Here is a 72,089-nt window from a genome sequence, read left to right as displayed (position 1 = left end):
ATGAGTACTTATTGAGTGATAAGATCCTTAGAAAAGTAGTGGTGGTAGATGATGATGCATAAAAAATCAGTATGCTGGATGCTTCGGGCTTCAATGGACTAGTGGTTGCTTGGAAGGCCTAAAAAGAATGAAACAAAAAATTAAAAGTGATCGAGGTGAACCAGCCAAGAACCCTCCAATGCTTAAGTTAGTTTTCTCTTTAGAACTCAAGAATTCCAACTTTAGGAGTGGTGGAAGCTTACCTTCATTTGATATGGATAAGTCCTTTTATAGTGAGCTTTGGAGTGGTTACTTGTTTATTAACTTCCTCAATGTGGATGGAAGTTAGAAGGTTTATGCTTAACTTCCACAACTGCTATAGAAGTTAGAAGGTTCAGACTTATCTTCTATAACTGCTACAGAAGTTAGAAGGTTCAGACTTATCTTTTACAACTGCCATTAGAAGTTAAGAACTTAGTGGGCAGTTAGAGCGATGAATAAGGATTTTGCCCATACTTCATAATAGTAGAACGTTGTCCTATTATAAGCTTTTGGATATAAATTTATCCGTAGAATTTCTAAGTGTTGGGAGGTCGTCCAGGTGTTTTCATGTTGGACCACCTTCTTACACTTGGAAGACTTTCTCGGATTGGGACTACCCTTTTGGACTTGGACGGCCCTATGGATGAACAGGAGATAGTCCAATTTTTGGTCCACCATCAGTATAAATCCCTGGAAAGAAATAGACTATGAGCTTTGTGAAGTCTGATATGAACTTCACCAACAATTGTGATGAAACCCGATAACAATGATGGTTTGGAACCCCAAGATCGTTAGATAAGATTTGTTGAGCCTTGACCCGTCATCTAATCAGATGAAACACCAAGACTACGTTGGATTGAAAACGCTACACCAAGAATTCCTAAGAAACTCTCAAGAATCAAGGTGATAAGTTTGGTTGTTTGAACACCACAAGATTAACTTGATAAGTTCAAGAGTTCTTTTAAGAACCAAGAGGAACACAAGACCTCACAAGGAGAATAGTTTTTTTGAAAACCAAAATTGATCTTTAAAATTCGTACTACCCATCTATATACCTGGAACAACCCTCCAAGAATAGGCAAGTCATAATTACAGCTTTGAAAACAGCACAAAAATAAAGCAAAACAAGTTCCCACGTTTTTTTGGATTCTTGGACTTTTAAAGGCAGTCAAACAAGCTAAATGACTAGATTAATTTGCCTCTTCAAGTGCTTTGATGACATGGACTAAGCCTTGATTATTATCTGAGCCCACCTTGGTCTTTTCAGAATTAGCCCAATTCTCTTGGACTAGCCCATTTAGTGCTTCCTTGAAACGTTTAGCTCTAAGTCTTGTAATTGGGCCACTAGGAAGTGACAAAGGGTCATGTGCAAATTCAACTCCATTTCCACGTGTATGATTAGCATGACCAGCTCCTTGATTTGCATCAATGATATGAACTCCACCAACAATTGTGATGAAACCCGATAACAATGATGGTTTGGAGTTCATATCATTTGGTGTCAGAGCTTTGGTTCTAAGATAAGTTTGCCTATCTTTTTATTTTCATTCTATTTCTTGTTTCTTACACACAAAAAAAAAAAAAAACGAAAAAAAAAAAATCAAGGATCAGTATAAATCCTTGGAAAGAAATAGACTATGAGCTTTGTGAAGTCAGCCTCTAACGAACATGCCTAGAGGAAGCCTTCCTCTTCTAGGATCCTTGTAAGAGGATCCCCCACCTAAAGAAAATACAATGATAGAATCATCTTGGTGGAGCTCTTCCTAGCTAACGGTTCACCATTGAGAGCAACCTTGGATGGCTCATAAAAGAAGAGTATTTCTATGAAGGATTCATTCACAGCCAAGAGAGGATATTTTAGAAGATCCTCGGAGAAGGAAACGAATCCTTAACCCTTTGAAGAAAAGAAAAAGAAATCAGTTCAGTGACCCCACTAAAGAATGGAGGGGCTACGAAGGATCCTTTCTGAAGATTGAAGAATTCAATGTCCATGAACAAATTTTCAAAGTGACATGGCCCAAGATTTAGGAAGAGCAAACTTTCCGTGTAGCTGGCCCAGGACTTAACTAGAATAGATTTTTCTATGAGACATGCCCTAGGACTTGGAAAGAGCAAACTTTCCATGTACCTGGCCTAGGACTTGGCTAGAACAAATCTTCCAAATGACATGGCCTAGGATTTGGCTAAGATCAAATTTTCCATGTACTTGGCCCAAGACTTGGTCAGAACAAATTTTCCAAGTGACATGGCCCAAGACTTGGAAAAGAGAAAATTTTTCATGTACTTGGCCCAGGACTTGATCAAAACAAAAATTTCCAAGTGGCATGGCTCAGGACTTGGAACAGAGCAAGTCTTCCAACTACCTGGCCCGAGACTTGGCCTAGAACAAATTTTCTAAGTACATGGACCAAGAAACTGGTCAAGAGAAAAATTTTATGGATACAAGCCGTATCACATCCCAATAATGCGTGCAAATTGTAAGCATATCCTAGTAATGGGTACAACCTGTAGCATGTACCAGCAATGCGTACAACCTACCAGCAATGGGTACAACCTGTAGCACATCCCAGCAATGGATACAAGCTGTAGCATGCCCCAATAATGGTTGCAAATTATAATCATATCCTAGTGTAGCACGTCCCAGCAAAGGGTGCGAATTGTAAGCAAGGCCCAACAAGGGGTGCAAAGAAAAAGAGTCTCGAGTGGGTATAAAAACCCAAAAGTGGGTGTATAAAGTGCACAAGATTGACCTCCTTGAAAGGAATCGGTTCAAAGGAGCTTGAGGAAATCATCTCAAGATTTATGTGGAAGCAAGGAAGGTGTAACTTAAAAAAAAAAAAAAAAAATTCTAAGAGTACATCACTCAAAGTCGCAAAGGCATGGATAGTTTTCTAAGTAAGCAAGGCCCAACAAGGGGTGCAAAGAAAAAGAGTCTCGAGTGGGTATAAAAACCCAAAAGTGGGTGTATAAAGTGCACAAGATTGACCTCTTTGAAAGGAATCGGTTCAAAGGAGCCTAAGGAAATCATCCCAAGATTTATGTGGAAGCAAGGAAGGTGTAACTTTAAAAAAAAAAAAAAAAAAAAAAATCTAAGAGTACATCACTCGAAGTCGCAAAGGCATGGATAGTTTTGCAAATCTTTATACAATGAGATTAGTCAATGACATTGCAAACTAGCTAGCAATATTTCCCTCCTCCAATGAGGTGCAAACTTGCCAAAGGCTTGGAGGTACTTTAATTCAACAAAAGAAAGGTACCTGTAGACACTCGATTTTGTACCTATGATTTAATCAAGGAGAATGACTCGAATGACTATTCATGTACAAAAAAATTATTCATGCATCATTCTATTCTTGCATTTCATGCATCATTCTGTTCTTGCATTACATACATCATTTTGTCTTTGCATTACATGCATCATGTCATTCATTACATATCATGAAAATGATCTTGAGATTCTAACGGTCACAACGGTGTTTCCGGTTTCTAAATTGGACCATCGGATCGAAAGATATCGCATCATCAAGTTTGCACGATTCATATGCATTGTGTCTAAGAGGCATACGTTTTTGGCTCTCAAATCACCCATATTTTTTGATCCCTTCTCTGAGTGTTGCTGCCTAAATTAGGGTTTTTAGGTTTCAAAGAGAATTGAACAAATTTTTTTGAACCCTAAGACATCCTTTCAAGAACAAAGTGTGCTTATGCAAGAGGTTGTTCTTTTGTGCCCTTAAATCCTGTTGTATGATACTATGTATGACATTATGTATGACTTAATGTTGTGATTAATAAAATTATTTTATTATTATCTAAAAATAATGGTAACATGAATATTAGGACATTATCAAATAGTTCATGAGATGCATAGTATGTGATTTATGTAATTTAGTCACAGAAGATATAAATCACAAGTTCTTTGTAAACTCAGAATTTTAGTTTGTAGTCGGTGATGAAATTTGGCATTTCTTCTGCGAAGACTATAACATATCAACTGAGATGATTTGTCTTGATCATGAAAATGGAGATTTCTAGTTGATATGTTGATATGTTTTAAGAGTTAAAACATATTGAACTAGATTGGTGTGAGATTTATTATTCCCCTAACAATTGTCAAATGAATAATAAACCCACGACTTCTATTTATATGAACTCTTAATCCTAAGAGGATAATTGACCTGATCATGAAGTGTAGGTTGTTTTGATATATCAAGAGTGAGGTCTAAAGAAACGATCAAAACCTCAGCATGTTGGGCAATCACATTTAGTGTTGATGGAACATATATACTCAATATGGAATTCATAGTCTCTTAATGGAGATATAAAATATTCCCTTGAGATAAGTTTAATTGGTTCAATTATTCAGAGAGTTAGGCCTAACTACTTTGGTAAGAAGTTACTAAAGTATATATTTATGAAATTGGATTTCATAAATATATGATGAATAACTTTAAATGATTAAACAGGGTACTCAAGGAATTAAGATGTAGTAATCTTCAAAGTGGTGGTCTACATTTATGACTTTGTGTTACTACGAATATTTTATGAAGGGTTGCATGTATAATAAAGTCTTGGGATATAATTTATAAATAAGCCCTAGAGTGTAACTATATTTATATAGTGGTATTAAATATAGTTAATGGTAACTTTGAACTTGTCAAGAGTTGACAGAAAAGCCCAAGGCCTATTGGAGCTAGTGTCTTATTGGTCCCTTTTGGTCCCACTCCAAGCCACACACTTAAGTCCAATTGAAAAGGCCCACAAGGCCAGCCCAATTACATAACCAGTTAGATACAAAGGGAAAAACATACATAATTTTGTGTGTGTGAAATAACGCTATTGTAAAAAGGTGTGTAAGAAGGGTTAGACACTTTGACATTCTCCCTTGGAAAACTGATTGAGAGACCACACTTCTTAGGCATTAGTGGAATTGGAGTGAAGATTAAAAGTGTTCCCAAGTGATTTTGATCTTTGTTTTTGAAATTCACCGCACCAAGGTAAACTCTCTTGTTCTTAAATTCTGAAACTTACATAGTAGATGTTAACATTTATGAATGAAGTAGATCCGTTATTTTTTCGCTGCGTATGTTTTTTATGCGATACAAACATGTATTTATCCTACAGTTCTCTAACCCTTTTGTTCTTATATTTCTCTAATCGTAATGATATATTCTCTCTTGTTTTTAAACATTCATATTCTGACTTGTTAATGTAGATTGTGAAAATATGATCTTGTTTTTATTGTTACTAAAATATGTTTCTTAGTTTTAAAGATTTGCATGCAATTAACTTTTTTTTTTCTTCAAAACAAAACAGATCTACATCTTTCTTGGATGTAGATCTGAATTTTTCTTCAAATCAAAATGGATCTACATCTTCCTTAGATGTAGATCTGAATTTCTTTCTTCTTAAAATATAAACGGATTTTGTATCTTTTTTAGATACATATCTGATTTTTCTAATGCATGGGGATTTTTGAAATAAAAAAAGAGATCATGAATTATTGTTTTGTTGTTTGTTTTGTTTGAGTCACATAGCATGGAATAATTTTATGAATGAGATCCTCTCCATAAAAAACATATCTTTTTCGATTACAAAAACAGATCTGATTTTTCTGTTATAAAAACCTCTTCTTTTTTTTTTATTTTTTTTTATTTTATCATCATCAAAACAGATCTGATCTTTTACAAAACTCAAAGCCACTTTTTTATCTCTAAAAAAAGATTTGAATTTTCTCTTCAAAAATCATTCCTTTTTACACATACAAAAGCAGATTTGAATTTTCTCTTCAAAAACCATTCTCTTTACATATACAAAACAGATATTATTTTTTATATAAACCAAAATCATTTTTTTTTCTAATCATTAAAATAGATTTGAATTTTTAAACAAAAGAGAATACATTCATAAAAGGATTTGTGTTGTTTATTTTATTTCACATGTTCAACATATCATACATAACATGCATAAAAGAGTACATTGGTCACAAGAGTCTAGAAGACCAGCCTCTGGATAAATTAGTACAATGGGTGCCTAACACCTTCCTATTTTGTAACCTAGCCTCTAGATTTAGATTTTTGGTTAAGTAGACTTAGCTTTATCTTTATTTTTATTTTGGGTAGATTGTAACTAGGACAAAAAATCCATATATATTTGGTAGATTGTAACTAGGACCCAAAGCCATGTAAAGTTCAAGTTTTCGAACTTGTATTATTTATTTATTCAATCAATGAATGGAACATTCAGTCATGAAAATTCTGTATTTAGCTTTTCTTATTTTTTGTACATAAAAAATAAGTGGCGACTCCATACCGCTTACCCAAAAAGAGAGGTGCCCTAAAAGGTACCCAAATATCTTTTTTAAGGGACACCATCTCTCACAGTACCCTTTTGGTAAGCTCACTCATTAATAACATATTTGAATATATCAAAACAGTACAAAATGTTGTGCAAGAGTTATCACCCATGCACTAGTACTTTATTCATGTAGATTAAAATGAAAATCCTAATATTTTGGTCTTCTTACATGACCAATTATTAAAAATCAAAATTTGGAATTCTTACATGGTTGAGACCCCCACATGGTTTTATATACATGAAGTAATCCTTATTGCTGTGATTTATTTGGCAGTTGACCTTTCCAGTGCATACACTAGGGGCTAAGATAAGATTAAAATTTTTCCTTAGATATATCTTTCACTTGATGAAAATTGAGAAGTCTAGTGCAAACTTTATGGTACATAAGTTCAGCCCTATTATTTTCTTTGGCTCATGAACTATATGGTAAGTAGCAATTCAATAACAATATAATTGGTGGCATGATATGTGAATAATTGGCTGCAATCTGAAATATTATACAATCTCTCACAAATTTTGGAAAAAGAATAAGGCAAAGATCAAGAGCATCCACCAGAAGTGCAAGGTCTTTAGCTAAAGCAAGGTGTGAAGATGTTCTTTAGCCTTCTACGCCATGTCCTCAGGGAAGTTTCTAATCTCTTAATACATTTTGAGAAGAGTAGCTAGTCTTGATTAGACTCTAAATCAGCATGTTTATATGATTCAATGATTTATGATATCATGGTCCCATGGGTAAGTCACTATCCATGGACTAAAAATCTCATGTGGCAAACATCTTGGTGTTATTCACCTTAGCCATAGCAAGCATGTACTACAATGCATAGAATAACTTTGGCAAAGTTCATGGGGGCTTCCCTCACTCAACCTATTTTGTAAAACAAACAAAATCTTGTTGACAAAGCAATGCTATCTTATATTGAGATTTGATATGCATTCAATGTGATTTTTGTATGCTATTTTCAAAAAAGCATATCCTAGAATTGCTAGCAAAAACATTAGTGCCAGAAATATACTCTTTGCATCAAATGCAATACCAATATAATTTGGCTATATATGCATACTTCATTGTCAGTTTGACAAATTTGATTTTTTTTTTTTTGGGAAAATTGAATACCAATCTACATCTTAATACTAACATGAAGGTGAATTCTAATCTTTGGCAACATGTTAGTTCATTCCATGAAGGAAGTGTAGCAATTCCTCTAGAGTTTCCCTCAAGAATTATTTGGTCTACACATTGGTTCTACAAACTAGGAAAGTGCCCAAGAACAATTTATTTTCTCGCACATGGCTACAGGTAACCCACAAGCTTGGGGGGCTAATGTTGAGGGCCAAAATTTGACAAGAAAGTCCATTCTATGAAAAGTAAGGAAAGACTATGGGCCTTAACAAAAGAAGGCCTAATTCATGAAGTTAAACAGGACCATGAAGGCCCAAAGTCCCAAAAATAAGAACAAAGAAAGAAATAATAATAATAATAATAATAAAGAAGATGACCCAAACTTGGTCAGGCCAGAGGACATGCAGCAAGAAAAAGGATCTCAGTTAGGCCAGAGGATATGCAGCAAGAAGAATCAACATCAAGGCCTTAGGACCTTGATGTGTCCTTTTGAAGCCTTGAGAAGAGGACCTTGGCTGACATATGGGAAAGCCAAGGTGTATGTTAAGATTTCCAGTAAAAGCCATTAAAAACTTTAGCAAAACCAGGTATTATCTTTATAACCCATGATCCAAGCCTATGGGATCCCGAGTTAGTAGTAAGGGAGAAGTGATTTGGTCAGTAAGGGATTGATTTTTGGTGAAAGGAGGATCCCGATGGTTTCCCTTGGTTCATATATTTTCTTGGAATGCATGAACCAATGTAAAACTTAGTTCCTCCATGTGCATGACATCTCCCTACAACTTCCTCTCAATTGTCATTTTCAATCAAAGCTGTCATCCATTGTATTGAGCCCACCCACTTTTTTTGACTTTCCAAGAAGGAATCTTCCATTTTGTAGCTAAAGAAAAATGCCCATTTTGAGTTATAATTGTCTAATTAAGCTAAATCTTTGCCCAATGCACTTTTGCAGGTTTTAGAGGACATGGTTTTGCCCAGCAAACTAGGGACATCTCACCCGGGGTACTAGACCATGTCCACTATAAAAGGAACACTAAAGCATAACAGAAGGGAGAGAAAATGGGGGATTCAGATGGAGGGAAAAAGGGAGAGTTCAAAGGTTCAAAAGGATAATTCTTAGAGCTTTAATAGCCCAGTAATGGAGAGGAAAAGGAACAAAATAAGAGAGCCAAAGAAGAGGAATTCGTCTCACGCTTTATAGATATCACGCTTTATAGATATCACGCTTTCCCACAAAATCCTCCTCACTTGGCTATCTTGGAAGGCAATGCCCAAGCAAAGCTACTTGGACTTGAGCTCCAAGTCCCACAAGTCTTGTGCAAAAGTACTAAATCTGTGAGAATTGGGGTCAGGATCCTAGTGGCTGACTCATTCTTATGAAATTTATATATATATATATATATATATATATATATATATATATGTATGTATGTATATGTATTAGAATGTATATCCTAATATGAGGAATTAACTATTATTTAAAGATATGTGTATTCTATAGTTGTTCTTATGCAAGACCTATAGAGGTAAAGGAAAAGGATAAAACTCCATTGCATAATAAGCATGGAGAAGATCCTATAGTACAAGGAATCAGCATTCTAGGTTCCATGGATTACAGGTCTAGTACCCATAGGAACCACGACATCATGTCCGGGGTACCACGACATCACGCTTGGGGAACCAAGTGAAGGAACTCTTTTGAATGTTCACACAATAAAAGATAAGCCCTAAACCTTCTATTTAACCTCCTCCTCATTGTAAATATTATGAATAATTATTTTACACATTTCGTAAGAGTAATAGGTCATTTTATGACACTAAAACACTTATAATGGTATTTTATTGTTTAGGAGGAAATCACATTTTTGCCTTGAGGAGCTTTATGTAACTTGCACACAAATCGGTTCATATAACGACCCCAATAGGCTGCGGAGAACTGGACCTAGTCTAACCATCCATCCTTAGAGGCCCAGGATCCTTTGTCATTAATGGACTTAAGTACTTTCCAAAAAAGGAACCCACAACAAGTTTCTAGATACCGAAGAAGAGTGGAAAGACCCGTGTTTCTGCCGCTTGCACAATTATGAGCAACATCCTACCGTAGAATGTTGGCGCTCTGCAGACTGGTGCACTGAGGAATCAAAGAAGGAACTCTTGATTTATCTCAACTGAAAGTCCAAAGAAATCCACTCCCAAACCACAAGGGGAAGGGAGTAGCAACAGTCGTCATTTGCGCAAATCTAGGGGGAAGACGAGGAAGAAAGGCCAGCCCTGCTTGCCGTAGCGATTACCACCTTGCAAAAAAGTTCCAGGTTCAAGAACTTGTTTGATCAATTGGGGCTCACAGTAAACGAGCGAAGGATTGCCACAGAGGCTTTGGTGGGCATTGTCTCAGGGGCAGTAGTAGAGTGCATGACAACAGAAGTCACAGATGACAAGGCCCTCTTACAGGAGGCAAACGAGATCACTTTCAGTGATGAAGATATGGAAGTGGGGCATTCAGATCATAGGAGGCCTCTCGACCTGGCGGCATCCATAAATCAAATCCCCATCAAGAAAGCCTTGGTGGATACGAACACTTTTGTAAACCTAATCCAGCTGAGTACATTGCAAGCAGTAGGAATTTCAAGGAGAAAAATATAGGGATGCCCAATGGTAACATGATTTGGGGGAAGAGGTGAGTATACCATAGGCCACATTCAGTTGTGGTTGAAAGTGGTACCAATAGCCTCTTTGGCCTGCTTTCATGTGGTAAAAACAAAGGTCTCATACCATATACTATTGGGAAGGCCGTGGTTGCATAAGCACCGATTGGTCCCATCTACTTACCATTAGTGCATAAAAGGAAGGTGGAACGACAAGACGATACAGATAGCAGCAAACGCATCACCCTTCGAACAAGCGGAGGCTCATCTAGTAGAAACTATGTTCTACGATAAGTGGGCACCAGCTGGAGAAAGCTTAGTGTCGAAACCATAAGGCACCTTTTTCCTTAAGTGGGAAGACGTTCAAGATGACCTAAGGCCTGATCTAAGGAGACTATTAATGAAAAGAAAGAAAATGAAAGAAGCACCCGCTTTGGAATTAGATGATGCACCATAATGCGTCAGGGTTTGGACCCCTGATAACAGAATTATCTACAAGTTATGAAGGTGCGCAGGGCCCGCATGCAATACGTAAGGGGACCTAGATAAGGGTTGCTGCATAAAAATTTGGTGTGCTGCCTGGCCCAAGAAAGTTTAGAAGAAGAAAGTAATATAGAAAAAGAGGAGGGAATTACAGTAGAAAAGGATACACAGGTAGTAGCAGAAGAAGGATTGGAAAAAGTAGACCTGGGAACCGATCCATAGAAGCCAAGATCTATCTCAATTATTTCAAAACTATCAAAGGAAGAAAAGTCAGAATTAATATTGTTGCTAAAAGAATTCAAGGATGTCTTCTCATGGGACTACAGCGAGATGCCCAGGTTGGACCCCAGACTAATGGTGCATATGCTCAACATAGATCCCGAGGCTAAGCTAGTGGCTTAGCCTGCCAGGGTGTTCCACACCAAAATAGAAGAGTAGATAGTAAAAGAGGTGCAAAAGTTGTTTGCCGCTGGTTTCATTAAGCCCATCCAAGACCCACGATGGCTGTCCAATATTGTACTAGTAAAAAAGAAGAATGGACAGATAAGGTGCTTTTAAACATGGACCTATTAATAGACTCTGCAGCAGGAAACACCATGTTTTCTTTTATGGATGGATTTAGCAAATACAATCAGATTTGAATGGCTCCAAAGGACGTGGAGAAAGCTACTTTTAGGACTCCCAGAGGCAATTTCTACTATATTGTGATGCCTTTCGGGTTGAAGAAAGTGGGCACAACTTACTAACATACCATGACGACCATATTTCATGACATGATGCATCATGAGCTGGAAGATTATGTGGATGACATAGTTGTAGAGTCAAAAAGACAAGAAGATCATGTCAAAGTATTGAGGAAGGTATCTGAAAGATGCACGGCTTTCAAGCTAATAATGAATCCCCTTAAGTGTGCCTTTGGAGTATCTTCTAAGAAAATTTTGGGATTCCTGGTCCACAGCAGAGGAATAGATGTGGATCCAACCAAAGCCACAACCATAGCAACCATGAAGCTGCCTGCCATGGTGAAGGAATTGAAGAGTTTTCTGGTTTTCTATCTCATACAAAACACATAGTGGAAGCAACAATCACGGATCTACTTCATTCATGAAAGATAACATGTAACCTTGAATTCTGGAACAAAGAATAAAAAGCATACCATGATGTAGTGAAATTCAAAACCAAGACTTGAGAATACCTTTAATCTTTATCTCAATTCCACATGGTGCCCAAGAAGTGTGGTCTCCCAATCAGTCTTTTTGTACGTTGATTCTCAAAGAAAAATTCTTCTTCTTCTTATTGTAGAGAAAAATTGTTTTCTTTCTTTTCATCATATGTACGTTCTAACTACCTTGGTAGTTACTTTATTTAATAACTCTTATTGAATAAAAACTGATTATCTAATTGGGTTAGCCTTTTGGGCCTACCCAATTGGGTTTTAGTTTGTGGCTTGAGATGGGACCAAAGGGAATAAATAAGACTCTAGCTCCAATGGGACTTGGGCTTTTCTGTCAACTATTGACAAGTCTGAAGTTACCATTAATTATATTTAATATCACTATATAAATATAATTGCATTCTAGGCCTTATTAATAAATTATATCCCAAGACTAATGATATCATTTGACCCCTCCATGAAATATCCATAGTAAACAAAGTCATAATAAACTGTCATTTTGTAAACAACTATTTTATTCTTGAGTACCTGGTTTAATCTTTTAGTTATTCACATTTATTGAAATCCAATTTCAATAAATATAAGATTTAGTAACTCCTTACTAAAGTGAGCGCCCTGAATAACCAGTTCCCATTAAACTTATCTCAATAAAGAGATTATGGATTCCATCTTAAGAATATGTGTTCCCTCAACACTACGTGTGGTTACCCAATACACTGAGGTTTTGACCTTGAATATTAGATCTCACTCCCGATATATCAAAGTAACCTACATTTCATAATCAGGTCCACTACCCTCTTAGGATTAAGAGTCTATGAAATTAGAAGTCGTGAGATTAATTATTTAGGTTACAGTTGTTGATTGAATAATTAATTTCACAACGGTCCAGTTCAATATGTCTTAACTCTTAAGACACATCAACACATCAACTAGAAGTCTCCAATTCCATGATCAAGACAAATCATTTTATTTGATGTGTTATAGTCTTTGCAGATGAAACACCCAATTTCATCACCGACTATGAACTACATTTTGAGTTTACAAGGAACTTGTGATTTACATCTTCTGTGACTTTTCACATAAACCACATATAATGCATCTCATGGACTATGATAATGTCCCATTAGTTCATTTATAAACAGTCTCATATAATTAAACAATTTAATTATTTATAACATGCCAATAAATTGGATTTTAGGGCACAAACCCTAACAATCTCCCACATGCCCTCAAAGACAATTTATCATATATCCGACACTTATTTCCTTTTAGAGCAATTCATAATCACTCTAAGGCAAGGTTTGGAAACAAGTTTTAGCTAGATTTATTACATAAATTATCTTTTCTACTACTACAAATCACGTAATCATATCTCTCTAATTAGACAATACTTACGCTTAATGTGTATCTTCACCACCTAGGATGAACACATATCTTAAAGTCCAATTTCATGAATCACAATCAAACTACAAGTCAGTATTTGTACATCCAGTAACCATCTAATCCTCACTTTGGTGGACAAGCATATAATCCTTCATTCTCCAAAGATATTTGAGTATATGTTTTACTCCCACTAAATTAAGTGATCTTAGATTAAATTGATATTTGCTTACTATGCCCACCGCAAAATAGATATTTAGCCTAGTATATAGCATAGCATAAAGACTTCCTATTGATATGGTATAAGCAACCGTTTTAACGTGTTTTTCCTTTTATATGTCTTCGGACTATAGTCCTATATAAAGGAACTTCAAACTTAAAAGGAATGAACCCTTTCTTGAAGTATTACATACTATACTTGGCTAAAATCTAATCTATTTAAGCAGTTTGAGATAGACCTAACATCCTAATTTCTGAATTTTAACAAAGTTTAAATTCTTAGGATGTGATCAATCTTTCCCAAGTACTTTAGATGCTTGCTTGATCAAAATCAAACAATTTGAATGCTTGATAAAAGATGATATTTTATGAATTAGATGCTTGCTATAGTCCATAAATGGACTTTAAGCAACTTGCATACTAAACATTACTGGTTCTTTGCTATAATCAAGTCTAGTTACATCATATAGATGTCTTCCTCAAGATTATTACTAAAAGAAGCTTTCTTGATATCCATTGCCATATTTCATCCAAATGAAATATAATGAATAAGAGAATCTAGATAGAGTCAAACTTGACTATTGGTGAAAAAATCTTTTCATAGTCGAATCGCTTCTTTCTGAATAAATCTTTTCACCACTAGTCTTGACTTTGAAGGTTTGCACCTTCAAATCTATCAATCTTATTTTCTTGTAGACCTATTTGAAAACAATAGCCTTTATGCCACTAGGCGCCTCTACAAGTTCTAGACTTTAAATAGAATCCAATTCTATTCACATAACCTTGATCCAGTAATCCATGTTCATATCATCTATTGCCTTTATGTAGGACCGATGATCAAATCCATACCCTTGTGGAATGACTCCAAAATTTTATCCCAAAAGTATGAATTTAATTTGATAATCCTCCCACCACGATATTGTACCGATGTAATAGTTATCTATAGAATAATGTCTTGTGGTGTATCTAATACAACCATCTCATTTCTAAATGTATTTTATAGTTGTCTTACAACAAATTCTGACATTTTTCTTCTAGAACAATCTACCTTTAAAAGAGCCCTATTCATCCTTTATGTATGTATTGACTTAATGAAGTCATTGGAACTTCATTCCTTTACGAAAAGGAGGGAGCCCTAGATCTTATTATCCTCTAAATAGAATTCATAGACTGGGAATATAACAAAATAATGGTTCTAAAAGCCCATATTTCACCAATCTTAAATATCATTTAGATTAATAAGATCTAGACATAAGTACCAAAACATACAATACCAAAGGATGAAACTTTCTCTTTAAAAAGTAAAACATGTAAATTTCCATCTAGAAAACAATCATGGACAATGCTTAGCTTTACCAAAACAGAAACACTTTCCTTTTGGTCATACTTTTGAGTCTAATTTCCTTTTGGCAACTACTAGGGCAACTAGCTTGTCCAATTGCTTGGTATTTTAATTCCTCTTCTTACCACCCTTACCTTTCGGCTTAGGCTAAGAATGTGAATTAAATCATATTGATCTTAGCCTTAGCTTTTAGGATGTCTTCCGTTGCGTAGAACTCACTCATCAAAGTGGACATGTTGGCCGCCTTAGGATCATAAATAGCATTTGAAAGAAGCAACACCAGGGTGGAAGTCAGCAAGCGAGAGGAGTCCATCATTGAAATGCTAAAGGAAAGATTCTAAGAAGAAAGATGTAAAGAGGATTGGAGGATTACCATGAAGAAAGCCTTGACGAGGGAAGAAGATGTGGGAGAATTGAAAGCATTGAAAGACTATGCCCTGGTGAAAGTAGAATTATACAATAGGATGTCGGGAGGGATCTTGTCGAGATGTGTAGGGCAAGAGAAGGCCCAAAGATAATTGAGGGAAGTACATGACAAAACCTGTGGGCGGAGAAGTCAGCGTCTTCCACAAACTCTAAAGGGCAGGCTTCTATTGGCCGAGCATAGGTAAGGAAGTGGACCAAGTCCAGACCCAATGCGAGGCTTGTTAGCTTGTGGCAGATAGGGAGGAAAGCTGTGATGTCTTCACAAGCGAAGATTGGAGGAGTCTGTTTATGCAATACCTGGCAGAAGGTATCCTGTCGCAGAAGCATAGTGAATGATAGAAGCTTAAAAGGTTGGCAGTACGCTACTTCTTGCATGAAGGTGTCCTTTTCAAGAAAGGATATGACAAAGACCCATTACGATGTTTGGGTCCCGAAGAAGTGAGGGAGATGATAAAGGAGGTACACACAGGAGAATGCGGGGAGCACTAAGGAAAGAAAAAGTTGTACAGGTGCCTACTACAGATGGGTTATTACTAGCCCACTATGAAAAGAGACACATCGGAATTTATGAAGAAATTCCACAGCTGCCAAGTACAAGCCAATCTGATTCACACTCACCCACAAACTGTTAGGATTAGTGCCCTTAAATCCTATTGCATGATGCTATGTATGACATTATGTGTGATTTAATATTATGATTAATAAAGATGTTTTATTATTATCTAAAATAATGGTAACATGAATATTTGGACATTATCATATAATTCATGAGCTACATAGTATATGATTTATGCGAAAAGTCATAGAAGATATAAATCACAAGTTCTTTGTAAACTCAGAATTATAGTTCGTAGTCAGTGATGAAATTGGGCATTTCATTTGCAAAGACTATAACATATCAACTAAGATGATTTGTCTTGATCATAAAAGTGGAGACTTCTAGTTGGTATGTTGTTATTTTTTTAAGAGTTTAGACATATTGAACTGGACTACTGTGAGATTTATTATTCTCCTAACGACTGTCAAATAAATAATAAATCTCACGATTTTTATTTACATAAACTCTTAGTCCTCAAAGGATAATGGACCTGATCATGAAATGTAGGTTGCTTTGATATATTAGGAGTGAGATCTAAAGTCATGATCAAAACTTTAGTATATTGGGCAGCTACATTTAGTGTTGATGGAATATATATTCTCAAGACGGAATTCATAATCTCTTAACGGAGATATAAAATATTCTCTTGAGATAAGTTTAATGGGTTTGGTTATTTAGAGTGTTAGGCCCAACCACTTTAGTAAAGAGATACTAAAGTATACATTTATGAAATTGAATTCATAAATATATGATGAATAACTTAAAGGATTAAACAGGGTACTCAAGGATTAAGATGTAGTAATATTCAAAGTAGCAGTTTACATTCATAACTTTGTATTACTACAAATATTTTATGAAGGGGTTGCATGTATAATAAAGTCTTGGGATATAATTTATTAATAAGGCCTAGAGTGCAATTATATTATATAGTGGTATTAAATATAATTAATAGTAATTTTAGGCTTGTCAAGAGTTGACAGAATAGCCAAGGCCTATTGGAGCTAGAGTCTTATTTGTTCCCTTTTGGTCTCACTCCAAGCCATACACTAAAACCCAATTGGAAAGGCCCAATAGGCCAGCACAATTAGATAATCAGTTTGATATAAATGAAGAAACATACATAATTTTATAGAAGATACATCACTGTAAAATGGTGTGTGTGTATGTATGAGTGAAGCCATTCGATTATTCTCCCTTAGAAACTGATTGAGAGACCACACTTCTTGGACGTAAAGTGTAATTGGAGTGAAGATTAAAAGTGTTCCCAAGTACTTCTAATCTTTTGTTTTGATTTTCACCACACCAATATACGCTCTCTTGTTCTTAAATTCTAAAATTTACATAATACATGTTATCTCTCATGAATGAAGTAGATCCGTGATTGTTGCTTCCACTTTATGTTTTGAATGAGATGCAAATGTTGAAAAATCTTGTTTTGTATCTCATACAAAATACACAGCAGAAGCAACAAACATAGATCTATTTCATTCATGATTAATAACATGCACTATGTAAATTTCAGAATTTAAGAACAAGAAAGCGTACCTTAGTGTGGTGAAATTCAAAACAAAAGATTAGAAGTACTTAGGAACACTTTTAATCTTCACTCCAATTTCACTTTACGCACAAGAAGTATGGTCTCTCAATCAGTTTTCAAGGGAGAATAATTGAGTGGCTTCACTCACACATACATACCATTTCACAATGATGTCTCTCATTCTCTAATAAAATTTTTTGTATGTTTCTCCCTTTATATCTAACTGATTATCTAATTGGGTTGGCCTATTGGGCCTATTGGGCATTTTCAATTGAGCTTTAGCATGTGGCTTGAAGTGGGACCAAAAGGAACCAATAAGACACTAGCTCCAATAGGCCTTAGGCTTTTCTATCAACTCTTGACAAGTCTAAAGTTACCATTAATTATATTTAATACCACTATATAAATATAATTGCACTCTAGGCCTTATTAATAAATTATATCCCATAACTTTATTATACATGCAACCCTTTCATAAAATATTCCTAGTAATATAAAGTCATGAATGTAGTTTGCCACTTTGAAGATTACTACATCTTTTTCCTTGAGTACCCGGTTTAATCCTTTATGTTATTCATCATTTATTTATGAAATCCAATTTCATAAATATATATTTTAGTATCTCCTTACTAAAGTGGTTAGGCTTAACACTCTGAATAACTAAACCCATTAAACTTATCTCAAGGGAATATTTTATATCTCCGTTAAGAGATTATAAATTCTATCTTGAGAATATATGTTCCATCAACACTAAATGTGGCTACCCAACATACTGAGGTTTTGATCATGACTTTAGATCTCACTCCTGATATATCAAAGCAACCCACACCTTATGATTAGGTCCATTATTCTCTCAGGATTAAGAGTTCATGCAAATAGAAGTTGTGAGATTATTATTCATTTGACAGTCGTTAAGAGAATAATAAATCTCACAGCGGTTCAATTCAATATATCTTAACTCTTAAAACATATCAATATATCAACTAGAAGTCTCCACTTCCATGATTAAGATAAATCATCTTAGTTGATATGTTATAGTCTTCACAGATGAGATGCCCAATTTTATCACCGACTTCGAACTATAATTCTGAGTTTACAAAGAACTTGTGATCTATATCTTTTGTGACTTTTCACATAAATCACATATTATGCATCTCATGGACTATATGATAATGTCCAAATATTCATGTTACCATTATTTTAGATAAAAATAAAACAATTTTATTAATCATAACATTAGGTCATACGTAATATCATACATAGCATCATACAATAGGATTTAAGGGCACACATCCTAACAGCAAAACCAGATTTACCAACAAGAACTTGCGTAACATGGTCACTTCATGGCCCTTCCATATGTGGGGGCTTGATTTAGTGGGACCAGTTAATCCACCATCACGTGGGTATATATGGATCCTAATAGCTATGGAGTACTTTACCAAGTGGGCTAAAGTAATACCACTCCGTAAAGCCACAAGAGGGGTAATGACAAATTTTATCAAAGAAAACATATTTGTTAGGTTTGGAATGCCTCACAGAATTATCAGTGAAAATGGCACGCCATTTGTCAACAGTGAGGTAAGGAAGATGCTGGAGTTCTATCAAATCAAACACTACTGATCATCACCGTACTATCCTTAAGGGAATGGGTAGGCAAAGGTGACGAACAAGACTCTTATAAAGATTATTAGCAAGATGAACCAAGAATATATTGGGGGATGGGCGACGTACTTGCCAGACGCCCTTTGGGCCTACCGAAACTCACCAAAGTCAACCACATGGTTCTCACCCTTCTCTTTAGTCTACGGAACAGAGGTGATGAGCCCAGCTAAAGTGATGATCCCTTCTTTAAGAGTCATTCAAGTGCAGAAGAAAGAAAAGGAGAAGGAAATCTTCACGGTGGAAAGGTGTGAAGACTTGGAGGGACTAGATGAGAAAAGGGAAGAGGATCAAGAACGCAGCCGAAGGTACAAACAAAGAATGACTGAAGCTTATGTCAAGATGACTAGAGAAGGGATGTTTTCAGAAGGGCAACTTGTACTGAAAGTAGTAGACCACGTCAAGCAAGGTATGGCAGGATCATCTAAGTTCCCACCAAAATGGGAGGGACCCCTTATGATAAGGGAAGCACACGCAAGTGGGTATTATCATTTGGCCCAGATAGATGGAAAAGATTTAATGGACCCTATTAATGGCAAATGGTTAAAACAATATTATGCTTGAGAAACATTGTATAGTTGTCCCCTTTCCCTGTTTAGTTAGTTTCTTTTTTTTCCTTTCTTCCAAGTGACCACCCTTGCAAGGGATGATGTCACAAGAAAATGTTGTAGCATGCTTCTATTCGGAAAGTAATGAAAAAATTATTAGCAAAAGAAAGCACACTGTATCATAGTCATAGCAATACTTGTAGCAAAAGTAGTAGCAAATGTAGCATCATAGATTACAAACCCAAAATATAAAAGTCATGTCAGACTTGCCAAATAAGTTCTGGAGAAAATAAAAAGTGTGCTAGATAGGGAGAAAGGGGAAAGGAAACAAAAGGGGAACTACATAATCTCATTGAAGGCCAGAAATAAGGGTTTGATCTCCAAAGCAGCTAGGGCCAGCAACACCAGAAAGAAGGCGCTCGTGACGTGCCTTCAGGTCTGCCATCTCCTTCTTCAAAGCCTTAATGTGCGTGTCTATAGCATCCATAGCAGGTTGAACCTTCTTCATGAAGAAGGCTCGAGCAATCTCTCGCAAATTGTCTAGCATGAATTCCACGGCAAAGCCAACTCTAATCAATTCCTGAACCATGGCCCTCCACTGCAAAATCCTCTCAGCAGACACGGTATCAATGAAGTTGTGCTCAATATCATTCATCACGCTCCCCAGCAACTTCAAAAAATGGTCCCCCTCACAGAAGAGCCTAGAAGAAACCTCTGCATGAAGTCTCCACAGCTGTTATAGACTACCTCCAAATAGGGAATGCAATCCCTAGGAACTCAGAAGCCGTGAAAATCAATGTAAGGAGCCCCAGCTCCCTAGAAGTCTGTAGGATCAACATCGTTAACCTCGGGTTGGTTAAATCGGATGAAGAAAGCAACAGCCTTACTCACGGGATCGGGAACTATGATGGAGCTGCTACCTACCTTAAACTGAGAGGGTGGAGCCACATCAGTAAGAATCGAACCTGAAGAGAAACATGAAGCGCAGCATAAGGGATAGATGAAATAATGAAGCAAATGAATTCATAACAAAGATAAGAAAAGAGATGGGAGAAAGAAAAAGTACCAGGACCCGTAGAAGTGGGGGCTGTAAATAAAGCAAACGAATTCATAACAAAGATAAGAAAAGAGATGGGAGAAAGAAAAAGTACCAGGACCAGTAGAAGTGGGGGCTGTAGGTGTGGTGGAAATGGGGGCTGCAGGTGTGGCAAGAATGGGGCCTGTAGGCATCGCGGTGTCTACTTTAGCCTCGAGCTCCTCAGGAATATCTATGGTTAAAGGAATGAACATGCAGAATGATCAAAGATTGCATCCGGAAGTTATATATATATATAAAGAGAGATGACAACAATAAATGATGGGATGGAAGAGAAGGCCTAACAGGGGAAAGAGATACATACCCATGGCCTCGGTCTCGTGCTCACCACTATCCTCTTCGTCGAAATCAAAGACCTTCTTCTTCATGATAGGCTCATCCTCAGAATCCTCGAGAACCTCCTCAGATCCTTCATTAAAAGACAGATTTACATCAGGCCACAAGTGGCAGAACTGGGAATGGGTAAGGGAGTGACCACTAGAGAACAACCATCTTTCACTGCCCGAGACAAAGCCGCAAAAGGATCACTGGCCAAAATGATAAGAGGAGTAGCGGGGTAAGTGCTCCCAACCTGAGAAGCAGCCACAGGAGTAACTCCCTTTTGAGGAGTAGGGATCTCGGTAGAAATGTGATAGGCCAAAAACGTATTGACCCCTTGTGATGGATTAAGTTGATTAATTAGCCAAGTTCAATTAATTAATCAAATTAACATGCAAACACGTGGTAGCACAAACAAATCACTAATTAAACTAAGTATGCAGCGGAAAATAAATAACACGGTGATTTGTTTACGAATGGGGAAAACCAACACGGCAAAAACCCCACAGGGTGAATTTAAGGTCACCACTCCCAAAACTCTACTATTATCACAACAAGCGGTTACAAGTAAAGGAATCCCAAGTACCTTACCAACCTACAGTTGAACCCTTACCCCAATACTCAATTGGACTTGTTCTGTAGTGACAGTTTCTCCTTTTGATGCACGGCTCCCAAGTACGTGACTAACCAATTGCGCGGATCCCAGTACGCAACTTCAATCACCAACTAGAGAAGATTTGTTGCCTGCAAAGTTCTTCAATTCATCCACATGATGAAGATCAAGAAGATGCTTGGTTACAAAACCCTATGATGCAAAGACACATAAACTTCTTCACAAGAAAGATGAACTAGGGCAAGAACTTCGTCTCAAGTTACAATTTGCATGAACAAGGAATTCTCAATGCTCGTGCAACTTGCCACACTTTGACGGCCCTTAAAATAATCCTTTTATATGTCTAGGGTTAGGAGAAAAGAAGGCCCAAAGATACATCCATGGATTGGAATAAAAATAGAACTAGTAATCAGTTTTTCTTAAATCTCGATAGCTACAGGTGTCGAGGTGCTGTCGAGCAGCTGTCGAGTCTCAGGGCTAAAACAGCTTCTTAAAGCTCGATAGATGTAGCTGTCGAGCTTTAATGAAACACACTTCTCAACTTGTTTCTTGGACAGACTTGCATGGCTTTAACACTTGATCTTGAAACCTTGTTTCTTGAAGCGTTAACCTCATCCTAAATCTACCCAATTACAAGTAATGTGAATTTTGACAAAGGATTAGCCAATTACATAAATAATGAATGACATATGTTCTAAACAAGTGAAACATATATGTCCTAACAATCTCCCCTTTTGGAAATCCATGACAAAACCACAACTAACAAATGGTCATATGAGAGAAGTCATAAATCACTCAACTCATATACACTTGTTGAATACAATAAAATCTATCCTAACACAAACTCTTGAAAAACTTTGCAAGAAGAGAGTTTATGACAAGTAGACTTTGACAACTGGTATTTCTGAAACACTTTAAACAAAACTCATCAAGGCATCTTAGTGTGAAACAGAAATAATAGATTGCATAAAAATAAAGAAACATGTGTATAAAGAAAGAGAAGAAACAACACATATAGAGATAGGTGAAAGAAACATACAGCATCATATATATATAACAAAATAAGCACAATGTATGCAATAATGGTCACAAGACCTAAGGTACAAGAAGAAAAAAAAATGTATCTAAAGTAGAGAAAAGAAAAAGATACAAGTAATCCTCACTACATCCCTCAGCACTCAACACTCATCCTAACAAAAAATGTCCCTATACATGCTCATACTCTCCCCCTAAGTATGACTACTCTCATAACCCAAAACTACTCCCCCTTTTTGTCACGAGTGACAAAGGGTAGAGTGTCAAGTAGACATCTTATCGGTTTAGCTAGCATCTCCATCATCATCATCATCCGAAGCATCATCGTCATCACTATCATCATCCCTAGACGTGGAAGCCATAGGAGGTGGTGGAGGAGAAGCCTCAGAAGCAAAACCACCTATGGTCGCCTGTCGCCTAGCAATGCGACCAACACGAACATTCACCTGATACAACTCTGTAGAGAGTGCATCGAGGCGAGCATCCATGCGCTAAAGCTGTGCCATGATATCTCTTAGTGACACATTGCTCGTAGAAGAGGAGGGAGCGGATGAAGCACGAGCAGATCTAGATGGAGCGGAACGGGAGGAGGGAGCGGCTGAACCTGTCTGACGCGACCGAAACTGTGCTTCACTACGTTTTACGGTAGCAGCATCTATGGCAACCATAACAGAAAAAGGATCGGAGACAGGAAAAGGGATAGAAAAATGGCGTAAAATCCTCGTGATAGCAGAAGGAAAGATAAGCTTATCACGGGTAGCTATATCCTTATGCACATCTAAGATAGAAAAGATGAAATGAGAAGGAAAGTCAATGGTAAGATCCTCAATAAGAGACAACAGAAAACGAGCACGAGGCTCTGTGATAGAGTTGTAATGAGAGAGAGGATGTAAAATAAAAGTCATTACTATGTTTAAGAAACGATGACCTTTAGCAAAAGGTCAACATGACGTAAACTAGTGCTCACCTCAATTAGAAAGGCGCTCACAGAAAGCAGAAATCATCTCGTCTTTGGACAGAGTCCGTAGACACTCACAACCAGGGTAGTCAGGATGCGCAACCCTTGGAACATGGAGCACATCAGATACCAACTCCGGTGTGACGACAATGCGCGTACCTCGAACGCGAGTGACAAAGAGAGGTACTAAATAATCAAATCCATGCATGTTGGAGTAAAACTCCAGAATCAGCACGGAAGGACAAGTGACCAGGATATCACACAGTGACTCCCATTCCCGTTTGTGAAAGACATCGGGAAGGTCAGTGTCGGTAAAGTCTGCCAGAACAACGTGGCGTTTCGAATGAACACCTCATTTAGAGAAGTTCTCCAAGAAATCCTAATGGGATTTCTCATCATGGAACCAAACAGAGATAGGAGTGGAATTAGAAGATGAAGAGGCCCTAGAACGAAGAGGGTTCTAGGTCGGAATAGACTTATGTTTTGGTGCCATAGACACTTCTAACGCAAACATAAAGAGAAGGGGGGGGGAGACAGAAACAATCAGAAAAGTCTCAAAACAGTTCAAATATAACAAGTATATTGAAAAGAAAGGACGTATGCATGGGGAATGCATGAATATGTGACATGCACTATGAAAACATCATGGGCTCAGCCCAATCCAATCCTACCAGCACACAAACATATTTCATACATCTAAATGCATGAGACTACTGTTATAATGCGAATGTGATGCAATGCATGGAGTTTTTAAGATAAAAACTACAAAACCCATCCCAAAAATTTCAACAAAAACTTATCAATTTTGAAAAACCCCAAAATTTTTGAAAAACCCCAAAATCTAGGTTTCAAAAACAAGAAATGCATGTAGAATGATGAATAAGAAGCTTACCAAGTGAAGAAAAACTTGAAGAAGCTTTGAGAAACCTTGAGAAAAGATTTTGAGTGAAAGAGAGAGTTTGAGAAGTTGAAACAACACAACTGTCGAGAGAGAGATCGAGAGAAATGAGAACCGGATCGCACAGAACAGTTATATAGTACCTCAGTAAATCTCGACAGATGCAGGTATCGAGTGGTGTCGAGACATCTGTCGAGGTAAGTGTCGAGAAATACACGTTGACAGATCCAGCTATCGAGAAGGTGTCGAGAACCAAACACAAACAAGAAGGCTGAAGCTCGATCGATCCACCAGGTGTCGAGAAGCTATCGAGAGGACCGAAAGTTTCTCGATCGATCTAGAAGGTGTTGAGAAGCTATCAAGATTGCGATAAGAGAAAGCTGAGAAGCTCGACAGACAACCAGGTATCGAGGAGGTGTCGAGGAGGTGTCGAGCCAACTTTTCAAAACAGTTTTTTGAGAAGGGAAAAACACAAACATGAATGCAATCAATCATACAACTCAACCAATGATCCAATCAACATATAGGACTCTAAAAAACATCTCTCAACAACAATCTTAAGCACATGGATCTCAAAACACGCACTCATACACTAAACAAGTCTAACCAATTTTATATTTCAAAAACAAGTTAAGACAGTTTAGTGAGCATACATCAACGCATGTAAACCTTTTGATGGCCAAATCACATTGTACCTACACATGTATCAAAAGTAGCAAAGAATATTGCGTGTTGTGTGTGAAGAACATCGTAAGATTGCACAAGTGTCTCTATGTTATGACGATTTGAGATATGAGAAAATCACTTTAACTCACATACAATCATAACTGTTTGATGGGGACTATCACCTTTGAGGTACATCCTACAAATCCCACATCTCCTAGAAAACACGCTTGCAATCATATGTAAAGCATTTTTGATCTTTTTGCTTTTATTTTCATTGCATATTTTCTTTTTATTAAGCAAACCATGCATGGATATATAAAAGAGAGAGAAGAAATACCTAGTTATGTTAAGCTTTTGACATTGCACTTTTGCTATGCCGAAGCATACAGATATCATATCATGATTGGCGAGTAACAGTGGTAAGATGGTTATTTATGCCTTTCCCTTAGGATTTTCTAGTTCAACCCATCAAAAAGGGTGATACGAGTGTTAAGTTCAAGAGATCACTTAACCTTACTCATCACAAACAAAGAGCTACAAAGCTCACTTGCTTAGTTGTGCATAGAGATGCTCATCTAAGTTACAAGTGATACAAAGTTTAGAAAACTCTGTTCCAATGTCCATTTTAAGGTTCACAAGAACCGATGTACACAAAACACACACTGTTTTTGTATTTTTCTGATTTTTCAGTTTTTTTAAAAAAAAAGAAAAAAAGAAAAATAAAACAAAACTAAAAACACATAAACAAAAACATGTTTAAACAAAACAATGCATAAAACTAGATAGACTCAAAAACATTTAAGCAAAACACACAAGTAATGCAAAACAAAAACAAGAAGGGGAGAGAGAGAAAAAGTGAATAAATCACTTGGAACCCTTTTCCTTCCACACCTTGGAAGATCCTTTCTTTTTAGCAAATCCTTGAATCGATAATGAGGGGGAAGGATTGAAACCGTTCAAGTTCGAAAGGAACATAAGGGCTTTGAGAAGATCTCCAAGAGGAGCAAGAGAGGTTTGAAGCTGATTCTGGTTCCCAGATGCTATCATGCCATTGCTCTGTTGAGTGGCTAACTACTTATAGCAATTTGGTCGAGTATGACTGGCAGTACCACAATGATGACAGAGATGCTGCTTCTTTTGTTTAGGCTTTTGAGAGTTAGCCTTCTTAGTCTTAGGGTTTTTAATGTCCTTCTCAAGCTTAGGGGGTGCTCCTAAGATAGATTTACCCTTGTCTAAGTTCTTACTAGCTAATTCAATTTTAACATCATTATTCTCAATTTTAATATTATTAGCAAGAGGAACAAAAACAGTAGTACTAGCAGAAGTAATATTAGAAGAAGAGAATTCATACCCCAATCCTGTTCGATCAGAAGCAGATTTCTGAATGCTGAGCATCTAATCCAGCTTCGCACTTGATGCCCTCTCCAATTGAGCTCTGACTTGAAACAGCTCCGCTTCAAGTTTCTTGATCTTCTCAGCTAAGAAATTGTTCTCGAATCTCAATGCCCCAATAGTTTGATTAGCTACATCAAACTTTGTGGAAAGTTCCTCACGGCTAAGTTCCACATCACTGAGCTTCTTGGTGGCTAGCCTATAGAGTTTCTCATGCTTCTTAGAAAGCTTGTGCAGTTTCTCATAGGCTGTATGGATATCATCTTGATCATCCATCTTTTCAAACTTGGATTCCACCAATTCCTCTTCTTCATCCACATCTTCAACAATCCCTTCAGTAGGATTGACAGTGGCAGTGAAGGCATTGAAAATTCCGTCATCTTCATTGTCGAAATTATCCTTAGGCTCAGTGTCGCTCAAAGTAGCAGCTAGTGCCTTGATCTTCCCAATGCTCTTGAGATATGTGGGACACTCCTGTTTCATGTGACCGAAGCCTTGACATCCGAAGCAATTGGGTCCTGCGGGAACAGTGTACTGACCGCCATCCCTAGCATCCTTCTTCCCTTTATCTTGGCTTTTGACCTAAGAAGAACTAGATTGCCTACGGTCCTTGTCAAAGCCTTTTCCATTGGCATTTTTCATGAATTTCTTGAATTGCCTAGTGATGTAGGACTTCATCTTAGAGTCTTCATCGTCTGATGACTCATCTGTCTCACTGGTCTTGGCTTTTAGTGCCATGCTTTTGCCTTTTCCCGTCTTGCCAATTCTTGTCAACCCTACCTTATAGGTTTGCAGATTACCAACCAGCTCAGTCAGAGGAATCTTGTCAATATCCTTTGATTCCTCTATTGCCGTGATCTTGGCATGGAATCTCTCGGGTAGAGATTTAAGCACCTTCCTCACAATCTTGGGTTCAGGAATGGTTTCCCCAAGATTGAAGCCTGAGTTCACTATGTCCTTGAGCTTGGCATAGAACTCATCAAATGACTCATCCTCCTCCATCTTAATTTCTTCGAAGCTTGTAGTGAGCCTTTGTAGCTTCGAATCTTTGACAGCCTTTGTTCCCTTATAGGTTGTCTAGAGGATGGCCCATGCTTCCTTAGCAGTTTCAGTGGAGGATATCTTCTTGAACTCCTCATTAGTGACCGCACTGAATAAGGCATTCAATGCTCTGTTGTTGAAGTTTGCCGCCTTGATCTTGGTTTCATCCCAATCGGCCGGCGCTTCTTTAGGCTTGGTCCAGCCTATCTCCACAGCTTGCCACACCTTTTCATCTAAAGACTGTAAGAAAGCTCTCATGCGTACTTTCCAGTAAGCATAGTTAGTACCATCAAACAATGGAGGTATAATAAGAGACTAACCTCTATCCATGACAAACAGGGGTCAATGGATCACACACAAGGATTAAACCCTAATCAGAGTGTGCTTGCTCTGATACTACTTAATAGGCCAAAAACGTATTGACCCCTTGTGATGGATTAAGTTGATTAATTAGCCAAGTTTAATTAATTAATCAAATTAACATGCAAACGCGTGGTAGCACAAACAAATCACCAATTAAACTAAGTATGCAGCGGAAAATAAATAACACGGTGATTTGTTTACGAATGGGGAAAACCAACACGGCAAAAACCCCACTGGGTGAATTTAAGGTCACCACTCCCGAAACTCCACTATTATCACAACTAGCGGTTACAAGTAAAGGAATCCCAAGTACCTTCCAACCTACAGTTGAACCCTTACCCTAATACCCAATTGGACTTGTTCTGTAGTGACAGTTTCTCCTTTTGATGCACGGCTCCCAAGTACGTGACTAACCAATTGCACGGATCCCAGTACGCAACTTCAATCACCAACTAGAGAAGATTTGTTGACTGCAAAGTTCTTCAATTCATCCACACGATGAAGATCAAGAAGATGCTTGGTTACAAAACCCTATGGTGCAAAGACATAGCAACTTCTTCACAAGAAAGATGAACTAGGGCAAGAACTTCGTCTCAAGTTACAATTTGCATGAACAAGGAATTCTCAATGCTTGTGCAACTTGCCACCCTTTGACGGCCCTTAAAATAATCCTTTTATATGTCTAGGGTTAGGAGAAAAGAAGGCCCAAAGACACATCCATGGATTGGAATCAAAACAGAACTAGGAATCTGTTTTTCTTAAATCTCGACAGCTACAAGTCTCGAGGTGCTGTCGAGCAGCTGTCGAGCCTCGAGGCTAGAGCAGCTTCTCAAAGCTCGATAGATGCAGCTGTCGAGCTTTAATGAAAAGCACTTCTCAACTTGTTTCTTGGACAGACTTGCATGACTTTAACACTTGATCTTGAAACCTTGTTTCTTGAAGCGTTACCCTCATCCTAAATCTACCCAATTACAAGTAAAGTACGTTTTGAAAAAGGATTAGCCAATTACATAAATAATGAATAACATATGTTCTAAACAAGTGAAACATATATGTCCTAACAGAATGGAAGCAGACTCACTAACCCTCTCAATCTGAGCATTCTCCTTAATAGGACCAAGCTTGGCTGAAGGGATGGGGGTCTTGGCAAGAGCTCCCTGCATAACAGTAGAAGCGGAGGCCATGGCCTTAGCCACTATGTCCGCCCCATTATAGAAACCCTCCATGGGTGTACCCATGGCAGCGGGATCTCCTAAGTTGTAGGGTTTATAAATAGAAAGGGGCTTGGGGTCGGCCTGAAAACACAAAAAAAAAAGGGGGGAAGAAGAGAAGAGCACATGATAAGTGGTTATGTATTTATATATTTTTTTAAAAAAAAAGGAGAGGAGAAACGGGGCACATAGTGACACATGACAATGGGAATGCATGCAAAAGGAAGGGACATATCTCCAATTCGGTCTCGTAAAGCAAGATGGGGTGGGTGGCAGAAGTATCTTCATTGTGCTTAGACTGCTAAGAAAAAAAAAAAAAAAAGAGGAGACAAAGAGAAGGGAAATAAGTAAGCATACATGTGGGATTAGCCGCAGGAAGGCCTTATGAATAAGAAAAATAAAGAAGAAGTAGAATTAGAGATAGCATACTCTCCTCTTGGTGGTGGCAGACGAAGGAGGTTGAGATGTCTTCCTCTTGTTGCCTCGAGTCCTACTAGAAGGGGGAGCATTTGTGGATGGCCATAGAGTAGCGGACCTAGACTTGCCCGTAGTGGGGTGCCTACTAGAACGAGTACGAGTAGAAAGGGGAGGAGAACCCTCCAGGATTATATTACCTATGGGAGGACAACTACCTTCATAAGGAACAATATCAAAACAAGTCTCAAAGGATTTATCTCCTTTCTTGGTAGACTTAGGCTTGGCAGACCAAGACATGGAACCCTTCTTCGCAGGCACGGGAAGGTTCACCACCATCACTTTCTTCTCCCAACCCGTGGGGTACTCACTAGAGTACAAGTATCGTCGCTTCTCCTTTGCCTGCCACTCAAATATAAAAGACCGACTCTGCTTCCTAGCATACACCACCTCAGACTTGGTGGGAAGAAGTAACTGAGGGTTGGTAGAAATAATTGCATGCAGACCATCAGGAGGAATGAAAGAAAACCCATGGCTACTCAACAACTCCTGCTCAAACGAAGTCATCATAGCTTACCAGATTCCATGCATGGTTGCAGTGCAAATACCCTCCCTCTATGAACTTGGAATGGTGACTACTGTAAAATGCCTGCTCCAAAACTCAAAAGCATTGTGTCGTAGGAATGGTCAGACAAAAGTAGCAGACTCCATTATGGCAGAAAAATCATCAAGAATGTCCTGATCTAGCCTAAATTGCCTCCTCACTTTATTGTCAGAATAGTGCACAAACTAAACCCCCTTATCGACAAGATAAGGTAGCCATCTAGCATTAATGGTTGCCAAGTACGTAATCCCCCTTTCATCAAAAGCAGTCAATGGAGTGGTGGTCCTAATAGCATCAACGAAAGAACCCATAATCGAATCAACACATGTATAACCATAGCCTAGACTTCTGTATGCCCTCTACAAAAACCAACTCCTTTATTAAAGAACTCCATAGCAGGATGCCCAAACGGCTTCAACCCAACCCAGCGGTAAGTCGATGGGAAATTAGACACAAAACGATCACAAAAATCAGTAATAACCTTCAAACATGAACAATACTTCTCCTTGGCAAAACTTGACGAACTTACACTTTGCCAAATGCCTAGCGCAACGCTCCCATAGCAGATGTTGCAAGATAGTACTATGGGTAGAAGTGGTGACTATATGGTAGGAACTGCACATATAGATGACCTAGAAACATGGGGATCAACAGTAGACTCACCCCGGCATATATCTTTATAGCCAATCGGAAATAAAAAGGTTTTGCATCATAATGGGGATAAGCACCAAAGATAAACTTACAGAGCTAGAACGCAACAAAGGCCACACGGTGAACCACATCAGAAGCCTTGGAGAAAGCCCCAAGCCAATGTGACAACTTCACATTGTTGCTCATTCCTTTCTTCAACTCAACCTCCACAACCTCCTCCTCGGGAGAGAGCTCCATAGCACTCGAGTCAACATCACCAAGAATAGGCAATGGCAGTTGGTTTGTCAGGTTTTCCAAAGTCACAGTGATCTCACCGCAGGAAAGAAAGAAGGTATGGGTGGTGGTACACCATCAGTAGACCAAATGGTGAAGATTAAACAAGTCCCAATAGTTAGACAAGCAACGCGACGAGACAATGGCCTTCAACAAGATGTCTAACTGCACATATAGATGACGTAGAAACATAGGGGCCAACAGTAAACTCACCCCGGTAGATATCTTTATAGCCAATCGAAAATAAAGAGGTTTTACATCATAATAGGGATGAGAGCCAAAGATAAACTTACAGAGCCAGAACACAACAAAGGCCACGTGGTGAACCATATCAGAAGCCTTGGAGAAAGCCCCAAGCCAATATGACAACTTCACATTGTTGCTCATTCCTTTCTTCAACCCAGCCTCCATAGCCTCCTCCTCGGGAGAGAGCTCCATAGCACTCGAGTCGACATCACCAAGAATGGGCAATAGTAGTTGGTTTGTCAGGTTTTCCAAAGTCACAGTGATCTCGCCGCAGGAAAGAAAGAAGGTATGGGTGGTGGTACACCATCAGCAGACAAAATGGAGAAGATTAAACAAGTCCTAATAGTTGGACAAGCAACGCAACGAGACAATGGCCTTCAACATGCTGGCCCGCTGTAACGCCGCCATGAAACCCGTGTCGGACAACTCTCTGTCTACCCATTCCTTCCAACCCAAAGAAGTACCCGACCCAAATTCAAAGAGAATGGGCATAAGGAGTGAAGCACCTTGCCGTATGTCAATATTAGTGATCGAAGAAGCCAAAGGTTCCTAAGACACCTCTATGTGGTGAAGACAAATAGAGAGCCACACTGGACCCAACAGTGGAGGCAAATATTCGCTAGATACCCTTAGAAAATGGGGATGGGTGTCATACCATGGATCAATGAGAGGAGCGCACTTGCTGTCGAGGTCGCGACTTCCTTCTTCCTCCCCGGAGCGCTCCGATTCGGAGAGAGGAGCATCTTCACCTACGGCTTTGGTGGTAGGATCATCAAAGGCAATTTCCTTTCCCTTACGGCGGGAAGAACTCTCGCCTTTTGCCGGTGTCATGGTGGGATAATTTATCAAAGTGGATGGTAAAGGTGTTTGAGGGAGAAGATGCGGTGAAGAAAAAGAGAAGTGAAAAGATGTTTTTTGTTAGTGATGTGAAGGGAATAAGTTTAAGTACTGTTGACATTAACGATGACGCGAAAGGATGCAATGGGTCATCCGTCAGAAAAGGCATGGTATTAATGAAACAGAAGCTGTGTTTCGGAATAACTGCTAAACTGAAAAATTCGAAGAGACAACACTGTTCACAACAGGAAAGAAAATAAAGTGGGGCCCACTGTTCAAAAAAACTCGTGAAGGAAAAAAGGAAAAAAAAAAAAAAAAGGAAGGAGAAAAGACTTTTTATTAGTACATGAACCGCAAGAGCACTTCATATGCTTAGGGGGCTGAATGTTGATGCCCACTTTGGCAAGGAGGCCCAATAATAGGAAGAAGCCCAACAATATGGGAGGAAATAAGGAAGAAGAATTAGCAAAGTGAGAAGAAAACCATTAAACCCGAATGACATGAATAATGGTCAATGGGCCTGTAAAATAGTAAAAGGGCCCCAAAGAAAGCAAGCAAAAAAGGATTAAATGAGCCCAAATGAAGGAACTAGTAAATGTGGTTGGTAGAAAAGCCAATAAACCCCGAAAGTAAAGGATATGGTAATTTAGGCCTAGGAAGCCCAAAAGACTTAGCAAAAGCCCATGGGAATGAAGGATTGGAATGGGCCGAAGATACTCGAGGGAATGAAGCGGGCTAAGGATGCCCAAAGGAATAAAATGGCCAAGGAAACCCGAAGCAGCGTGAGAACAAGCCCAACGGTAGTACTGGGCTACAGAAATTAAGTGAAAGGAAAGTGTATGGCGGGCCCAAAAGAGGCCCAGCAAGCACAAGTCAAATGATAACATGGCAAAAGCAATGGGGCGACATGGCAAAGGTGTCAACCGACCCACAAAGTGGGGAATGGTTGGATTGAAGAAGGAAATGTCCATGCCCAAGCAAAGCCTAACCCAGGGAGGAAGCAAGATACAAAGAATGAAGACCCAGTGACTCATCCACGCCATAAGAGGTTAAGAATGAGTAGTAGAACGTGCAACAAAGACCAGACAAACCCTCCAGGCCATGGCAAATGCATGAATAGCAGACAAGCCATGGACACACATGAAAGTGGAGCACGCATAAGGCTCAGACACCACTCACTTGTACCCGGACAATACAGGGGCGGTGGGCCATGGGTCAGAGGTAAGAGAAGGTATGGTCTGGCGAAGGGGAGAAGGGGGAAGCCTATTCTAGGTTTCCCGCTCAAGCTCTTTTAGGGGAAATATCTTGCTGGGATGACATACCACCCAAAAGAGGGAAATGTGAGCTGGAATCACTAGGTGCATGCCATAGGAGTTAATAAGAGAGAATGCCAACCCTTATTCGGATGGGAATGTCACGGAGAGCAAGTAAATAAAACAAATTTTTTTTGTTTGGGAATGGAATGTGGCACGGCTAGCACAGGTAAGTGGTGATAGCTGGGCAGCCGACACACTAATGGGAGGTCTGGGAAGGACACCCATATTAGGACAAAAGTAGTTAAGGGGTAAAACAGTAAAAACTAGTCATGACGGGCAATATGAAAGGGGGCCTTAGTCGTGCACAAAAAACAACAGAATGAAATGGAGGTAAACATGAGAGGTAAACAAGAGAAAAACAAGTAAGGAAAGGAGTGCAAGATAAGAAAATAGTAACATAGAAATCAGAAATGAATCACAAAGGAAAAACAGAGAGTGAGCTAGAGTGTCATGGCAGGCCTGCACCAATAGGCTTCCCTTCTTTCCCTCTAATAGCCTGTTCTCTAGTAAAGATTAAAGAATTCAAGGATAAGCCATCTAGGCCCATTCTTTCAAAGCGGGAAATTTCTATGGCAAGATTTCCCCATGAGATTGCCCACATTGGAGAGTGGTTCTCTTCCTGGACTAGAATCCGTTGAGAAATCAAGCGCGGTAGACTAATCTTTCTTTTATTGATCAAGCATTAATATTATTTCTTTTTTTAATTGTTGTTAGTAACTCATCTCTGCCGTGTTTATATCACTGCATTATTTCCTCCTTTTACTAAGAGAATGGCTTAGTTTCGTTTTTGGCTGATAGTAAGCATCTTCTTCTCATTTTGTCATATTACACTTTCCTGCTATAACTTTTTTGTAACAGCATCCTCTGTCGTGCACACGTGTCCAAGGTCCTAGCAAAAGGGGTTCTAGCTTGTGCACAAGTTGGCTTTGGGTGTGTTGCAGTCAAGCCAGTCCCGACTCTCCTACCCTAGAACTATTGGGCCGTAATGTAGTAGGAAATAGCCCAGCCTAGAGTTGCAAAAAAAGGCCCACCATAGTAGTCATGTTAATTTTTTTAGTGGGAGTTGTAGTCTTAAGTTACAGCCAAGTTTGTAGACAAACTTTGTCTATTAATTAATGTAAAAAATGTAAGGACACTCAACAGAATGACCGAATTGACCATAATTATAAATAGAAGATCTAAATTGACAAAATATGGACTGAATTGAAAAAGAATGTAAATTTTTAGGGCTAAATTATATTTTTAACCAAATATTAATTTTAAGAGTTAAAAGGTTTTTTTTTTTAGGGTGATGATTTTAAGTTTGTGAAGTATATTTTGATTATTTTCCACTCCATGCGTCCCTTCTTCTTATAGTATTAGAATAGATAAAGAAACCAAAACTTTTATAAAATTATAACGTTTTAGAAGGAAGCAATGCATATGTTTGACTGATCTTAGAATTTCAATTGGTTGGGACCATGCCTCATAAAACTAAAAATCCCCCATTCCCCTCTTCTTAGAGCCAAAACTTACATAAAAAAAAAAAAAAAAAGAAGAAGTGAATAATCTATATGAAGTTAGTTAGTCAAAAATCATCAGATTGAACTTTCAGAAATATAATGGTTTATATCATATCTTGTAAAAAATTTTGCCTATTTTCCCTGCTCTCTTCTTTCATTTACCTATGGGAAGGTTTATGTAGATAAAGAACCCAACACTTCATAATGTTTGGCTTTGGGAATGCATATATTTGACGAGGTTAGCATACAACTAAAATCTTCACATAAATGCTGGTAAATCATTATATTTCAAAAGTTTAATTAATATTATTCATTTTTTTCCTTTACCTCTTCTTAAATTCTATTGTTTCATTTTGCTAAACCAAAAAAAAAAAAAAAAAATTTATTGTTTCATTTTGTTCAACCTTTCATCTCCTTCAACCATTTATTTTCTATCCTATTTTCCATATAAATTTCTTATTACTTCCTTTCCACCCCTCTTCCCCATTCATTCCATGTTCCATCAACACAAAAAAAAAAGAAAAAAAAAAAAGAAGGGAAAATTGCATTTTATCATCATAAACTATACTCCTGATTACACTTTACACTCTGAATTTTTTAAATGCATATTTTGCATCCTAAACTATGACCCTTGTTACACTTTGCACCATGATGATAAGTTTTTTATTAACTTGGATGGAAAAATATGATACCACATGAAAAAACCTAATTGCCCCTCTTCTCAATGCATTAAAAACAAAAGATAATTATACTTTACCACCCTAAACTATACTCTTGATTACACTTTGCACCCTAAATTTTGAATTTTCATCTAAGTTAATAGAAAACTTAACGTAGGGGTGCAAAATGTAACAAGGGTCATAGTTTAGGATGCAAAACATGCATTTGAAAAAGTTTAGGATGCAAAGTGTGATATAGAGTATAGTTTAGGATGGTAAAGTGTAATTTTTCAAAAAAAAAAAAAAAAAGTCACTAGTCTCTCTATTTCTTTGATTTTGTTTCTCAATTGGTGAATTTCTATATTCTTTTTACCACTATTTTCCTTCCCATTAATGGTTGTCTATTTTCCTTCCCTTTTTTTTAAAGTTTCAATTTTCAATCACAGGTTCTTTCTCTTTCTCACTTTTGTTTGATTTGAGTATGGATTAATAATAAGTTTTTTTGGAAGTGAGAATTTGAGTTTTTATTTTCTAATTTTTGGTGATCTATATAGATGTTGAACTATAAGGTTTTACAATTTAAAAAAAAAAAAAAAAAACCCTTTTGGGTGAACAAATTTGTAGTTTTTGTGGAGAAAGTACTCTCAATAGTTGTTTTAAAAGTACTCTATAGTTGTATCAAAAAAAAAAAAAAAAGTACTCTATAGTGACACTTATTTAGACAAAGAAAAAAAAGAGTTTAGTTAAACGAAATAAGCGGACACTTGATATACCTTAGCTCTTGCAATTGGATTTTTATTATTAGTTTTTTTAATATAATGACATGTACAGAAAATCAATTATGAGATTTTGATAATCTTTTTTAGAGTACAAATTTGTAGTTTTTTTTTCCATTGTAATCTCAATAAGTTATCAACAAGCTTTTTTTTCTAATTAGTCTAGTTAATCATTGTTGAGCAACAATTGTTGATATGATATTTTGTGTTTGAGCCATGCTAGAGGCACATAAAAAATCACATAATTTTCACCGAATACCTTTTCTATTTGTATTAGGTCCCACCAAAATGAAAATAGCAAAAGTTGTTCAACGAAAATTTTGGTGTTTTGTTTGCAAAGTATTTTGATATCGGTGTATTTTGATTCGATACGTATATACAAATGTATTGAAATAAGTAATTTATTCAATGAAAAAGATAATGATCATACCTTTGAATGCTTCAAAGGAGATAAAATTATAATATTAAATGATAATATAGTGGTTTGAGATTAAAAACAACAATAATAGAGATACGCAAGTTGAAATTAATTGAATGGAGACAAAATTCTAATTTTCTCTTTCTTTTCCAACTATCATAATTGGAAAAACTTGATCCTTACCATATACTGCCACTAGCAAATTTGCTTATAAAAGGAGTATATGACAATTTTAAATGAAAACAAAAGTGTGTGTATATATATTATATTTTTCTTTTTTCTTTTTTCTTTTTTATAGTGAACACAAAATTTTCATTAGTTGACAAAGAAAGCTGTAGTCGGGTGAGTATTAGGCCTTATTATAATGGGATAAACATTGGGCCTATTTTAAGCATTGGCCCAAATGGATGAATAAAATCCAGAATTGACTAGCCCATTCTGGTAATAAATGAAGATCCTTGGATCATTGGTAAAAACCAATGACCTTCCAGGCCTAGTGTCGAGATTGTGTCCGAGGAATGTCCAAGCTACTGAGGTAAATCCCAGAGAAGGCGCACTTTTCCAAGGTAGCTTCCTAAAATTTCCTAATGATTCCACAATAGCCTCCACATTAATGAATGTCACCTGCTTGGCACCACTGCATTTAATGCAAAAGGACAAGCCCCAACAGTAAAAAGGCCTTAGAAGTCTCCATTTATAATGAAGAACTAGAAAAAGAGAGTTCGATAAGACCAAAATTTATCCAGGTGGACAAGAATAAAATAAAAAAAGAAAAAGAAAAAGGAAATGGCTCATATAAAAGAGAAAAAAGAGAAGAACAACACATAATAAGCAAGAGAGAGAGAGAGAGAGTAAACATTCCATAGCAATGTCCATGTAACATCATATCAAAATAAACAAAGAATAGTTCATTTTGAACGATTTACGTGTTATTGTCCAAATTTCCAATTGTGTATCAATATAAACCCATAACACAAATTAGTTGTATCGTATACCTTGCTTAGTACACTAAACTATTGAGTTAAGATATCAACACATACAAAAGCGTTATGACATCATTTATTTTAGCAGAAAAAATGTCATTGGTTGGTTTTTGTAAAATCCAAGATAAAAGAAAAAAGCATATTTAAATTAATAATTTAATACATCTAAAATGAAATATTAAAAAAAGTACACATATGACTATTGTTAATATTTCATAAAATGAATATATATTATATCACATTATAAAATAATTATATATTCTTATGTGGAATTTGTGACTAATAGAGCATCCACAGCAGATGTGTCAAATGTGCCAAATGCCAAATATTTGGCACATTTGGCACACCAAATACCAAAAAACCCCTTTTATCAGATGTGCTAAATGTGTCAAATTTTTGCAACATGTTACAGTACCCTCACAATTTGGCACAGTACGGAAAAACAATGGCAAAATATATATTGTTATTTTATTCCCGTTTTCTCTCTCCTCATCACAAATATCTCTCTCTCCGTCTTCTCATCTCTGTCTTCTCTATTCGTCTTCCACAACATGCCGATCACCAAAGGCCACCACTCGACGCCGTTGACCATCTGTCTTCTCTATTCCGCTTCAGGTTTTTTTTTTTCCTTTTTTCTTTTTTCCGTTCACGTGTTTTTGGCTATGGTTTGATGGGTGGGTTCGGATGGGCAGATTGATGGTGGGTGGGTTCGGGTTGTGGGTTATGGCAGTGAGTGGGTTGAGTTTCATGGGTTGTGGGTTATGGCAGTGGGTGGGTTGAGATAGTGATGGGCGGATCAGTGGTGGTGGGTGGGTCGGCTGGTGATGGGCGAATCGGTGGTGGTGCTGATCTCTGTTCTGATTTGTTTTTGTTTTTCTGTTTTGGTGGTTGTGATTTGATGGTGGATTCGGCAGCGGTTGTGGGTTGATTTTGATGGTTGTGTGTGTGTGTGTGTGTTTTTTTTTTTTTTTTTTGGTGATTGTGGCCGTAACAATTTTTCTGGTTGTTGTTGTAGTTGCTGTTGTTGCTGTTGTTGATGATGTAATGATGATGGGGGAAAATTAAACATATTATTTATAAGTGTTATAAATATTATTTTAATGTATAGAATGGAAGAGTAAAACATCTGATAAATGGGATGTTATAAAATGATGTGGTAAAATAATAAAGTAGGCTTTTGGTGTGTCAAAATGACATTTTTTTTTGCAACATCTGCTACGGATGCTCTAGGCTTTGACTCACTTAATAATGCTATATCAACTATTTATTTATTTTAGTTTAATCTAATGAATTTGAACTCATTCAATAATGTCATATCAACTATTCATTTAAAAAAAAAAAAAAATTGGCCAAAAGGAGGAAGTAGAAAGAGAGATTCCAATTAATGATTTCCATCTCATGATCCTCAGGACCTCGAGTGATTATGCTATTTTGAAGGTTATATCAACAACTCACATCTTTTTTGGTTTTTTAAGAGAATAGCATTCTTATTCTCTTAATCATACAGTGACATTCCAACGTATTGGATTAATGCAATATCCATATCCAGTTACTTCTATTTCTATAAAAAAAAAAATTTATAAATTATCAAATTAAAAAGTCGAAAAGAAGGTCCCGTGTACTGAATACACAACCTCAGTTTTTCTTTTCTGTACTCCACATGGTGAGTCTCATTTCCAAGTTAGAAACATGTTCACCAGCTAGTCGCATGTGAATTGGGAGAGCAGGTATTTGCATGTTGTCATTTCTTGGTCATCATTATCTACACCACTAAATCCACTATCACTATGGACCATTAATTGGAGCTCATATTCTTTTCCAGAATATTGTCTTATGAATCATGATTAGAGACTAGTAATTATTTTATCATCTATTCCACCCTAGGGATACTAGCGAGAGAGAGAAAGAATGGTTTGGAAGAAGGGATACTTAGATGTAATCTTGGTCCCAAGTGGATTATTGATCATGTTTGGTTACCATCGTTTCCTTCTCTATAGATGCTTAAGATTTCCTGTGACCACAGCCATTGGCTATGAGAACCACTACAGAAAAGCTTTGGTTGAGAAAATGTTGCAGGTACCTCTCTTCACTAGAAAATGGCATTCCTCAACTCAACATGATTTACCTTTTTCCACCTCAATAACTTAAGTGGGTACTTGCTGCAGGTTGAAGCTAAGGGAAGAGGTCCATGTCTAAGTGTGATCTCCAGCACCATATCAGCTGCAACTTTCTTTGCTTCAACCTCCCTGGCTTTAAGCTCTCTTATTGGGGCCTGGGTTGGAAGCACTTCAAATGATTTCTTCAAGAGTATTTTCGTATATGGTGACACAGATCCATACATCATTTCTGTCAAATATGTTAGCCTTCTGTTTTGCTTCTTAGTATCTTATGCTTCTTTTCTCCAAAGTATAAGGAGCTTCGTCCATGCAAATTTCCTTATCAGTATGCCAAATAGTGATATCCCAGTGGAGTATGTGCAGATGGCACTGATACGGGGAAGTGCTTTCTGGTCAGTTGGGTTACGGGCAATTTACTTTGCCACCATATTACTGCTGTGGATATTTGGTCCAATACCAATGTTTGTTTCTTCAGTGGCTATGGTGGTGATTTTGCACATTCTTGATACAAACTCGACTCCATTGCATCACTTTCAACCTGCCAAGAGTCGTAACTTGTTGAGGAAGACAGGTCAGGATATAGCTGCAGTCTCAAGGGTTGTTGTGCACCAAAAAGGATTGCATGGTGATGCGAGCACTACTACTTCAGGTGCTCAAACATGATCTTCACTTTGATTGAAAAGAGGGAATTATCATCACCTGCAGGAACTGGGATTGATAATTGTGATCGAGTTCACTAGAAACAAGCATGTAGAATATTTGCTTTTCGAGGCATTAAATTGGCTGTACAACTTTAAAGCAGCGGGACTTCAAAAGGGTTTGGGACTTTTATGTAGTGAACCTCCCCATAGTCTGCAAGTAAAAACGTAGCAGCTACTGTATCTGAATGTAATGCTAGTAAATTTCCTCAATTTGACATTCTGTTGACGAGGTATAATTTAAATATCCTAGCTTAATAGCTTTAAAACCATATAACAACAATAGTAAGCATCTCAGATCAGGTATCCAGAAAGTAAAATTACACTAACAATGTATGAAAACCTCATTTATTCCATAACTACATAATGATTAATGTACTATCAGGATATAACATATAAATATATAATGCATGTTGTGTGCTTTCATAGAGTTTACGCCATTGAGAAAGTGACTTGGAACACCCAATCCATCTTCTTCGGAGTTCCTCCTAACAGGAGAAACTTGATTTGGAATTGCAAATAAAAATAATGCATACTAATTATGAATCAAAATACCAAAAGCAAAAATTTAAGAAGAGTGTTGGGCTCTTGGCTTCATCCGATGTTTCATTCCCCTTTTGTAAACAATAATTACTCAAAAACAAGATCTAGTGAACTCTAGTTTGCCAATATGATGAATCAGAAAAAGACATGCATGCATAGATTAATTCGTTAGCTGTCTACATTTTTTTATACTTTAGAGTTAATTGCACTTTTTCTGTGCAGTTGCAATGTCCACAACGATGCATAATAAACACTTTTACCAGATGCTGTTAGGTTTTCAGTTAAACTTAACAGCAATGTCAATTTTTTTTTTTTGAAAAACATATCTAACAGAGTCTGTATTTTTTGTTCAATTTGACAGAAATCCGACAGAAAGGAACAAAGTGCTTAATATCAATAGCTAAAGGGAGCACAGTTCAATTTTGAAGTTTAGGTAAACACTGCAACTGCACTATATAGTTAGGGAGGAGTGCAAATTACCCAAAAATTAAAAAACCATAAACAAATTACAAACAGCCTTCCACATTACATCACCTCTAAGGTAAGGTCCAGGGTGAGAATTCAAAAGATTCAGTTTGAAGAGCCCATTTTGCCATGAAATAAAGAATCTTCATTTCCCTGTTTAACAACAATAATAATTTTAGCAATCTACACTTCTTTAAATCATCCCTCCTTGATCATCGCCAAAACCAAAAATAATTGTCAGTCAAATAATTTACATTGTTTTATACAAACTATTTCATGTTCTACAATAATAATCTAGTGCAAGAGTACACAACTATCAAAGAGTAAAAACTATGTTATGAAAATGCTCAAGTAATTTTTATTAGATCTTTTCTACAAATTCCAACACTTTGATTTCAGATCTCTTCCATCATTGTGTATCATTTGAACTTTGATCCCTCTTGCTGCTGCTGCTTACCTCGGTGGTATCTGTGGCACTCTCAACCGTTGAATTTGGTGAGCCTAACCCCTCGTCACCTTTGCTTTTATTTTCTTGATTTGTAGAATCCTCCATGAAGGAGTTGATGGCAAGCTGACCAGAATAAAGGAATAATCCAACAGAGTTGATGCCAAAAAGAAATGTTGCAAGGTAGCACAACCCATTTACAATAGTCCTGCCAACAGCAGAAATGAAAATGATAATGAGTTTGTTCACAAAATTAAAAATCAGGATATTCAGGAAGAAGTTGTAGGATCTACCTTATGGTTATGGTTATCTGGCGTACCTGGAAAGTGGGAAAAACAATAATGGAGTTAAAATTATACAACGACTATTGCAAGACATAGCAAACAACTTTGAGATTTTCATAAACAGGCAATAATACCATGTATTAGGTAACAATAACTTAAAAGTGTTTTATTGTGGGTTTTCTTTTACTAATTTAGCTTAGGAAAGTCTTTCTTATGCATGTGTGTTAAAACTGATATCTCCCTATATATTCTCTTCTTGTGGAAAACAAATTGAGTACTAAGAAATATGTATCTTGTATGTTTCACATTGTTTTTCTAGTATACAGGTGATGCTTCTTGCTTATATAATACTATGCAAAAAGAGTTCTGGTGTTCTCTCTCTAAGGGATACCAATAATCATCCATTGCAAACCTAACTGCTTATGGTGTCTTAGTTCAAGTTCCATACAAATGTACTTATCAAAAGAAAAAAAAAAAGTTCCATACAAATGCTGTCTAAAAAGTTCATATCTAGAGCTATATCAGTTATTTGTTCTGCAAAATGTGCAAATAAACGCACATACACAGCAGTGAATTCATAACACCTACAATTTTCAGATGCACCAACGAAAGCCATAGCATGTATTGAATAAGTACACCTGAATTTCCAACTAAGGCCATTTAGTGATAACTACACTAATTGCAAAACTAGCATCTACTAACTACAACCAGGCTTCAGGTATATTACTCACTAGGCTTTCACAAAGGCAATTACTCTAATTTTATTTTTGCACATATCATATTTATATAGCCAAAGGTCATCTTTGGGAAATATTTCAGAGTAGCATTTTATTTTGGACAGCAGCTTTGGGAAATATTTTGACGGTTGATAATTTACACAAGAGGAAGATGTGGATTCTAGACTGGTGCTACATGTGTGATAGCAATGGAGAATCAGCAGATCATCTTTTACTACATTTAAGCTATGGTCTATGGTTTTCACCTTGTTTGGTATTTACTGGGTAATGCCAAAGACTCTGGTGGAGCTTTTAGCATGCTGGCTAGGAAAGTTTGGTCGTCATTGTAATGGTGTTATTTGGATGGTTGTCCCTCATTGCTTGATATGGTGCATTTGGCGGGAGAGAAACAACCAGTGCTTTTAGGATTCAGAAATGATAGTAGCTGATCTTAAACTTTTCTTCTTTAGAACGTTGTCTGATTCAGACTGTTTGGATGTGCTTCGTTGGGCAAGCCATTCTATTTTTTCAAACTATGATTTGATGGATTTTTTTAACTTAGGATGTTTGTAACTTATGTACTTGATTGTTATGTTCCCCATCTGTATACGTCGTGTATACTTGGGTGATTTTTTTTTATTTTTTAATGATTGAATGGAATTTACATTACTTACCAAAAAAATAGGGAGTAATAAGATACTGGCAAATTGTGGTCTAATGAGTGTACTGGAGCCAAGGTATGCTACTGGGGGAGAAAAAGAAAGAGCAGAGGTATTGCAGAGTGGTGCCCCAGAGAAATTAATAATTCAGATAAAGAAAGAAAACCTCATCTATGGTTGCATTAATAATGCTGTTGCAGCTGCACCAGGCTAACTTCATTTTTCAAAGTAAGGAGAGCTCAAATATATTTTTAAACAATCTATGAAGTGAAGCACAGAAAGACAACCCACAGCCCTAGGTCAATGCTGCTTCTTCCATCAATGAGGGAAGTACATCTTACCTTTAGTGCAGAGTTTGCATTTTTCTCATTCCTGCAAGTTTTAATAATGAGAATCAACTAAGCATATAAACCAAACATTGAACAACACAAAACAATCAACTTTTTCACTTCCGCTGGCACCCATTCAATAAAGACAAAGTATAGGAATTTTAGTTGTTCAAATAATATGAGCAGGAACCTAACAGTCATAGTTCCATTTGCATTAATTGAAAACCCATATGGTCAAAATCAATCTGCAAAAACAATTGAACACTGATAATGAAAAAGTAAAAAACTAAGAACAAACCGAGAAATTATCTGCAATTGTCTGGCGATTGAGAGCTGCCTCAATAGTAGTAGTGAACTTGTAAAGAATAAGCGCAATAACACCTGCTGATATTCCACCCAACAATGCTTGAACAGGTGAAGGTGGAGAGTTAGCTTCAACAGGACTCGACCCCATTGCTTTCAATGCATCGACGGCCTCCTCCTTCAATGACTTCTTCACTCCTGAAGACCTAAATTTCTAGACCCGCCAAATTCACTTCATCAAAATCCAAACTCCAAGTACACCAGTAATAAGTAATAACAACACAAAAGCAAAGATACGATAAAATTTGAACGTATCATGTCCCTTCCCTAATGATTGCTTTTGTCTAAGACACTAATTAGTTTTTAGTGCAGACAGTATTCAAACCAAGTCTCTTATTTGACAACAAAAGATTTAAAACAATGAGCTAACTGAAACCAATCTCATAAGGAATTGAATTCAAGCATAATACCAGAATAAAATATGTAGAATTGAAGTGAAATGAATACTAAATAAAACCCAGTACTCCGAAGTGTAAACTGAGTTCCCATAACACATGCAAATGTCACAAAATCTAACCAAAACCCAGTTTGTAAAAAAACTCAAACAGAAGCACATTAACAACACAGTAAAATGAAAAATTCAAAAGAAATGAATGAAAGACAAGAAGAATACCAGTTCTTTGGCTCGCTTAGCGCGGCGGCGGACAGAGCGGAAGAGGAAAACAGAGATAGCACCAGTGAGGAGAACGCTGGTTGCGACTTGGATAGTTGAAGGGTTGTCCGTGGTGGCGAAAATGGAAGGAAGACTCTGTGGGAGCTCCATTGGACCCTCCTCTGGTTCAGGAACCAGGGCGAGCAATGGTTCGAGTCTGACTGGAGGGAGGGCTGAGACATGGTGAGGAGTAGAGGGTCTGTAAGGGAAGTTTGAAAGAGGAGATGAGAGAAGAGAGGGCTTGTAAGGGTGAGAGTGAGAGAGAGGGATGGGGATGTTGGTAGTGAGAGAGTGGTAGGAGTAAGAGTAAGAAGACTGCAACATTTGAGTGGTTTTTTTTTTTTTTTTGGGTTATGGTTATGTCACTTTGGTTCTTCTTGACGACTTGTGTCTCTTGAACCTTTGTTGGGTGTTCCTGTTTCTGAATGGATGATACTGCAATGAATGATATCTTGTGTTTTTGCAGGTTAGATTTTGGTGGGGAATCGAGATATGATATATAATATCTGGCATGTATTTTAGATTTTTGCCTTTTTGTTTTATTATTATTTTTTTAAAAATAAAAATTGAAAAGGCTTTTTTTTTTTTCTTTTTTTTTTTTTGAGATGATTAGATGTAGGGCTCTCCAGATGGGTGTCTAAACCAAGACACTCGATCGACCGATCCATATCTCACTAGTTTCAAACTTTCAACAGTTGTCGAAGACAAGTTGAGTGGTTCAAACTTCAAAACTTACCTCAAATGGGTTTTTTGTCAAATTTTCAACTTGAGAATCTATTGAACTTGACCTAATTGGAAAAAGCTCAAACCTTTGGAACACCCAAATTGGTGGAGATTGCTACCTAGATCTTGGGGAGATCCCGTGATCTCTGATGAGATCTAATGGAAACACTCCTCGTTGTTGTTTCCATATGGTTTTGACACCAACTACTACGGTTTTGACACCAACTACTACTTATGGACAATTGACCCAGGCTCGGACTAAATTGTTACCTCTCTTTAGTTGATAACTAATCTCATCTTTTGCCACTCAATGTGATCGAGTCGAGACTGGGTTGAGTTTAAAACCAACTCAAATCAACTTATAGACACCCCTAGTTAGAAAAACAAGGAGAGGTGGTTTTAGGCATTTGGTAATATATGGTTTTCTTATCTTTATAACCACGTTTGTAACGTTATGTAAAAAAGGATACATAATATTTAGAACATTATGGCTGATTCATTGTTAAATGAGGGAAGAAAAAATACTTTTCCTCTTTGATCTATGGAATATTCAAAATTTCTCCCTAAAACTCTAAAATTAAATAATATCCCCCCTTAACTATTAAAAATTAGAATATACTCCTACTTGGTTAAAATTTAATAGATCTTTTAATTCATGAAATATTTTACAAGAAAATTACTAAAATACCCTATGAAAGCTCGAAATTGTGTTAAAAATACAAGAACTGTTTAGACCCCAAATTAAAAATTATGGCTCGGTTAATTTTACTTTAACTTAAATAAGTGCAGAATAGAGTAAATGCGAGCGAACAAACAAAACTGCTACTCTAAGTCATATTCAATAAATCGCAGCAGTATAATGAAAGCTAAAAGAGTAGGGAAGAGTGATGCAAACATAAGATAACACGCCGATGTGTTACTGAAGAGGAAACCGAAGAACTCGGCGAAAAATCTCTCCGCTTCTCTCTAAGCAGTAAATCGATCCACTAGATAATAAGTTGAAATACATGAATAGCAAAAGACCCTCCAAGTCTAGTCTACCCAATGCACCTAAGCCCTCCAAACTCCTACTCCAACAAGACTTCTCGGAACTGTGTCTTGTCTAACTTTTCGGATCTCGCAATGCGCCCAATTTCATCCGCCAAAACTTAGATTCTTCCAATACTTCCAAGTAGCACCAAAACACACTGGACACTCAGTGTGAGTGTTGTAAGTGTTTGGGCTATCAACATCTCAAGGGTATAGAAATGAAGAGGTAGGAGTAGAGGAAAACTACAATGGATAGTGTGTAAAGTTCTGGGTATGACAATCTTATACTCTCAAGGGTTGAGGCTAGGGTTTTCTCTTCTGAAAAGCTCTATACTCAATATGTGGGTAATGATAGTATATATAGTGTGATTGAGAATGTAGTAGAGCAGATAGGACAAAATAGCATAATAGACTATTTTGCGGGTATCTCGCGGGAAGACCTTACTCGTGAGACACTCGCGAAAACCAGCTGTCACCATCTGTCATGACTTTTCGCATTCCAGTCATGTGCAAGGCACATGCATCATTTCACAGGATGCTTAGTCACGAGCTACCCGCAAGAAAACTTTTGTCTTCATATGCTTGAATCTTCACAATCTCTCTCTCTCTATCACACAACCATTACAATAAAATCCCACATAAAGTACAGAGCATACAAAATTGAACAAAATTACAATCAAATTTGACACGTAATTAAAGCCAACACAAAACAGTTGTTAAGGTGAGAATTACAAATGAATGTGCTGAATTTTATTAATATTTCAAATTCAAAATTTCACAATTTTAAATTAAAATTTTTTTCATTTAAAAATAACTTCTAACTTTTTTAATGTAGAAAGAAAAAAAATTTTGAATACTTAAAAGTACATTAGATTGATTGTGCAAAAGTTTTTTTTTTTATAATATTTTTCTGGACAGCTATTGACAATTATATGAGAGAGAATTATAAAATTAAAATTAGTAGACCATCAAAACAGGCAACAAAACCGAAATTTAGTCATTATTAACAAGTTCCCCTAGTACATATCATAAAATTGCAAAAAGGAAAAGAAAAAAAAAATGAATCGTTTACATAAAATTTATTGAATTAGCCTTGGATTTTAACACTCATAGCTTTATTTCCATTCGTCCTTTAGCAATTCAATTTTTGCTTGTCCTGTACATTTGGGCTCTGAGTCTTGCTTTGGAGGAATTGCTTACAGTCCCAATGTACACCTATGTAAAATTCAAGAATTGTAAAACACCAAAGAATAAGTGTAGCATATAAAATCATTATGGATTAGATACATGACCATGACCATGACACCCAGCCTAATTCTAAGGTTAAAGCTTCATACGTTTTTGGTAGGTCTTCAGCAATCAAGTTTTCGGCTATTGATTTGGACAGAAGTCCTCAGCACTCCTGCCTCATATTTGATGCCACAGATCTAGCCCAAAACTTGATTTGTGCCTTCATGTCTTCTGTAGACGCCTTGGGAGCCCAATTTGGAATTGGAGGAGGGGCACAGCTTTGCACACACCATGCCTCAGAAAGATAAGGCCTCCTCACCTTATCTTGGTCTAAATCCTCATGCTGCTTCTGTTGCAAACCAGGAAGTATGTTAACCACACTTGGGCTTAAATCTTTGTCAAATGTGAAGCCCAAGTCCTTGAATCCTTGCACTTCTTCAATTTCAAGATCACTTGGGCTCTTCTTCGACTTGGTTTGATTAAGGTATCCCCGCCTCATTTCCTTGGTGCAGTTGGATTTAATGGTTTCTACCTCCAAGTTCCTTGATGGTCTACATCTTGGAAGACTAGAACTGTTTGTCAAGCACTGCAAATCCAGAATGTAAGCTACATTATGAATTGAAAAAGAAGAAGAAATGATATAGTAAACTGAGAAAAAACATACTAGAACTTTGTGTCATGCACTACGAAGTACAAATCCAGAACCATCACAATTGCACAATTTAGGTTATTCAACTCAAGCCAGATGATAGAAGTAACTAAGAAGTACAGACAATCAAACACTCTAAAACCCCAGTGTATCCATACATGTTAGTAGCACTCCTACATTCTTATCCTCAGTGTGTTGGAAACATAAAATATGCCTATAAATGATAACTAAATACTTAAAAGTAATATGCCTAAGGCATTGGCTAACATTTCCAATATATATATATATATATATATATATATATATATATATCCAATGTTTTAATTTTTCAAGAATTATCATGTCAAAGTTTGTGTTTTCGTGTTCTTATCCATGTCTCTTGGTAATATAAAGTGTGGGGGCCCGCACAAGCGGTCTTACAAGTAATAGGATAGATATCTTATATAGAATAAAAAAATTATTACAATTGGAATTGTTATCATAACTATTTGAGTGGTATTGTGCTGTGTTATCTCATAGGCTCAAAGTGATTTTTTACTAAGAAAAGGAAGGAACTACATGAGTTAACTATTCATGAGGACGACCTATGATAGCTTTGGAAGTTGGTGGTTATTGTACCTTATGTCGCTGAACGTTAGGCGATGGTTGCCTGGTACATTTGCTCATTCTAGGATCACTCTCCTCTTGAACCATTTCTTTCCTCCTCATATCAGGTGGTAGGGATGGTGTTCTAAGCAAATTTTGACGCAGTGCTTGGCCACTCAATTTTGTACTCCTGCCATCATTTTCCTTTTCTTGAATTCCTTTTCTTCTCCCTATACATGATGGAGACTGCATTGGTGTTTGAAGCAAATTCGGATACACTGTTTGCTGATTCAACTTGCTCATAGTGTGATTGCTTTCTTTTTCTTTAGTGCCTTCTTCTCTCCCTAAACAAGGTGGTAAAGATGGCGTGCGAACTAAATTAGGACTGGAAAAATCATTGTCTTCTGTGAGCTTCCCTGTCAAGGAAGTGTTTTCCCCATTTAAGTTCTTCACCAATATCTCTTGATCAAAATTTGAGGAAGGACAAAGATCAGAATGGCACCTAAACATCCTTGTTTTTCTATAAAGCAAGTTCTCAAAGAACCAACTTTCCTCCAAAAGATCCAATGCTTCTACCTTTTCATCTCTACTTGAAGAAGACTCAAAAAGGTCATCAACATGCTCCATCCTAGCTTGCACAACTAACCCGCTCAACAAGTTAAAAGCATCCACATGGGCTTTCTTGTGTCTCTGATTACATGCTATCTACTAAAATATTTAAAGCCCATGTGGGATATAAATAAAACCATGTGTGTTGGACTTGGAACAAGGTATATTATATGTGGAAAATGGTAAATTGTGAAGATGTTTGATGAGATGCTCAAATAGAGGGATGTGAATTGAAGTTATAACTGACAAGTATGGTATTTGGAGTCAAACAACAAACGAAATATGGGGGACGGTTGGTTGCTTAGACGACGAATGACACTGTCATGACAGCAAATTTCCCATGTGATGGCCTTCTGTTTAGGCAGCTAATCAAAAGGGTCCTTGTTCTTTGAATTTTTTTTTAATTTTTATTTTTTATTCTCCATTTCTGACAGCTAAGGTTCTAGACTTCTAGGTGTTAATATATTGGAAAAATAGCCGCAAAGAAATTTCTTTTATAAAATTGTTAAGCGGTGAGGACTTGGGATTAGGAGGCTCTCTAACTTGTAGAGAATTGCAAAGAATCCAATTTTTTTAGCGGAGATAGTGGCATTGACCTTGAACGTTGCCTCGTTCAACATGATGTTGAGTTTAGGACCTAAGTCATGGTCGCAGAAATGTAGTCGTAGACCTTGGCCCAAAAGGCACCGCATGGCTGATCTTAGGCTCAGTCAGTGAGGAGCAAATATGAATAAGGTCAAAATGCAAAATTGACCCTCTAAGTTTTTTCAGATTTTATTTCAGTTCTTTAACTTTGTTTTTATTCATTTCAGTATTTAACTTTCAAGTTTATTCAATTAAGGTTTTTCTATCAATTTTTGTTATATGTTGTGGTTAATTTTTCAATTTTATAAATTTGTCTTCAAAATTTTTAAATTAAAAAAATTTAATTAATGATTTAAAAATAATTTCCAGATTTTTATTTTCAAAAAATTTTAACAAAAGTTAACGGAAAAGCCTTAATTGAATAAATATGAAACTTAGAGGACTGAAATGAACAAAAGCAAAATTAAAGGACTGAAATGAAATATAAAGAAAGTTAAATGGTCAGTTTTGCATTTTAGCCTATGAATAATTACTAGATATTAGTAATGAATTGATTGGAATTATATTTGATGTGAATGGGTTCTTGTACAACTCAAAATTATTTTAACTTTTTTTTTTTCTTTTTGGTTTGTTTACCAGAATCATGGGAGGAGGGATTCAAACCGAAATTCTTTCTATATAGGAAATTAAATAATGTCATTGAACTACACACTCATTTCAAAAAATTTTAATTTAATTTTGGCTAATCAATGTATTTTAATAGTAGAAAAAAAAAAAAAAAAAAAAAAAACTTGCTATTCACAAATAAATTATAAGAACTTTCTACAAAATGACATGGTGGTAGGTTTCCCTAAGACTATACCTGGGTTTGGAGATCATTGCTCAAGCTAAAGGTTTGGGATGTTAAAAAAATTTTCCTTTGGCATGATCTATGGCCACCCAGATGACACTTTATTTCAATGGCATGGACCTAGGGTTATATATGATGTTGTTGGTCATTTGGTCTCACTAAATGCTGTTATGAAGTCAGGTTTGACACTTTGACTACTACTCTTATATAAGCTAAAGGTTAGGAACCGAGAATTTCTGAACAGCCAGTCGAATAGAATTCCTCATTTGAATTGGAAAAACCTTTGGTCCCTCAAACTCCCATACAAAGTAATTGTTTTTTTTTTTATGGAGGCTTAGCCACAGAGCTCATCCTCTTAGAACAGTTTGTCAAAAAGACACAAAATGTGACACTGTTTGCCCCTCATGTAAACCGAGGGTGAAACATTTGACACGCTCTTTCAAAAGAGTAGTATAGTGGAGCTTTGAACTAAACCTAAGAGTTGAAAGACCACAAACCTTGCCAAATGATTCCATGGTAAACAACCTGGTCCAATGAGATACAATCTGAAAGGGATCCTGCTGTGTCCCAAGGCAGGATCACTACTACTACTGGGTGATCACATTGCAAATTAGCCGTATGGATTGCCTCAAGAAGTTGTTTAGTTCAATAAGAATTCCTTTCAATAGGAGATTACATTGCTTTAGGTTTGGTATTATCCTTTATTGTTATTTAATTTTATCTTGGGAATGATTGTTATCTTATCTAACTACCTGTTACGGCTAAGATTTGATGATATGAGTTGTTATGTGATTATGTATTTAAATTGAGCAATGAGAAATAAGAGGCGGTAGAGAAATTAAAACCCAAATTCCTGTTTCTCCCTTTTGTTCTTGGAGATTATACCCAGATAGTAGTGTTTCTACAGTATTGGCTACTACACTTTGAGTCTCTCTGAACCATTTGGAAAAGCAGTAATTAAGCTGCTTTCAAAGATAATATACCTGACACTAGAAGGTGATAACTAATTGGGCTACAAGGCTCTTAGTACAACAAAATGCATGTCTTCTTCAGATTTCTAAACTAAAACCTTTTATTTCTTGTTGCATTAGTCATGGCGAGTAGTACCAAGTCAATGCGAATATTAAAAGAACGTATACGAAAAAGGATGATAAAAACGATTAGAGATATTATGCTTACATTTTTTTTTTTTTTTGATAATCTGCAATAACATTAAACCAAATAAGGAGAACAAGGAAGGTAATCTGCCCTACAAACAGACTCTAAAACAGCAGGGAGATTACCATTATTGAAAAAGCACTGACACGAGGTTAGAGCAAATTTGGCAGCTTCATGTGCTGCTGCGTTGCCTAATCTCCTAACCCAACTAAACTTAACATAGATAAAACTAAAAGAAAGACTATGGATATTGCTGATATAGGTGTTGATCAACCAGTCTGGTATGGTGTCTTCTGATGATAAGCAGTCAAAACATGCCTTAGCATCACCTTTGAAAATCAGATGGGTCCATTTTTCCCGGTTGGCAATCTCAACTGCCCATAGCAAGGCTGCTGCTTCAGCTTGGAAGGGGGGACATGAGGATCGGCATCTCCCCCAAATACTGATCACTTCTCCTTCATGATTTGAGCCATGACACCTAGAGCTGAGGAAGAGCCGGAGACAGCAGCATCAGCATTAATCTTGATCCATCCTGTGGGAGGTGGGGACCAGGTAGTGACAGGTTCAGAAAGAAGGCTTAGGAGGAACATTAGCAAACAGCTTGAAGCCTTCTAAGAACCTGGATTGCACAGATTTTGCTGACTTATGGATGTCTACGTGGTCTTCTTGGTATAAAACACAATTTCTAATATGTCAAATCTCATCCACAACGAGGGCCATATTAAAGGTGATAAGCCACGCTTCTCGAGCAGGGATAGGAGGCTCCAGGATTAATTTTATGATATCCACATGTGATTGGACCCTCTCCAAGTCAGCTCTGAACCCCCAGCAAGCTGAATGCCAGAGACACTGGAAATGGGGCATTTAAAGAAGAGATGCAAACTTAATTTGTACAACTTTTGCACAAGGGGCAGGTAGGGTCAACATGTTCCAATCTGCTTGAAAGATTTACTATGGTGGGGATCAAATTTGAGCTTATCCTCCAGAGCAGCACTTTGATACTCTCCGGCAATCTTGCCTTCCATAGACCTTCAGAGGGGTTGGGACCTGGCTCATGAGCAATAGTTTCCTTATAGGCTAATTTAACAGAGAACCTCCCCTTGGGATCCAAAATCCACATTAGTTTGTCCTACATAGGACTGACATGGAAAGGAATTTTTAGTATGTCATGAGCTGAGGCCTCATCAAATAACTCATAGATGAGCCTCGAAAATAAAAATTCTTTCTAAAAGTTTCAAAAGCAAAGGAAAGAATTTGAAAAATAACGATAAGAATAAGTGGAGTAGGGGAAAAATGATTTAAGGAAAAAAAAAGGTTATTATCAAGCTAATTGTTGTGAAAATAAAAATAGCAACAATACCAACAAATTTAATTTTGAAGACTCCAAAGATATAGTTTGTGTGATATTGAATCACTTTTAGTTATCGTTGACTATGAAGCCTAGTGGGTAAATTTTGGATCATCGTGTCAAGTGGCAAAGATGAGAAACTTCGTTGTTCACATGAAAGAGGTTAAAGCCGGTGATCATTATGTATACATGGTAATAATACTTATTGTAAAGTATTAAACATTGGAACTATGAAAATCATAATACCTGGAGAAAGAAATCTCTATATGTCTGATGTATATATTTTTATGGTACCCACTATGAAAAATAACATGTCTTTTAAATGGATGCAAATGGATTTTTAGATTCATTTTCATTCTTAAATGTGTTGAGAAACATTGTAAATCTTAATATGAGAGACTAAGATTGATGAAGTCTACTATCTTATTGTTGTTTCCTTGATAATAATAATGCAATAGTTGGTCCATTTGCCTACTTAATGTGGAGGTGAATGTTGCTGAGTTTAGACGACACATTCTCTAGTTTGTCAGAATCCTTTTGCAATTGCTAGGGGATTCTCGGACCCTTCCTCCGCAAGAAGTTTCTATCTCGTCAGCCGAGGTGGTGGATGTTGGTTTATGTTGGGCTTCTAGATGAGGGCTCCTCAGGATGGATCCCTAGGCCCAAGGATTGGCCCGACTTCCCCTCTATACTTGGTAGGTTAGGTTTGTTCTCCAAGTCCTCCTCATTTCCTATTTGGACCTTCAATCCTTAGCCCATGGTCAAACAAGGGTTACATAAACACCCCCCCCCCCCCCCCCCAAAAAAAAGCCCATAGGTACCAGAGATAAAATTTACTTGTAATGAAAATATTGGAAAATATAAAGCTATACTAGTGGCAAAGGAATTTGCACACACACACAAGGGATTTAATTCCATTACCTAGACCATTAAAAGAACTGGAAAATGGAGAGATTCGGGATTTTCAATGTCAAACCAAGATTCAACTGAGGTCGAACCATAATGACGTCAAAATTTTAATAGTTGATGTTGGGTTTCTAGATGGGGGCTCCTCAGGATGGATCCTTAGGCCCAAGGATTGGCCCGACTTCCCCTCTATACTTTGTAGGTTAGGTTTGTTCTCCAAACCCTCCTTATTTCCTTTTTGGACCTTTCATCCTTAGCCCATGGTTAAACAATGGTTACATAAACACCCCCCCCCCCCCAAAAGCCCATAGGTACCAAAGAAAAATTTAATTGTAATGGAAATATTGGAAAATATAAAGCTATACTAGTGGCAAAGGAATTTACACACACAAGGGATTTACTTCCATTAGAATTTTAATGTCCATTATTGCTACAATGATTTTTAGAACTAGACCATTCAAAGAACTGGAAAAGGGAGAGGTTTAGGATTTTTAATGTCGGACCGAGATTCAACTAAGGTCAAACCATAATGATGTCAAAATTCTAATGGTTTATGTTAAGTTTCTAGATGGGGGATCCTTGGGATGGATCCCTGGGCCCAAGGATTGGCCCGACTTCCCCTCTATACTTTGTAGGTTGGGTTTGTTCTCCAAGCCCTCCTCATTTCCTTTTTGGACCTTCGATCCTTAGCCCATGGTCAAACAAGGGTTACATAAACACCCCCCCCCCCAAAGCCTATGGGTACCAAAGATAAAATTTAATTGTAATAGAAATATTGGAAAATATAAAGCTATACTAGTGGCAAAGGAATTTGCACACACACACACAAGGGATTTACTTCCATTACCTAGACCATTAAAAGAACTGGAAAATGGAAAGATTCAGGATTTTCAATATCGGACCGAGATTCAATTGAGGTTGAACCATAATGACGTCAAAATTTTAATGGTTGATGTTGGATTTCTAGATGGGGGCTCCTCAGGATGGATCCTTGGGCCCAAGGATTGGCCTGACTTCCCCTCCATACTTTGTAGGTTACGTTTGTTCTCCAAGCCCTCCTTATTTCCTTTTTGGACCTTTCATCCTTAGCCCATGGTTAAACAAGGGTTACATAAACACCCCCCCCCCCCCCCAAAAGCCCATAGGCACCAAAGAAAAATTTAATTGTAATGGAAATATTGGAAAATATAAAGCTATTCTAGTGGCAAAGGAATTTACACACACAAGGGATTTACTTCCATTAGAATTTTAATGTCCATTATTGCTACAATGATTTTTAGACCTAGACCATTCAAAGAACTGGAAAAGGGAGAAATTCAAGATTTTTAATGTCGGATCGAGATTCAACTAAGGTCAAACCATAATGATGTCAAAATTCTAATGGTTTAAGTTAGGTTTCTAGATGGGGGCTCCTCGGGATGGATCCCTGGGACCAAGGATTGGCCCGACTTCCCGTCTATACTTTGTAGGTTGGGTTTGTTCTCCAAGCCCTCCTCATTTCCTTTTTGGACCTTCGATCCTTAGCCCATGGTCAAACAAGGGTTACATAAACACCCCCCCCCCCCCCCCAAGCCTATGGATACCAAAGATAAAATTTAATTGTAATAGAAATATTGGAAAATATAAAGCTATACTAGTGGCAAAGGAATTCGCACACACACACACAAGGGATTTACTTCCATTACCTAGACCATTAAAAGAACTGGAAAATGGAGAGATTTAGGATTTTCAATGTTGGACCAAGATTCAACTGAGGTCGAACCATAATGATGCCAAAATTTTAATGGTTGATGTTGGTTTTCTAGATGGGGGCTCCTTAGGATGGATCCTTGGGCCCAAGTATTGGCCCGACTTCCCCTCTATACTTTGTAGGTTAGGTTTGTTCTCCAAGCCCTCCTTATTTCCTTTTTGGACCTTTCATCATTAGCCCATGGTTAAACAAGGGTTAAAAAAACACCCCCCCCCCCCCAAAAGCCCATAGGTACCAAAGAAAAATTTAATTGTAATGGAAATATTGGAAAATATAAAGCTATACTAGTGGCAAAGGAATTTACACACACACACACACACACAAGGGATTTACTTCCATTAGAATTTTAATGTCCATTATTGCTACAATGATTTTTAGACCTAGACCATTCAAAGAACTGGAAAAGGGAGAGATTCAGGATTTTTAATGTCGGACCGAGATTCAACTAAGGTCAAACCATAATGACGTCAAAATTCTAATGGTTTATGTTAGGTTTCTAGATGGGGGCTCCTTGGGATGGATCCCTGGGACCAAGGATTGGCCCGACTTCCCCTCTATACTTTGTAGGTTGGGTTTGTTCTCCAGGCCCTCCTCATTTCCTTTTTGGACCTTCAATCCTTAGCCCATGGTCAAACAAGGGTTACATAAACACCCCCCCCCCCCAAAGGCCTATGGGTACCAAAGATAAAATTTAATTGTAGTAGAAATATTGGAAAATATAAAGCTATACTAGTGGCAAAGGAATTTACACATGCACACGCACACACACACAAGGGATTTACTTCCATTAGAATTTTAATGTCCATTATTGTTACAATGATTTTTAGACCTAGACCATTGAAAGAACTGGAAAGGGAGAGATTCAGGATTTTTAATGTCAAACCGAGATTCAACTGAGGTCGAACCATAATGACATAAAAATTAATTTAATAATAATTAAAATACAACAAAAAACGTATTAAAATGGTAAATTTCACAAAATTTTACTAAAAAAAATCTTAAAACTTTTAAACAACTTTCAAACGAATTTTCACCATTTTTATAAATTTAATAGAAAATTATAAATCATAAACAAGTATAAAAAATTTGTGTTTCGTAAACAAGTTATAAGTCGAAAAAATGTAGCAAAGATTGCATAAAAAATGAGGATTTTTTTATTCTGGCATGCATAAAGAATAAGTTAAATAAAAGAATATTTTTAGAAGGAAATTAAGTCAAAGTTATTGTTTTCCACGTTGTTTGTTATTTTGGTTTGTAAATTAAGTCAATGGTATTACGCTTTTCACATGGTAATTATGAAATTTTGTTTCATGAGCATTCTCATCAAAGGTGGGATAAATGTTAAAACCTATTTTTAGCAACAAAACCACTAAAAAGTCCACACATCAATGGTGCTAAATTTTAAATTTTTTAGCATCTTGCTACAATAAGATGTTATTACTAACACCTTACTGTAGCTAGTTGCAACTCATTTTTTACTGTTTTTTATTCTCCTTCTCTCTCTCCCCTTATATCTCACTCTCTGTTCTCTCTCAAAAAGAATAAAAAATGATAAATAAATAAATAATATTTTAATAAAGCGGTAAAAAAAATAGAAGTTTTGATACTAGGTGTATTATAAAGTGATATGTTAAATGCTATAAAGTTGGTTTTTTAGGTGCTAAATGCTAAAATTTTTAAAACTCTTGATGAAAATGCTCTTATTGTATATATCATTAGAATAGTGGGAATACCTTTATGGGCAAGGATTTCCTTGTAGGAGTTGCTGCAAACAGTATTATGTGGCAACTTATGAACCTAACATCTGTCCTAAGTCATGTGCATGTCACATGACCGGCCAAAGTCACCAAATTCACTTACCACAGTCTGCACCAACCCTCTCTCTCTCTCTCTCTCTCTCTCTCTCTCTCTCTTAACCAACCCAAGTAAAATAAAACCCCAACCATCTTTCTCTTTGCCAATCATCTCATCTCTCTCTCACTCCACCAATGTTCGTTGCCACTGCCGTCCCTTGGCAAAAACACCATCAATGAGATTGAGTCAACTAAGCCATTATCTCTCCAATTACTCTTACTCTCTTACAAAAATGGAAAAAAAAAAAAAAAGAATAGACGAAATATTTTTGGATCTGAAATATTTATAGCTAAATCCACCCACGAATTCCACATATACTTTCCAATTAAACCATGGGTCAATCATATTTTTTGTTTTCCTATTTTTGTAAGAGAGTCAAGACTAAATGGAGAGAGAAAGGAGTGTTTTTTGCTGATTTGAGCCAACCTAACTGAGATATCACCGACAAGGATGAACGTGGCAACAAATGGTGGTGAAGTGAGAGAGAGGGAGAGAGAGAGAGAGAGGTGGACCAGCAAAGAGAAAAATGGTTGGGGGTTTTGTTTTGTTTTGTTTTACTTGGGGGATTTTTTTTTTCTAAATAATCAAATCTCTTAAACAATTTCATTAGCTAGCAAGGTTTCGAATCTATTTAGCAATCTAACAAATCGAGTCCGGTGAACTCGATTTTGCTCTTTGAAATCGAGTCAAGGGAAGTTGAGTTTCACGTTTGTTGGCAACATCAAGAAGCAAGGAACGAGTTCCCTCAACAAAACCAGAAAAAATCAAGAATCTCTTACCCAAAGACCCAGAGAGAATCAAGAATCAAGGTTTTTTTTTTTTTTTTTATTTATTTTTTTTTTTTTTTTATCTTCGTGGTTTGGGCTTTGTTCTTTGTGGGTTTGGGTTTCAAGGTTTTTGGGTGTTTAGGTTTTGTTCTTCGTGATTTCTAGGTTTCGTGGTTTAGGTGTTCTTCGTGATTACTTGGTTTTGTGGTTTGGGTGTTCTTCGTGATTTCTGGGTTTTAAGTTTTCTGGGTTTCAAGTGTGTTTCAAGGTTTCTAGGTTTGGGTTTTGTTCTTAGTGGTTTGGGTGTTCTTCGTTGTTTTTCTTGCATCACCGTTTTAATTTTCTTGGGTTGCTACGAAGCTTTCTGGGTTGCTGTGTTTCTTTTTGGGTTGCTGTGTTTGCTTCTTGCTGCTTCAAGCTACGCACTGGTGTGGGGTTGTTGTGTTTGATTCTTAGTGTTTGACTCTCGAGTATAAAACTCGAATGCGAACCAATCAATTTCCAACTTAAACTCGACTTCCATTGACTCGATTTCAAAGATCAAAATCGAGTCCGACAGACTCAATTTGTTAGATTGCTAAATAGTTTCGAATCCTTGCTAACTAATGAAATTGTTTGAGGGATTTGGTTATTTAGAAAAAAAAAATATCCTTACTTGGGTTGGGGCTGTGGTTAAGTGCCAACTGTGGTAAAGGCAATTCGGTTACTTTGGTCAGTCACGTGTCATGCAAATGACTTAGAATAGATGTTAGGTTCATAAGTTGCCACATAACACTATTTGTAGCAACTCCTGCAAACATATTTGCAGGAAATCCTTGCCCTTCTTTTATATCTTTTCTGTGATGATATTTTGATTGGTCATAATGGTGTTGCATTTATATTTGAAGTTCAAATATTTCTAAAATTCTATTTTGAATTGAAAGAGTTGGGTGAAGTATCCTATATATTAGGAATGCAAATTATTAGAAATAGAAATCTAAATAATTTCAATTATCTTAAGGGTAATACCTTGATAAAATTGTACAAAGTTTTATATAGTTCAAATCATAGATATTCTCATTCATAAGCAAATAAACCTATCTAAGAAAATGTGTTCTATGCTATGTACTAGACCTGGTCTTACTTTTTATTTATTTTTAATTGTAACTCTTCTAATTAAGTAGATTTTAGAGTAAAACAAGTGAGATCTATTCCGCAGTTGTTAAAAGTTATAAATTGACTTTTAATGAGGAATATTTGAAAATTGATGGATATTTTGATGTTAATTTCTATTGTGACACAAATAGTCAGTGGCAAAGCCATAAAAAAAAAATTTCTCAAGGGACCAAGTTAAATGAATTATTATATTCCAGTTTTCTTAATTCTCTCAGTTTAAATTTGTATAACTTTATTTTTAGAAAAAAAAAATATTTTCCTAATTTGATTTATTTATATATTTTTATAAACCTATGTTATAAATACTCCTAAAATTAATGACTTATATATGACAAAAAATCAATAATAAAAAGAAAATAAAGGAGGCAACAATAAATTAAAGAGTGTTTATAATTTTAGGAGTATTATGTCTGCCATGCCCATTTTGCAAAGCGGATCTTGTTGGCGTGTGGGGAATGGGGAATCTATAAAAGTTTTGATGGATAAATGGATTCCTAATTATCCATCAAACAGGGTGCTGCATCCGGTTCATGAGGGTGAGGAGGATTGGAGGGTTTCAAATCTTATTGATTCTGAATTACATGGGTGGAGGCGAGATATTATCATGGAAACATTTAATAGAGAGGATGCAGAGGCTATATGTAAAATTCCCTTAAGCCAGAGACATGTGACTGATGTTGTGGTGTGGCTGCATAGTAAGGAGGGTGTCTACACAGTCAGATCCGGCTATCATGTGGCTAGAAAAGTGCTTAGGGAGTGGGCTGAAAGTTCAATAGGTTCTAGGCAACAAATATGGAAGAAACAATGGAAGGTTAGGGTGCCTAACAAAATGAAGGTCTTTGCTTGGAGAGCTTGTCATGAGATTCTAGCAACTCGAGTAAATTTGGCCAAAAGAAATGTCATCAGGGAGAATATATGCCTTTGCTGTCAGAGAGTTCCAGAAACCGTGATTCATGCTCTTTGGGAATGTCCAGCGGCCCAAGATGTGTGGGCTGGTAGTTCCACCATGATGCAGAAATGTACCACTAACTTTCATGATTTTATGCAGCTTTTTGAGGCATTGATGAACAGATTGGATGCGGCTGGGATGGAGCTTTTTATAGTTCAAGCATGGACTGTGTGGAACTAGAGGAATACAATGGTGCATGGTGGACAAATGAAGGATCCAAGCTGGCTGAACAGACGAGCAGCAGATTATCTGGAAGAGTACCAAAAGGTGCAGGAGCAACTGGTAGTATCGAGCACAACACCAAGTGAACAACATTGGAAGCCTCCACCTCTGAATATGTTTAAGTTGAATTTTGATGCAGCAGAGTTTAGGGATTGGTGCAATAATCCGAAATGCACAGGGAGAAGTAATGGTTGGGATGTCGGCTAAGGGGCCCTATGTGAGAAATAGTGAAGAGGCAGAAGTTTTGGCATGTTGAAATGTAGTGGTTTCTGCCATGGAAGCTGGATTTTCAGAGCTTGTAATTGAAGGCGATAACAACACAGTGATGAGAGGTATTTTGGGTTTGTCTTGCCATAATTCCTTACTTGGACATATATATGAGGATATTTGTGCTTATCTAAGTGGTATGCAGCATGTTTCAATAAGTTGTATTAAGAGAGGAGGGAATATGGTGGCACATTCTTTAGCTAAGTATGCAAAAAATATTTTTGATGTAGTCTATTGGGTAGAGGATTCACCACCACCTGCGGTAGAGGCTTTGTATCAAGATTCTTTACATATTATTGAATGAATGAATGTTTCACTTTCAAAAAAGAGTGTTTATAATTTTTTTTTTAAATGAAGGGGAATTGCCTAAAATTTATCAAAATTTTGAATATTTAACATTAAAATAAAGGGGGAGGGGAATTTTTGTGGGTGGGGGGGGGGGGAGTGAATGGATAAGAGGGCATAAGTATTTTCACTTTCATGTCCAAATTTGTAGGAATAGAATGAACAGTGAAAATGTTTAATGTGTAGGCTAAAATACATTGCACCTTCTAAGTTTAGCTGAAATTGATTTCAGTCCCCTGAGTTTCAAATTTATTCAATTTAGGTTTTCTGTCCAATTTTGTTAAAAATTTACCATTAAAAAAATATTAATTTCACACGAAAAAAATCTATAAAATTAATAAAAATATTTTATAGTTTTTTATGAGAGATTTTTTTTTTCCAAAAAATCTTTTTTCATTAGTGAATTGCATACTCAACATAATATTTTTTAACGGAATTGGATAAAATGTCTGAATTGAAGTGATTTGAAACTTAGAGGACTCAATTAAATAAAAATAAAAATAGAGAACCGAAATGAATTTCAATCAAACTTAAAGGGTACAATCATTTTAGCCTAATGTTTATATCCTAATTAATAGGAACATAATGGAAGGTTAGGAATTAATAAGAAGACAATGATTTTATTAGTCCAAATTTGATTCGCACGCCATCTTTACCACCTTGTTTAGGGAGGGAAGGAACTTGAGACAAAGAAAGCAATCACACTATGAGCAAGTTGAATCATAGCAGTGCATCAGAATTTGCTTCAAAAACCAATGCAATCTCCAACATGTATAGGGAGGAGAGAAGAAACTCAAGAAAAGGAAAGTGTGTAGACATCTCATTTTGTACTCGTTAAAAACTTTTGGTCTCTGGCCCCAGTGATGAGCTTGACATACGTCATGCAAGGGTAATTAAAGAGTTCACAATAGTTTGGAAGTAATTACAACTCAAAAGTGCTCAAATCGTTTTAAAAACGATATTGAAAAATGACATCTTTTTTTCACTATTTTGACCATAACTTTTTATCCACAAAATATTTTGAGTTAGGTTTGTTTCATGGAAAATAGACATCCTGAGCTTCAATTTGAATATAATTTTGCATGAATTGGATTTATGTTGATTGAATTATCACAGTTTGAAGTCAAGCCAACAATGCAGTCGAATATAAGGTTTCGGGAAGCATGCGTATGCAATGGATTAAGGGTGCATATGCACCCTCAAAACCTGCATATACAGGCTCGTTCCCAAGTGCTCAAAACTTTAGTTTCAGGGGCCCAAAACATCATTCTTTGAGGTGGTTTGACCCCTTAACCCTTAGGAACGTCCCAAGGTCTCTAGAAAGCTCTGAAAACCCTAGTTTTAACATTTAAATACTCATCTTATGTCTCCAATCAAAACCCAAGCTAGAAAGAAAGTTTATTTTTGTGCTCCATCCTTTCCAAAACCCTAGTTCATCTTTTCTAAACTGCCATATTGCACCTAAGCACATTTTTTACAAATAAAAAAACTCTCTTTAGTTAGTTCTAATGTAGAAATTTTGTTTTCTAATTGTTTTCAAAACCTTTTTCAAAAGAAGTTGTTATTGAGTTGTAATTACTAAGTTCTATTGTTTTCTCTTGATTATCTTTGTTCTCTCAATCTAATCCCAGTATTGTAGGCACTGTGGGGTCAGTTAAATAAACTATAAACTCAAAATCTTAAGTAAGGTGAGTTTTCTTTCCACGAATTCTTTCTTTGTTTAATAGGATTCCCATGAGTTTCTTAACATAGTTTTTATGATAGTTTTATTTAATTTGTTTGTTAATTTGAATTTTTTTGATATGTATTAATCTGATTTAAGGTTGATTATAATATTTTTTTTCTTATGAATTTATTTCACTATTGTGTTATATTCATATGTCTTTATTAACGTAGTTTATTATATATTTGTGTTTAATTTGTTTAATTGCCATCCTCCTTTTCTTGTCATGTTAACCTAATTTTGAGTAGTTAATCATATTTATTTTTAGGTTTCTCTTGTGTTTCTTTGGTTTTGTGTTTGGTTGATTCAATAAAAATGTAATTTTTGATATTATGCTAAAGGATGTGTATGCATTATTGAGTATATGTGTGCATGATTTCGACCATGAGTTTGTACTCACCCCGAACCCAGATTTGGGGAAAAAAATTATTAATTTAGTCATTTTTCATGTGTTGTATGATTTGTGTAAATCTGCTTTAGTTTAATTAATTATGTTTATTTGTTTTCCATGTTTGTTTTAGTATTTTTGCCATGTTTGGTTTATTTCTGATATTTTTCCTTTTGTGTTTATTTAATTATTACCTTTTCCTTTTTAGTATATGTTTGATTTTGGTTTTAATTTGGTTCCTTTTATGTTGTGATGTGATTTTACATGTTCTGTGTAACCTTTTTTATAAAGAGCATGATGTATGTTTAGGGTTAAGGATTAGGGCTCTCTAAATAAACTCTTTAATTAAATATGACTTAGCAACACATAATGGAGGACAGCTATAGACACCGCATTTCATTCCCTTTAACTCAAGCTCCCGTTCCCCTTAACTCAAGCTCCCGTTCCCCAATGATGTTAGAATTCTAAAGCCCAAGGTAGATTTAGGGCCCAATTAGATGAAAACTGAAAGTTCAAAATGTGTATAAAACACCTATGAACATTTAGACCCCCAAATTACAAATTACCAATTCAAGCTTAATATCAAACAAAGTATGTGTGGAAAATGAACATAGGCTTATGACAGAATTGATAAACAATCTAAACCAAATAACATCACATCCACAGCAGAAATTAAATGGCAAAGATTAAGGGAAGAGAGATGCAAACACAATAGGCTTATGACAGAATTGATAAACAATCTAAACCAAATAACATTACATCCACAGTAGAAATTAAATGGCAAAGATTAAGGGAAGAGAGATGCAAACACAAGGACAACACAACGATGTGTTATTGAAGAGGAAACCGAAGCCCTCGGCGTAAAACCTCTCCGCTGTCCTCCAAGCGGTTAATAATCCACTAAAGAATGCAGTTGGGATACATAAACAGCAGAAGACCCTCCATGTCTAATCTACCCAGTGTACCTAAGCCCTCCAAGCTCTTACTCTAACGAGGTTGCGCCAAACCTATTTCTTCTTTAGCTTACCGGATTCTGCTATAGCCCATAGCATCAACCAATATGAAATTGGTCCCTTCCTAACTGCTTCCCAGAGCACCAAACAGCTTCCTCACAAATATGGGTATGGTGAGAAAGGGTTTTGGTAATGTACCTCTCAAGGATGTAACAATGGAGAGGAAGAGAGTAGAGGAATTTGAAGAGCCTCTATGTGAAGATTGTGGATGAGTCAATCTTGTTTTTCCCTAGGGTTTCTCTATCAAAATTCTCTCTAGAGGCTCTCAGCATTTCGTGGGTATAAGGGGTATTTATACTGGAGAGAGAAAGGAATGCGAAGAGTCAGTTTTTCCAAAATAGAGCTGTCTGGTGACTTGGCCTTGCGACTTGACTGAGTCACGAGTTTAAGCCGCGAGCAAATAGAATGGCCAGACTGGAATTTTTGTCCTGTAGTGCTCCAGCTAGCATGACTGTCCATCTTCTCTGCATGCTTCACTCGTGTGCATCATCTGGTGGCTTACAAGCCGCGAGCCACCCGCGAGATCTAGCCGTGAGTCCCTGCTTCACTACACAATCTTAAGCATTTCTTCACACTCTCTCACACACTACCCTTACATGAATCCCACCTAAATACAGGGTTCCTAAGTGCTAAACTACAAGCAAATTGGCACGAAATAAAGCCAACAAAATGGTTGATAAATTTCAACCTTACAATCTCCCCCTTTGGCTATTCCGTGACAAAACCCTAAAACAAACTCTAGACTTAACATGTGAGTTGGGAACAGTTAAACAAAACTCACTCACACCTAACTCTAGAATCTGTGTAGCTCTTGAATCATAAGTACAAGTGTCTCCTGAAACACAACAACATAATATGATCATTGTATGCAGAAAAACTTGTAATGCATATGAGGCAAGCACAATGCGATCAAGCAAAATGGAGTAAAGTAATAAACCAAGGCTTGACCATACAAACAATCACTATAAATATAGGGACCACAATACTCATTCACACTTGGAATGAACATCCGGACATGCAAGCTTATAAGATTAAATGCAAAGTATCATTTACATGTCCAACACTCAACCAATGCACAATACATGAAGTACAAGCATTTAGGAACAAGATCCTACTAGAGCACAAGAGTGATGTATTTAAAGTAGTGCATAGCATACCATCAAGTACATAAGCTACAAAGCATAGGTACAAAAACATAAAGGCTGCATAAGCATGGTACTAAAAGCCGACAAAACAAAGAAAACAAACCCTAAAAGCTTACAAAAGCAACATGGGTACAAAACAGAACATAAGTACTGAATAACAACTCAAATATATATAGCCAAAAGTTTTAAAAACATCAATGAGTTTAAACCAGCAAAATAACCAAAATATTTAACAAAGTATGCAGCAAACCCATAATTAAAAACATTATCCAAAACAAACCACCAGAAACTATATGTAACAAAAGCATAAACAGACTAGCTAAAAATGAGTTTTTAGCATGCTCCCCCTCAAACAAACACTCCCCCTCAAGAGCTGCCCTTCAAAAATTGTCCCCCTTTTTTACCAGAATGGCCAAAGGATCACTGAAGAGCGGAGAAGCTATCAAACTTTGCTGAGAGGATGTTCATCTGAACTTGTATTGCAACCAGCCTGTCAAATTGTTCATTATGGACATCTCTGAGTCCATCAATCCTCTCTAGGATGATTTGGAATGCATTTGGAGGTATTGCTGATGAAGATGAAGCTCTGCTCCTCTTGTCGTGACCTCTTGAGCTTGAAGCTTGTCCTGCAGCCTCTGTCTCAGTGTCCATAGGTTCACCTTCAGCTTGTTCACCTTCCTCTTCATCACCTGGGAGACGAACTTGTATCCTTGTGATGGTTAGTTTGTTGATGGCTAAGGGTATAGGCATGGGACTGATGTCTTGAGGGATGGTAACACCTTTCATTCTGAAAAGCCTCATAAGAAGGCTGGGAAAAATCAACTTGGCCTTAGAGGTTGTTCTAGTCTCATCCACAATGGTGTCAAAGATGTGAGAGCTAATGTCTATGAAGGTGTTTTCCTTGAGCTCCATAAGAAATATAGCTCTAGCATTATTGATTATAGTCAGCTTCCTAACTAGGTACAAATTGAACATCATGATGGTGGTTAGACACCTCATGTCAGCAGGGAAGGAAGTAATGTTGAGGCATCTCCCCTCTCTTGCTCCATCAATGCGAGATTGGACAGTTTCTATGGACAACATCCTGTCCTTGAAGTTGGTGAAGTCATGGTCATTTAAACCTTCAAGGCCTAGCACCGTATCTATATCACCGGCATCTATAGTGAATTCCTTTCCTCTTATCCAACAGTTTAACTCATCTTCTCTCAGCACAACATTTGCATAAAATTCTCTGATAAGATGCTCACACACTATAGGCAAGTCACTCAACAACTTATCCCATCCTCTGCCCTCAAAACATTTTGGAATGAAGGTGTCCTTTAAATCCACCAAGTCTACAAATCTTTCCTGAATGATGGTTGCCTTTAAGTAGAAATCTCTATATCTCTCAAAGTACTGAGGTGATCTAAACTTGGTGTTGTCCATTTTCAGCCGTTTATCACCCTTCTTGGTTGTGGTTTTCTTCTTGGTAGGAGTCATCTGCAAACATAGCAGAAAAGGCCACACACAAAAAAACACAATAGATGGAAATTCAACCATTAGTAACAGGTTAGAATAACAGAAAAGAACATAGAACTTTTCCACCATTCAGTCCATATTCAATTGAGATTCAGACATTGAAAGAGATAGAACAACCTATCAACAACACTAATGCATAACACATTGTGATAGTGATCACAACAACTCAATCAAGAACACTCTAAGGCACATTCCCAAGCATAGACTTCAACATGCAATAATCAGCTGTATTGAAACAGTGTATACCACATTCATTTAGAAGAAGGCATAGGCCTATGAGGCATATCTTAATGAGTATGATATGATCAAACCAATCACAGAGAAGTCAAAATCCTCAAGGCAGAAGCAACACACATGATAACAATAATCTATAGCAACTGAAGTCAAAACATTATAATCCAACTATCAAAACTCAACCATATTGAACCTACCATACTCACAAATAAAGTATATCATAGTAAACCCAAACAAAGCATATGACAATGAGACATATTATCATGGGTGTGAGATTTACCAACCAACACAAAAATAGCATACAAACTCAAACAGTGAAACTAAAACATGATAACGACCATATTTAGTATCCTAGAAACAAGATCAACCAAACCCAAACACCTAAACATAGCACACATGAACCCAACCTATATCCGAAATAACAAATATCACAAATCATAACCACAACTCACAAATTCAAGAAAATAAAGCTAAAAACATGAAATATGTAGTGAGAAAGAGAAAACCCATACCTTTTTCTTGATGATTTGAAGTTGAACAGATGCAAAAATGGAAGTTTTTCGATAGAGACACGGTGAGTTTGAGAGAGTTTCAGGTTAGGAAGATAATGAAAAGTCACAAAAGTTCAAGGGAAAACTGAAAAGGTTTGAAAAACTGACCTTAAAACGCAAAACATGCGTTTTTTGCAACTGAGTCAAGTCGCGTGCAAGTCGCCAGGGCCAGTCGCCAGAACACTTAAAACAAAATTTTTAAAAAAAATTTTTAAGTGTTTTTCACGACTGGAAGTTCTACCCGCAAGGGAGGCGTGAAATAAGCAGCAAATATCTCTGTGTACCCGTCGCTACTAGACCTTCCACCTACAAACAAGTCGCCACTATGAGCCGCGAAAAACATAAAGACCCAAATTTTGAAAAATAATCTAAGTATTTTTCGCGATTGGGACATTTACCCGTCAGTGAGTCACGAGAAATCTCTGTATGGGCTCGCAATTGGGGCATACGACTGGACCAACCCGCGACTAAGTCGCCAAAACAGTGCAACACTGGTTTTTTTTTTTTTTTTGGTTGAAATTTTGACACTTTTTAAAATAACAAAATATTTCCAAACACAACTTAAAACACTCAAAAATCTTTTTGTGTTTGATTAACAAAGATTGAGCATGTGAAAACACATTTAATCAAGTACAATCACACAAATGAATATGGCATTCATTGATCATAGGCTTGTGTGATGTGTGTGGATATCAACAATGAGATAGTCCTTAGTCTAATGTGAAGTTTCAATGATCAATTCAACCAAGACATACACAATTAGCACTAGATAATGTGACCCATCTCAATCATAGAAGTATGCATATATGACCTCCCACAAAACTTGATAGCATAAGATTGAAGCTTTTCATTTGGCTCCATATACATCACATCATTTGATCTTTTTGAATCAGTACATCTCATTGTGAGATCGATGCCAGAAATTTTGATATTTCAATTGATGAGATAGTCTTTGGCTTTTTGGGCATCATACAATTTTTATAAAGGTCGCTTTCTCTTAATCCTAGTCAAATACTAGCATGTGCAACAAGCTTTTGCAGCTCAATATCTCTTTTCATTTGGAGATTTACATTTGGTGAGCTCTTTTAAGCAAAAACAATAAATAAAAGAGTGGAAAGATATATAGGCACAAGTCTATACATGTCTCAAGATCGACAAAACCATTCACTAATCATTCATGACAAATTTGAAGATCTATTTACAACAGTCACATAGATGTCAAGATTTCTCCCACAATGATATGAGTGCATAGGGAACAAGCTATGCTCGTAGATGCACAAGGCCATTAGTACAAAGGTATAAGGCAAAACATGTTTTGAGACAAAACTCAACAAAGACGATCAAACTTTTAGGATTTTCTACTTTTTATGTGTTTTTGGATTTTTGACACAAAAACAAGAAAAGATTGATCAAAAGCAGCAATGTAAAAAAATTTAAAGCGAAAATAAACAAACAGCCATTTTTTTAAAAAACTAACACAAACAATAAGCATACAATCAAGCATATTCACACAACATAGGAAGTATTAATGCATGGACATGTTGTAATGCTTATGCATGAGTACCCTTTTTCACCCACACGTCACGTGCGTTTGGGGTGATAATTCTATAGGATTGGGTACGAGAGTTAGGACTTTCAAACCTTCTTGTGAAGCTTTCTAAGTAGTTGGTGAATACACCAATCATCTTCATCACGTCCATCATTCCAGGATCACCATTTCGACCTCTTGATGGCTCAACAGCCCAAGTTCTCTTGCCATTTCTTGGTCCTCGTGAACTTTGATCTCTAGCATTCCTTAATGCTCTCAGCTTATGACAATTGGGTCGGGTGTGCCCTTGAAGTCCGCAGTGATGACACACATGGTTCGTTCTAGGACCTCTTTGCGATCACGGAAGAAATTTTGCTCTGGCTTCAGACCTAACCACAAATTGATTACAGGACATGTTCAACACCCGCTGGTCAGCCACATTCTTCTTCTCCTCAACCTTTGCCTTCTCCACAGTAGGGGCAACTACAACCGGCTCTTTGGCCTTCACAAACTTCACTTCTTTGGAGGTATTCACAGTTGAGCTACTTTCTCCAGTGTATCCTAATCCGGTTCTATCAGAAAAATATTTTTGAGAGGAAAGGACATCATCGAGCTTCTTTGTCGATACACGCTCTATTTTGGCATTTGCTTGAACCACCTCAAGCTCAAGGAATTTCACCTTGGTGTAAGCTTCGGTTAGTTCACCATTTAGCATCTCAATCTCACACTTGGCCTCCTTGTATCTCACTAGGAGACTTCGATAGTCCTCCTCTGCTTTCTTCATCTTCTTCACAGCCGCCTTGGCCACCCTTGCATACTCTCTCAACTTCTCAAGGAGTGAATTGTAGTTCTCTTGAAGACCAGCTGTATCTTCATCTTCTTTAGCATCTGATTCTTCTACAATTCCCATTGATTCCTTGTCACTATGCTCCCCAATCTCTTGCATAAGCAAATTCAAGTCTTCCGAAGACTCAACATGAGCAATAGTCATGAACGCTAAGAAATTCCCTTCTTCATCATAACTATCTTCCGAATTAGAGGTGGAAGAATCTGAGTCACTAAGAGTGGTGGCATAAGCCTTCCCCCTCGATCTCAAATAATTTAGACATTCCTTTTTGAAATGGTCATGCCCATTACATTCAAAACAAGTGACTCCTTGGGTAGATTGGGACTCCTTCCCATCTCTCTTTTTGAAGTCTTTTTTCTCCTTTCCGGAACTTGTGAATTTCCCTTTATCACCAAACTTCCCACTGTTCTTGAACTTCAGGAATTTGCGGAAATTCTTTGCAAGGTAAGCTACATCCTTTTCGCCTACATCGTCATCCAATGAGTCGTGTGCTTCTACCGTTTCATTAATCATCTTAAGAGCAAGTGATTTTCTCCTTCTTTGACTTGGCAATGAAAGCTCATATGTTTGGAGAGAGCCAATCAACTCTTGGACTTTGATTTCATCAAGGTCCTTGCTCTCCTCAATTGCAGTCACCTTTGCACGAAAGCTCTCCGGCAATGAACGAAGAATTTTTCGTACAACTTTTGAGTCCTCCGTTTTCTCTCCCAAGTTAAACTTGCCAATGACCACTTCATTTAGCTTGCTATAGAAAAAGTCAAAGGACTCATCCTCACTCATTTTCAGCTCCTCAAACCAAGTGGTCAGCATCTGCAACTTGGTGTCTTTAACTTTCTTTATTCCCTCGTACGTGGTCTCCAATATCTGCCATGCCTCCTTGGCAATGGTTATGTGAGATGTCCTGTCGAACTCATCTGGAGATACACCACAAAAAATAGCATTAAGTGCATTGCTATTTGCATTAGACGTCGTGAGGGCTGCCTTATCCCATGTGGATTTGGCTGCCTCCGACCTAGTCCACCCGACATCAACGGCATCCAAAACAGATTCATCTATTGAACATAAGAATGCTCTCATTTGTACCTTCCAAAAGGCATAATTGCTACCATCA

The 72,089-nt window shown here is 37.0% G+C and overlaps 5 protein-coding genes across 6 annotated transcripts in view; 2 read left to right on the top strand and 3 right to left on the bottom strand.

The window, feature by feature from the left end:
- Positions 1-18,997: 18,997 nt before the first annotated feature.
- LOC142639671 (uncharacterized) lies at positions 18,998-19,525 on the top strand. Its single transcript, XM_075813816.1, has one exon. The coding sequence runs from the start codon at positions 18,998-19,000 to the stop codon at positions 19,523-19,525; it is 528 nt and encodes a 175-aa protein (XP_075669931.1).
- A 19,041-nt stretch (positions 19,526-38,566) lies between these two features.
- On the top strand, positions 38,567-40,559 carry LOC142639669 (uncharacterized). The gene is made up of 3 exons (XM_075813815.1): positions 38,567-38,633; positions 39,803-39,855; positions 39,945-40,559. The coding sequence occupies exons 1-3, from the start codon at positions 38,567-38,569 to the stop codon at positions 40,557-40,559; spliced, it is 735 nt and encodes a 244-aa protein (XP_075669930.1).
- Positions 40,560-41,775: 1,216 nt separating this feature from the next.
- Positions 41,776-45,510, bottom strand: LOC142638534 (uncharacterized). 2 transcript variants are annotated; one of them, XM_075812559.1, is made up of 4 exons: positions 45,012-45,510; positions 44,334-44,552; positions 42,341-42,366; positions 41,776-42,255 (listed from the first exon to the last, which is right to left on the bottom strand). In XM_075812559.1, the coding sequence occupies exons 1-4, from the start codon at positions 45,372-45,374 to the stop codon at positions 42,012-42,014; spliced, it is 852 nt and encodes a 283-aa protein (XP_075668674.1). In that variant the 5' UTR covers positions 45,375-45,510; the 3' UTR covers positions 41,776-42,011. The 2 variants fall into 2 exon arrangements, with proteins under 2 accessions (XP_075668674.1, XP_075668675.1); XM_075812560.1 differs by having other exon boundaries at positions 42,037-42,173.
- A 2,477-nt stretch (positions 45,511-47,987) lies between these two features.
- LOC142639668 (uncharacterized) lies at positions 47,988-49,893 on the bottom strand. The gene is made up of 2 exons (XM_075813814.1): positions 49,300-49,893; positions 47,988-48,618 (listed from the first exon to the last, which is right to left on the bottom strand). The coding sequence occupies exons 1-2, from the start codon at positions 49,891-49,893 to the stop codon at positions 48,196-48,198; spliced, it is 1,017 nt and encodes a 338-aa protein (XP_075669929.1). The 3' UTR covers positions 47,988-48,195.
- A 20,596-nt stretch (positions 49,894-70,489) lies between these two features.
- LOC142639667 (uncharacterized) overlaps positions 70,490-72,089 on the bottom strand; it is a 1,638-nt gene continuing 38 nt past the window's right edge. The window contains exon 1 of the mRNA XM_075813813.1: positions 70,490-72,089. This exon is cut by the window's right edge and continues 38 nt beyond it. Within this exon, the coding sequence (XP_075669928.1) occupies positions 70,490-72,089 (1,600 nt within the window).

This window comes from Castanea sativa, chromosome 6, assembly GCF_040712315.1.
Source record: "Castanea sativa cultivar Marrone di Chiusa Pesio chromosome 6, ASM4071231v1".
NCBI classification, from domain to species: Eukaryota; Viridiplantae; Streptophyta; class Magnoliopsida; order Fagales; family Fagaceae; genus Castanea; species Castanea sativa.
Note: the sequence above shows the minus strand (reverse complement) of the source record. Positions and strands in the feature narration are given on the sequence as shown.

Coding starts and splice junctions, on each gene's coding strand:
- LOC142639671 (XM_075813816.1), top strand. CDS start 18,998: ATGAACCAAGAATATATTGGGGGATGGGCGACGTACTTGCCAGACGCC.
- LOC142639669 (XM_075813815.1), top strand. CDS start 38,567: ATGGGCGGATCAGTGGTGGTGGGTGGGTCGGCTGGTGATGGGCGAATC. Junction 38,634..39,802: donor CGGTGGTGGTGCTGATCTCT/GTTCTGATTTGT, acceptor CTGTGACCACAG/CCATTGGCTATGAGAACCAC. Junction 39,856..39,944: donor TGGTTGAGAAAATGTTGCAG/GTACCTCTCTTC, acceptor TACTTGCTGCAG/GTTGAAGCTAAGGGAAGAGG.
- LOC142638534 (XM_075812559.1), bottom strand. CDS start 45,374: ATGTTGCAGTCTTCTTACTCTTACTCCTACCACTCTCTCACTACCAAC. Junction 42,367..44,333: donor CAATTGCAGATAATTTCTCG/GTTTGTTCTTAG, acceptor CCCACTTTCCAG/GTACGCCAGATAACCATAAC. Junction 42,256..42,340: donor CAGATAACCATAACCATAAG/GTAGATCCTACA, acceptor TGCTGTTGGCAG/GACTATTGTAAATGGGTTGT.
- LOC142639668 (XM_075813814.1), bottom strand. CDS start 49,893: ATGGAGCATGTTGATGACCTTTTTGAGTCTTCTTCAAGTAGAGATGAA. Junction 48,619..49,299: donor CTAACGTTCAGCGACATAAG/GTACAATAACCA, acceptor CTGGATTTGCAG/TGCTTGACAAACAGTTCTAG.